Source organism: Taurulus bubalis (genome assembly GCF_910589615.1).
Source record: "Taurulus bubalis genome assembly, chromosome: 8".
Classification (NCBI taxonomy): Eukaryota; Metazoa; Chordata; class Actinopteri; order Perciformes; family Cottidae; genus Taurulus; species Taurulus bubalis.
This window is the reverse complement of record NC_136596.1, coordinates 23,569,613-23,633,372: the sequence shown is the minus strand read 5'-3', so window position 1 is coordinate 23,633,372 and position 63,760 is coordinate 23,569,613. Positions and strand designations below refer to the sequence as shown.

Below are 63,760 nucleotides of genomic sequence, written 5' to 3'. Positions count from 1 at the left end.
ACCACAGTACTTGAGTACATTTACTTAATTGCATTCCACCACTGCTCTCAGCTTAAAAGGACTCGACACAGCAAAGAAAAAATGAGCTTTTCCTCGATCATGCGTTAAACTGATAGTGAACCCCGGAATCCGAAGGGAGACAAAGCCTTTTCCCGCTCTTCCTTTTAAGTTGTGCAAGAGTTAGCATCGATCGGGCCCGTTTCCCGCCCTGAATGTGGCCGCGCTGCAGCACCGGCTCCACTGATAATAGGGAGCACCTGGTCCTTTCAGATCACCATTCAGGAGTCATTAGCGCTGGAAATTCCCCCGAATCAGTTTGCGATTGGAGCGTCTGCCGCTGCTCGGGAGAATGTGATGGCGGAGGACAAAAGCTACAGAGGAATAGCACAAATCTCACCGGCACCTGACTTTTTTTTTTCTTCTTCTTCTTCTTCTTCCAGCTGACATCTCTGGCACTCGGACAAGGATTAACATCCAATTTGCCCCTCTCTTCCTGGGCTCAAGTCTATCCCAACAGCTCGGCACTTCAAAGGGGGCAGATAAAAAGAAAGAGGCGGGAGGCGATGGATGCTCATTCTTCAGGGGGAATTGGCTTAGTCAAGCTCTGTTTAAAATGGCAGGAATACAAAAAAGTAAAGCTGTTTTGATGTGAGGGTCCGGCCAGCTGTACAGTAGGGCGGACCCCCGTCTTCTGCCCTCCAGCTGCACCACAGCCGCGTTAACCCCTGTGCGTCGTTTGGGCTTGTTCATTCTGAATGAACTTCTGTAATGTTTATTTTTTTCAAATTCTGGAAGTTCAACCTCAGCACTTACAATAAGTCTATATACAAAAACAACAACTGTGTAGCCAAAATAGAGCCTTCGCATAAATTAAGGTCAAACAAGTTCCCACTGAAGCCCATGATAGTATGAAATCATGTATTCTAAAATATATGGCTTCAATCAATATCGTTTTTTTTAACTACTTGCCACCAATTCAATTCATTTTGTATAGCCCAAAGCCACGAATGTGCCTCAGAGGGCTTTACAATCTGTACTCACACGACATCCTCTGACCCAAGACCCTCACGTCGGAACAGGAAAAACAGTAAGAAAGAAACCTGAGGGAGTCCATTAATAATCAGTTTATTTAGGATAAAATAACAGACACTGAACTCTTAAGACTGACCTAAAAACCTTTTTATTCAGCAGGCATGTTTTACCTTGTGTTGATTCATTGTCAGCTATTCATTTTAATTTGTTTTTATTATGGGTTGCTTTTTATTTGTTTTACTATATATTGGCTCTGTGGCATTCCGAGTTTCTTTTGAAAAATTAAATGTATTATTATTATCTGATTTGATGACATTGTTGGGTGAATTTTAAATTAGAAAATGTTCTGACCTGCTGACTTGAGAGGAAAATGAATGCTGTGCTAAAGAGGAGAATAAGTTGTCCCCGTGCTCTGCAGAGTTGGCCACACTTTAACTTTCACATCACTCTCTGTACACGAGCGGAGCAACAACACGGAGTCCCAGACGACATCACGTTCTGTTTCCATCCTTTCTGCCGCCTCCTCCTCTCCCTTCAGGTTGTGTTCCACACACTGTCCTCTCAGGAATGAGCCGAGTAGAGCAGGATGTACAGTCAACAAACAATATTCTGGAGGGAATACACTATAGATCGCCTCAGGTCAAGGTAAACAAGAGTAAACAAATATTCGGTGGCAGCTGGCGGTGCTGTGAGGCTGTATTCCTCGCTTTACACCCCGGGTGCAAAACTGGACGAATTTGATGAAGTAGGGTAAAATCTTTTTTTTTGCAACTCAAATAATCTTCTGAATAGTGTAGAGACAGTTGAAGCAGTTGAAGGGAATTTGTGGATTACAAGTAGAACAGACGGAATTGAAACAGGAAGTCTAAACGTTTTATCTGCGATATTCCTGCCTAATCCCGCTCTACTATGCTGTGATTGGTTGATAATCTGGCAATAGCAATGTGCTTTCCCACACCGTGAGAAGAGCTCATTTAGCGGCTGGCTTGTTAGCTAGCTAGCTTACGAATGCTACCATGCTTTTGTGCTACACCGGGTGCAGAAATGTACCTAAACAAAGCCGCCACTCATCTGGCGTTGGCAATGAGCCAACCTGTGCCGTGACAAGCGTTTGCAGGATGAAGCCATACGTTGTTATGTTTTACTCATTTAGCGGCCGGCTAGGTAGCATACTAACTCCACCAGGCTTTCATGCTGCGTTGGTGACAGAAACCACACAAAGCTGTCCCTCATCTGTGCTTTCCTACGCCGTGACAAGAGTGTGTGAATGAGGAATTAGGTTGTTTAATTTGACTAATTTAGCAGCGGATTAGTTAGCTAGGTTAGCTTTCATGCTACACTGGTAACATAATTTGATAGATTAAGGTAGGGTGACCAGACATGTCCTCTTTTCGAGACCTAAAAAATGCGTCCGGCAGGGATTCCAAAAATGTCCGGGATTTTGCCTCGTTGGCTATTTGTGTTTCTCTGGGTCTTTCACAAACTAGTTATTACGCCCTTACAAGTTTTGGAAATGGTATCTCCCTTACGTTCCACCTTCTTGCGCAAGCTCTGACTGTAGAGAGAACCGTCATTGGTCGACCGATCTCAGTGTTGCCAGATGCACGATAATTATCCCCCAAAGAGGACCATTTTGAGCCTTTGGTACGATACTTCGCCATCTCCAATCTGGCAAAAAAGATTTGTTTTACATTTGCACTTTGCAATTTTGTTAAAGTTCAATAAACAGATGTTCATATAGTCATTTGTGTCATTTCATTTGTGACATTTGTATGCATTCACATATATTCATGTGTGGCATGCTATACACTACTGACGTTTTATCTCGTCATCTTTTTTTCTTCTACTGGCTTTTTAATGGCAGAAAGCCCTGAACGGAAATTTCTTATGCGCTTTGCTGATTAAGGGATGTTTACAGTGTTCCATGAGCAGTGTGCTGTTACGCAATCACTATAGAAAGAAAAAAAAACGTGCACACTTTTTCTTTTGTACGGAAAATCGGTGAGATTTTATTTGCCCTGGGCTATGAGTTACAACCACAAAGACACTGTGCAAAGAAAGCAAAGATTAAGTCACACTTATGGAGAGTCGGCAAAGCACATGTTACTCCAAAGAAAAGATGTACTGTATATCTGCATGTGCACAGTATATTGCCAGAAGAGTTCATGCTACAAATGATATAAACCAATAAAACGAGGGCTCAAAACTAAAACAGAAACACAATCACCTCAATTCAAATAATTCATAAATCAGTACATTGTTTATAATAAACTGGTCTGCTCAATGTCATTCAAGTCAAATATTTTAATCCCACACACTTTCCTTTGTAATATGTTCTGTTGTTTACCGTCTTTAATAGTCCGTAAAAAGACTTCCTTTACAGTCGGTTTGCAAAATGGAGCAACATGTTTCCGGACGCTTTAAATAGCTACATTTAACTACGATCGATGCTGCTTTTATTGAACAACACAAGATGTTTCCCAGTTTGTCAATAAAAAAACCCAACATCTTTTCTGAGAGAGGAAGTGATTACAACAAAGTCAAAAACATCGGCTCTGACAGACGACAACTTGAACGCATTGGAGGAAAGGATACGTGAAACACATGGCCTTATCTAAATGATGTGCCTCCTACATAAAATATGGTTACATTGCTCTTAATAAAAGAGGTATTTAAAAAAAGAAAGAAGCATCCAGCATTTATGGCCACCTTAAAGAATCAAGCTACAATATATATATAGTGTGTGTGTGTGTATATATATATATATATATATATATATATATATATATATATATATATATATATATATAGACTTAAGAAAACGTTTACACTCTCAAAAATCATACAATGGCATGTTTGCTAAGCCCCGCCCCTCATGGTTATTGTTTCTACTCCTGTCAAGCGTCCTATTCTCGTAGTTTATTGAAAATTGTAGCAGTTTACTGTCGAAATGACATAATGGGTATCATTTATTTATTGTATTTTTTACTCAGCTGACTAACGTTAGCTTCATGAGCTGGTGGAAAAGTCAGATCCCAGCTGACTCGTTTCAAATCGAGAATCTTGTAAACAGAGTTTTTTACGATGTGATGTCATGCTAGGAGACAGATGCTAAAGCTAGCATGTGCCAGGCAAAAAGAATCCATCGTCACCAGTGATGATGATGATGATGATCCATTTAGAAGACATGCTTATAATGGGGCATGAATAGTCAATACAATATCAAAAGATGTATAACTGATATAAAAAGTTATGATACCGGTATTTGTAATGTTTCGATTATGCAACAGTTTGTTTTCCGTTTAACGTAATAAGAGAAAATACATTGAGAATGAGCACTAATCAGTGACTAAAATAAAAGAAGTGCCGAGCTATGGTTGCTCGGCTATGATTGGACAATTGCTGGTTGGGGGAGGGGCTTAGCGAACATTCAATTTATTTCACATTTGGCACTGAAACAAGGTGAAATGGTGAACCCAAAAATTAAAAACTGGACTGATTGCCTTTTACCTTTTTCCAAATTATATATCCGTTTGTTTTTATTACACTTTTCTTTCTAACAATTTTGATATGTCATTTTCTAAAAGTGCAAGCAAGCGGTACAAATCAAGCAAAAGCACGAATAGCGTGACCAAATCTTTTTTGTCTTCCTTTTTTTTTTTTTCATACAGAATTTAAATCAGCTTTTAAAGCACAGAGTTAAAAAATATACTAAAAAAACTGTCTTAAAAACAGGAATATAAGCAGATTGGTATTGCTGTAGCTTATTGATTATACGTAATACATTTCTAAGCTGGTAGGAGAAGGTGCGACAAAACACATCACAGATCGACGAATGAAGTAAAAACGAATGAAAGTACAGAATATGAACCTGAACAACGGTGGTGGAAGATACTGTCCTTTTTGTTTAGAAGTGCGATAAGCGATGTCCTCTTGTCCTCAGTCATCGTCGCTCTTGTCTGACTGATCCTGCGGAAAGAAAAGAGATAAAAGGCATTAAGAGAGGAGGCGGTTCAAAGCCCGACAAAGAGGAGCGAGGAGGTTTATTGTCTGTCGAGAGGCTGAATACATCAGCACCCTGAAATAGAAGAAGAAAAAGAAGAAATTATCCTTTATTAATCCCCTTGGGGAAATTGGTCTGCATTTTACCCATCCTTAGTAGTTTAAGAGCAGTGGGCTGCCGTGAGGCGTCCAGGGAGCAAGTGAGGATTCAGTTTCTTGGTCAAGGACACTTCAACATGCCAACTATGGGACTAGGGATCGAACCGGCTACCTTGTGGTTTCAGAACGACTGAAGGTGACGAAGAGGAGCTGCGAGGACGTTTTTAAAAAGACCCCTTGGTGGAAGGAGGCCAAAAAAGAAATAAAAAAACATTGAAGCCGTTCGGGAGACGTTTCTTTGAACACACGGCACCCGGTGCCTGAAGTACAGCTGCCCTTGTGCTCACAGATCAACGTGACGCTTTGTCACACACTGGTGAAGGCCTTCACTTTGGCGGAGCCGTTTACATTAACCTCAAACCCTGTAGTTCAGTATCACTGGAGGCACGAATAACAAAAAAAAAAAATCCAACTTATATATTGATCTAAATGTAATTGGCGGGGAAACAATGAGCGCAGCGGCGACACTTTAACCAGCGTTTCGTTGCTTCGTCAGCGTGAACACGGCATGAGATGTGCAGCGCCGACGACTGCTTCACTGCAACTGCTGTGCACACGGCATTAGAACAGTAAAAAGAAAACTTAATACAACGCCAATGGAACACCTGGTGTGATATCTTGAAATAAGATTTAAAAGAGAAGAAAAGAGATATCCAATCTAGCTGGGAAAAGTCATCTTGAGCAGGAAGTGTTTTCACTTCACAAGAAATTCAAGAGACATTTTTTTTTAACTAAATAAAGTCCCTATATCTCCCGATCGTGTGATACATTGAGTAGTAAATAGACAAAATATCCACATTTTTATCATAGTTTTTGGTATTGCATCAGCACGAGTCCCAGCATCTCCCCGACTCTCTGCAGTCATCAACGGTGTGAAGGATAAATGTTGCGAGTCACACGTTTGATGGAGATCAGCAGGTTTGATAAGTAACATGTGACATCCTTTATCTCGTCTCCCTGCAGCTATCATCACAGACTTTGCATCGATGCAAAGACCGGACCGATACTCACACTCACACACACACACACACACGCACACACACACACACACACACACACACACAAACCATTTGGTGAATGAAGGAATAAAGGAAGAGTATAATAATACGATAAATTGCTTTGATCAGATGGATTTCAAACCTCTGATGTGTGGGAGGAGACAAAGAGGATCTATTAGCTGTTAATTATATCCAAATGAGGGCTAAGTGGTGGTTGCCATGGCTTTAATTTCTCCGTTACTGGTTTCATTGTGCTGGCGGCAAATTAGATGGCTGTCGGTCGGGTATGAAGAGTGGAGTAAACACAAAAGAAGGTGCGTAATGCGGTTAAATAGAGTCATGACAGAGTTGTCTTCATAATAGAATATTTAATGATGTACAACCCAAAAGCTCAATTAATTCAACTATATTGTAGATTCACCAAATGGATTTAATTATTTTTTTCGCCTCGTGATTCCAACCAGCTGAGATCATTCTGTGCTGCATGTTGCATGATGTTGTTCTTCTAGTTCTCGGAGAGTGTTTTTGTACGTTTGGGTTGAATGTTTAACGAAAAAAAGGGTGAGGACTGATTTGAAACATGAAATACTTATTTTTTTTTATATAAATTTGGTAAGAAATGTCAACATTAACACCACCATCGCTGTGTTTAAGTAGCTTAAAAAATTAAAATTAAAAAATAGTTATAATAAATAATAAAATACTTTATTATTTATACATAAATAATTGATTTGTCTAACTTATAGAAGAGCTTTTGGACCGATGAATTGATTGATGACTACAACAATCCAGAGATGCAGCCCTAGTGGTGGGGTTTTCAGTCGATGTGGTTCCTGCAGGTACTTTCCTGTGTGAAAAGGATGAAAACATCTGGATCTAAACTCACATGCTTCAAACTGAAACTTCATTACTTCCTGAGGGGGGGGGGGACCAATGAGTGGTCTTTTAGAGCTGTGGAGGCGAAAATAACTAAACTTATTTGATGGTTGCAATTATCTTTTTTTCTTCCATATGAATGCATTTCTCTTTAAAATCTGCCGAGTTTAAAATAATCAGCTTTGCCTTTTGCGGAGGAAAAGTTCCCAGAGCTTTTTTTTGTTGCCGTTTAGTTTTTCCATTCACAGACGTTCTAACAAGTGGGACGACCTACGTTGTCATCCAGGTCGTCGTCGCTGTCGTCGTCGCTCACCACCGGCTTGGCCTTCCCTCGGCTTTGCCTCTTCTTGCCCTTGTCGTGGCCGCGCGCCTCCTTGCTCAGCTTGATCTTCACCCGCACGGACTTGGCTGAATGAATGCAGCACAAGAGTCAATTTAAGTCCTCTGTGCAACTGTTTGTTATCACTTTATTTACTATTCTTAAGCTTCTACCAACATTTAGGCATTGTTTTAAAGTCAATACTTAATAAAAAAACATGTGGATAACTTGACCTTGAGCTCTGGGGAATGGTGGTTCATTTCCTTACTCTGTATCGGCTCAACAAGGTCTCAGTCTTTTTCAATGTTTATTAATATAGAACGGTGAGATATGCGAAGGACAGACAGAGAATCCTTTCTTAAGATATTGTGATTATATTTTTCTTCTCTGCTACAGATTAAAGTCAACAGCAGTCCATGCTGCTGCCCGATGGAAAATGATATCTCAAACCAGAACGGCGTTCACATTGTAGAAGTGTTTAAGTGTTTGTTCATATTCACTTCCAACAAACGGTGTGTCCTACCCTCGGTCTCCGATTCATCCTCGTCATCGTCCTCCTCCTCGCTCTCGTCTTCACTCTCTTCATCCTTGGCGATCTTCTGTCTGGCACTTTTGAACACAGACTGAAGGACAATGGAGTCCTCGTAAATCTGTGGGTGAGAAAGAAAGAAGAAAAAAAGACGGGATAATGTAAACAGTTCCCAGAACAGCATGAAGGACAGGTAGTACTGAGAATACGGACAAAGAAGGCAAAGAAGAAGAAGAAGAAGAAGAAGAAGAGACTGCACATTAATGGAGGGCGAAATTGGAAGAGAGTAGAAGTGGTGGGTTTGGTACCATTCATTATAAACTGATACCTACAGGAACATTTGACTCCAGGGAGATGCCATTCAAAATGTATAAATCAAATAAAGACTATTTCCTGTATGAAACAGTTGTCAGTGTTTTTGCCTCTGTCTCCATGTAAAATATAAAAAGCATGAAGGACAAATCCTCCAAAACAAAATAATAGAACAGAAGAAGAGTTTATGGGTGACAAACCCTGTGAGCTTAGAATTTGGGACTTAAATCCCTTGAAAGGAGGGCTTCAAAGAAGCTTTTCAATCAACGACCTAATTGTTTCGTCAGAAAAAAGAAAGAAAAAAAAAAGTAAAAAGGCCCATTATCGCCATCATAAGTTCACAGAATCCCAAGTCCTTTGTGTGTCTTGTTCTCTCAAACAAATGAAAAAAAAAAAAAGTTAATATGCACTTGTATAAAAATAGTCTTTGTATGAGAAAAACTGGAACCAGAGTACAATTGTGGGTATTTATTTTGTACTTTTTACATCTGCCAGGAATCTGGATCCCTCTGATCTCCTGTTTTCCATCTTTCATCCTTAATGTTTCGAGTGAGTATAATTTGCAACGGGCCGCCTTCTCCATGCTTCCACTGGTTACCCCGCGTTTAACGCCACATTGCTTTGAATTGTGGGTAATTCACTTGGGCAAAGTCTGCAGACTCACGGAAAATGGTTCCTGCACACGTTTTTTTAAACCAATGAGAGGAACTGCGGTTCCACACTGACCTGGGACCCCTCCAGGTTGAAGGTCTGAGCGTTGTGGCACAGCAGCATCACGTCCCGCTCCAGGTCGCCGACGCCTCGGTATTTATGGTTCCTCACGCGATCCTGTTCAAATAAAAACACACTCATCTCTCTCAGGTCTGTGCGCTCTCAACGGTTGTGATACCCAAGGTCTTCCCTTCCTTTCAAAAGGCTATTATCTAACTCGGGCTGCACCTACTCATCAATATAATGCAATCGGTTAGTCTGTTGATAATTAACCAGAGTAATAGTTTAAAATGTACATTTTTGAGAGTTGACATAAACTGTTTTTGTTGAAAAAATGTAAATTATTGAGCTTAATTTCACAGAAGAGAAGCACCAATGTTTTGCCTCTGCCCTTTGACCCCGCTGCTACCTGCTGGGTGATGGTTAACGCACCTTGATCTTCTTGAAGTCCACGGGCTTCCTGATCAGCTCGTAATACTCCGGCAGCTCCTTTCTGGACGGCAACTGGACGAAGACCTCGCTCAGCTGTCTGCCTGCCCTGGAACCACAAGAGTCATCTCACGTCACGCAGGTGGAGTTTTCAAGAGGGTCAGTGAGAAAGTGTCTTTATTATAAATCTGCAGGAAGGATCTTCAGCTGTCATCATCATCATCATCATCAATACTGAACAAGTTTCTCCAAACCGTCTTCTGTAGGTAAGAATGGATAATGAGGATGATCTTCATACAACCCCACTTCAAAAAACACCCAAACCATCTCGTTACCGAGAGGTGGAACAAACAGACGGGACCTTTAGCCCCGCCCCCCCACCCGTAGAACACGCACACCCCACCAACAGCAGTGGAACCTGAAGACTGTAGTTTACTGTTAATCACCTTTAGGTCAACAAATAATAACTGACTCTGGTGTACACTGATCGAAAAGTCAATTACATTTTATAATATCTTATAATATTAATATTTTTTTGTGCTGCATGAACACTTGAAGGCATTCCCGCCTACAAATAAAAATAGATGTATATTTGGACTACAGGCTCTTAAAAAAAAAAAAAGAAGAGATATCTCCCTGAAGAAATTTTTCTATTTGTATTTTTTTTTTTTACTGCATATTTTGTCTCTTGACTTTTTCACTGCACCAAAAAAACTGAACCCTTCTACTATTTTCGTGTCGTTTTGCATCCACAATGTGTGGTTTTGCTGATCGGCACAGAAAGTGAGCCCTTTTAGTAATATATACACTATGCAATATAATATACAAGTAATACGAGTGACTTTGGTGTTTTTAAAGAGTTCGTTTGGATTCACCAAAGACTCACAATAACACTAACTAACTAATCAAGGAAACGGTTAGTGACGGCGTGTCGGTAAAACCACCGATGGTTTTACGCTCTGTAGTCGTAGGCACACTTCGATCCGTCTCACGAGACCCGCCGCCTCGCTCCACTGAAGAGATGCCGAGTTTATTAAGTCGTAGAAATTGCCACAGAGATTGAGATGCTCTGGGACGAACTACCCATCGACTGGGAGAGGAAAGAATTATACTCTATAGTCTGGAAAGGCAGAAAGTAGAAGTTTCCTAGTAGAAGTCAGCCAGTGCATGTTTGTGTGACTATTACAGAGACACATATTCATTTTTCTTTTTAAAGCAGACTTAACAGAACAGACCACATTGATACACTGGCGCATTAACTGACAGAAGGAATATGAGGATGTTTATCAAAGTGTGACTTCACGTCTGTTCACTTTCACCCTGCAGGCCAGAGAGAGGAAATCTCATCTTTCCGTTAGAAGACAACAGCGTGGCCTATTTTACTAGCCTCACGCAGACGGAGGTGCATTTTTTTTGGGGACTCAAAAGTAAAGTAAAGACTATTTTTCACCTGTTTTTTACAGTACGAGTGTGTTCCGACCAAACCGAAGCTTCTACAGTCGGTCCACGTGCTGATATTCAGGTGCACGCAGGCTGGCTGCATTAAAACTAAACGATTTGTTGCAACGTTAAATAAATCTTTTAATAAATATCTGGGAACTGAGAGCGGAATTTCAGAAAGTAAATACACGTAACATGAAGTCGGTCGTTGTTTTTCCACAAGCCGCTCAGACGGTAAACGTGAGGCTTTAATGGAGATCTATGAAAAGGGCTTCAAAGGCTTGTGGCTTATTTCTTTTAATTAAAAGGTCTCCGTTTGTCGTCAAAGTGTCTGATAACAACACCACCCAGAGACGTCTGTTAAAACTGGGCTTCAATGAGTTTTTTTCCTCTTTATTTTAACATTTGAGCACTTTTTTTTGCAAAAGTGCTTGAATTTTTGTATTTATCTTTTACATATATTTTAGTGCTATCTGCAAGTTTACATGCGAGTTGCAGCTCGTCCACACACCTTCCTCCGGCCTGAAGGGGTTGCGACTCCTCTTCACTTCATATTTTAGTCCACCAGTCTCTACACATCTCTGAATCACAGCAAACCCATCCGTTCCGTTCTGCTTTGTAGATAAATGTGCTCACCCGTCTCTGTAGTTGATGACCGTGTCGATGATGGTGTTCATCTGCTTGGTGAGTTTGGGCGGGTTGGGGGAGTGTTTGTCAGCCGGTGGGCGCCCACGCTTCTTCTTGGCCTTGGAGCCCCCGTCGTCTCTGCTCGAAGGTTCTTTGTCCGGACGTCTCTTGCGTTTGCGCTTTTTCAGCCGGATCTCCTCCTCCATCTCTTCCAGGTTCCCATCCTCAACGGCCTGCAGTCGAAAAAGAGGGTTAAGACGGAGTTAGTGCTCCATCGCGTCGAGCCTTTGTAGACGGGCTTCATAGCATTTCTGCAGCCGAGCCTCTTTGACCTCCAGTTGTTTGTGCCACAACGCCTGAGCCACAGTTAATGAAATGTATCCGCCTGAGAAGTCTCTCTAGGGGAGACTGTCACTGTGTGTTTGGTGTGAGGGACCGTGTGCCACTCACCCGTTTACATTAAATGTAACTGGTTACTGCAATAACCGTAACACTTGAGTATTTTCAATTTAAACTACTTTATACTACTCCAATACCCATTGGAGGCAAATATTAATATTGATTTGACAGCTTTAGTTACATTGCATATCTAAATTAATAAATGATATACTATTACAGGCAAGCAAATGTCCCATTGCTAAAAAAACTGTTGAAGAACAGCTGTTCACGGAGTTATTGAGCCTTTAACAAAATAAATACTATGTATTTGAGATTTATTTTTGTTAAACATTTACCTCTTCGGTAGCAACAAATGGGATTCAGACTGAGAGCCACAGACAAGGTAGGGAACTCATATTTCATATTTAGAAAAATGAAATGTCATATATATGTATATGTATGTCTGAGTGTGTATATGGCATTCATATATAGACTTTACCCGCAACCACTGTTTTTCAGTCATTGCGTCACTGTAGTCCACGTCCCGACGACAGCGCGACCCTCGGCCGAACATCTTCTCCTCCTCCTCCTCGTACGTGAGCCGCTCCACCTCCGCTTCGTCTCTGATGATCCAAGAAGGCAACTCGTCGTCCTCCATGAGACGAGGCTTTCGCTTTGGGTTCCTGGCGTCCTCCCGCCGTCGGTCCATGTCCATACGCTGCGGAGGAGAAAGAACACATTCGGTCAGCAGATGGATTATGTCACATTATCTCATCTCTAAATTACTGCTGGACGGATATCTTTATTTTTTTACATTCCAAGCTTCTGTTGAGGTTTTCCAATTAAGCTTTGAAAGTTTGTTGTCATATTTAATGGCCCTGACAAAAACAATGACAAAATAAATACAAATTGTTGTTTGTGCTGATGCCGTTAGATTACTGCTAGACCGCCGTTGTTAAAGTCTATGCCTCGACTGTGTGTGGAGAGCAAACTGCTTTTTGAATGTTGATTTTAAATACGTGCTGGATGAAAGCACAAAAGATGTCCGTCTGTTTTCGTTTTTTTTTTAATTTTTAACTTCAGCTGGCGTTCAGCAGACTTGTGGTCTCAACAAGAGGCAGAACAACTGCCAGGTTTTGTGTTTCCTGTAAACCTGCGTTCACTGTGGGTGACATTGTCAGTGTGACCCCTGTATTAATGGCAATTAAGTCATTTACGATGCAAGGAGAAGCCTCTGGGGAACAGTTCCTGCTGAATCTGAACGTTCCTGAACAAATAAGGATATTTAACCCGACTAATGGTCTCGAAGTGATAGACAACATGTACTTATTTTGGGGGGTGTGGATGTAGGAGAACCAGCTGTCAGCTTCTCCTCTTAAAGACCGGTCATTACAAAGTTTCACTCTGCAAAATATAAATGTGGATTAGACTAAAAAAACTAAAAATGTGCTTTTCTTACCATGAAGAGCTCAAATTCATCTTCATTGCGCGCTATCATCTGGTTGAGGGTTTCGTCATCGGGTATCTCATCTTCTTCCTGGAGTTACATCAAAACATTAAAAAAAAAACTGATTTTTACAGTTTCAGCAAAACAGCTCAAAACCAAATCGCTCAAGGACGGCATACTGATTTCATCAAATACCAATTAAAAAGCTGAGATTGCAGAGAAAAACATGCAATATTATAAGTGAAGTCTCGCTGATCGTATCTAAAGAGCTGTCTCTGCAGTAACTCAATCAAAAGCAGCATGCATAATTGAACTTCAGGAGAGAAAAAAAAAATCCATTTAATGCCTCATATTTTTTTATATAGACATATCTGATCAAGCACAGATTCGCGCCGCACCTCATTCTGCTCCTCGGTCTCCAAAATGGCCTGGAGGAAGGCTTGGCGCTCGTGGCTCGAAGACTTCTGGTCGAACATGCCCGCCTGGATGACCTTCTGGTCCACGTTGAGCTTGTATTTGGCAGCCGCCAAGATTTTCTCCTCCACGCTGTTGACGGTGCAGAGACGGAGCACGCGCACCTCGTTCTGCTGACCGATGCGGTGAGCCCGGTCCTGAGCCTGCAGGTCCTGGAGTCGGCAAAATAGAGAGGGATCGCGTCAGTTGTCAAAAGAAGAGTTAAAGGGTACAGGTTATAACATAAACCGGTGGATGTACCTGGTGCGGGTTCCAGTCGCTGTCAAAGATGACGACGGTGTCTGCGACCTGCAGGTTGAGGCCGAGGCCACCGGCTCTGGTGCTGAGCAGGAAGATGAAGTCCTTCGATCCCGGCTCATTAAACTTCTTCAGCAGCAGTGCTCGGTCGTCAGCCTTGGTGGTTCCTGAAACAAATTAAGTCAACTTGTAAAAAAAAACTAAAAAAAAACCTTCTTCTCGTACTTCAGATGGAAGGCTAATTGGAAAGTCGAAATGTCTTCAGCGTATTTCATTTATGTCTCAATCTCTAGTTTCAAGTCTTCTTCAATACAGCATGATGTTCATTTAGTAAATCATGGTCAAAGAGACCATAAAGCAGGGGATGCTTTGGGGCGGGGATTACTGTGATTGACAGGTCGATACAAGAGACGTATACAGCGACTCACGTCACTCAAATATGTAACTTCTGATCATTGGTTGCGGAATAAAACGCTGACATGGCGACGGCCATAATCCAAGATGGCGACGGCGAAATTGAGGCTTCATAACGGATGTCCACAAATCAACGGGGGACGTCACGATATATACGGTCTATCGCAGCAACACGTAGCCGGTGGAAAGTTTCTATTGAAAGTTTTGGCCCACCGAGAGCCAAACACACATCTCTTCCTGCCTCTGTTACATTGCTCTGTCTGCTAACTACATCCCAATGGAGCGCAGCATGAGTCATCAAACAGCCAAATTCTTTTTACAGAAGAAAACGACAGGGATGCGATGGGGATTAACACAGGGACACAGGATTACAACTGGGAAACTGTATTTTTCATTTCACTGGGACTTTACATTATGCAAATGTAGGAGGTTCACAGTCCACAGCTGAGACGAGACTGTTATTAGTTGTGAGTGGATAATAATCATGTGGGGGAGGTGATTGAAACATTTCACCTTCACGTTGAATAATTTACATTTTCCCTGTCGGCATTTCAATAAACTTCAAAATCCTGAATTCACTGCCCAAAATACACATTACACACTCAACTGTGAGTTGCTGCAAGGTGGTGTGAGGCTGGACCAGCAGCGTTCAGGACACATGTCTTTGGCACAAGACCACTTGGCTTAAAAAAGTAGGACAGGTTACATCTTCTTCAAAAACATTTTGGCTATTTTTGTTGAAATTCTCTTTTACACTTTTCTACCTCCCTGCACATATTCTTACCGTGCACTCATTGCTCACCACCAAGTACTTACAATAGCCATGTTCGTTGTTTATGTTCTTTGGAGGGAGACCTGACAGGGCGGGCTGCCAGTGTCGCCACAGGGAAAGAGTTGGCATCACTGGGTCAGTTGCAAAAAGAAGTCTGGTTGTATCGAAGTCTATAGAAAATGACTCTGCTTCTCTCTTGATTTATTCCCTCAGTGAACATTGTAAACATGAGCTTATGTCTCAATCTCTAGTTTCAAGACGGCACCGTGTCCTGTTTACCTTTTCCTCTGCTCCAAAGCAAGATATATTATGATTATCGACACGCGAACGCGAACTTTTTTGACAGTCAACATCGACTTCAGAGCGGTTGAATTGATCTCTTTCCGCTTTATTATCCTTTTAAAATCCAATCCCCGCCTAGGGGGGCAGACTGAGCTATTGTTATATAAAACTTTAAATTATAACTTGTTTTATGAAAAAGAAAGCCCCAAAACTGCTGTATTCGAATAATAAGTCATATACAAGTGAAATATATGGTTTGGTACATGAAAACATTCAAATGTCACAGATGTGCACAAATGTGCCCCAATGCAAATTTTCCTCGCCTGAATTTTCTCCGTACTAAACCCTCTCTAACTTTGTTCTGCTTCACTTTATCAAAGTCAACCTTTGCAGAGAGAATGTTCACATATTGTGCTATGATTTGGGTTAGAGTTGGACCTTACAGCTGCATCATTTCAAAGAAATAATCATCCTGAAAGTGATTTTTTTCCTAGGCGGACCTGAAACCTTTTCCTTTTTTTCTGTGTGTCATCTTCATTTACTCTTAACCAGCAACATATAGACTCATATTTACACATCTGAACAAAAGCCCACATGTGTACCTTTTATTATAACCACAATTATTCAAATAGCCCTAGTGGTTGCAGAGATACACCCTTTTTAGTTTGCAATTTTCGAGGAAAGAGCCTAAAAATAGGTTGGTTTCCAAAAGGTAGCGACCACCTGCAGATTGGACGACAGGTTTTTTAAAACAACGACAAAAGGCGCGAGCTTACCGTCAAGACGTAGATATTGAAAGTTGCGGTAGCTGAAGTAGTCCTCCATGATGGTCATGAGCGTGGTCATCTGACAGAACAGCAGAACTCGGTGGTTGGTGGCGTGCAGCTTCGGCAGGATGCGATCCAGGAGCTCAAACTTCCCCGAGGCTCGGTACAGATCGAGTCTGGGTGGGGGTCATGAAGCAGAAGACGTTAGACGATCACCAACACCTAGATATTGATCATCAAAGTCTCTGAGTCTGCAGTACTTTACATCAGCAAGCCAGCTCGTACTTTAAGTATATTTTTAAGCGACAGTAGTACTTAGTTGCAGGACTTCAACTTGTGACAGAGTATTTCTTCTTCCGTTCAAGTAACAATCTGAATAGCTCCTTTGTGTGCCGCTGCCTTTGATTAAATCAAATAATGATCTTCCGCTGCACTTTAGTTTTGCTCTTGTATTTTATCCCCATCTTATCCCATTTGAGCTTGTTTTAATTCTCTATCATTTTGGCTCTTTAATGACCTCATTTAATTAAATTGGAACGTCCTTTTGTGGTGTGTTCCGCTCGCACTTTGTTTCGAGGATTTTGGATGTTTTGGGCAAAGCACTTAAATTGGCCTTGCTGCTGAAAAGCGCAACATGAATAACGTGCACATTCTTCCATCAGGTTTTCTAAATCGTTTCTCTTGTAACACATTTCAGTAAGATCTTTCAATATTAACAAAAGAGTTCTTCACAAATCCAGACAAACATTGTGTGTGAGCACATGCACACACAAACACACACACACACACACACACACGCACACACACTTAAGAGTCCAGTAACGAGTGCTGTGGGGCTGAGATGGCTTGTTCATTTCACTACACATATATATGTGTGTGTGTGGTGACATCTTAAACCAGTAAGAATTGCAGTGATTTATTAATCATTCGACACACTGACTTTTCACAATTGAACTTCAACGTGTTCTCGTACTGGGCATTACATTACTGTACTGCTTCAACAAGCTTTACACAAAGTGGGAGAGAGAAGAAAAAAATAAAACTTGACAATGAGGCTGCGCACAACATTGGAAATAAATATCAATCTGTTTGTTCGTGACTGTGTTCATAAACACATGAACAGGCTGCTTCCCTACAAACACTCTCGTCTCGAAGACATTCAGAACTAAATAGAAAAGAGAAAACATAAATGAAGCCGCAACTTCTTCTGTCAAAAGTTGGCTCTTATTTATGCCACAATCTAAAAGGTTCTTTAAGGCCGTGCTCACCCGATCTAACCCCTTTTTATTTAGCATTTAAACATGTATTAATAACACACACTATAGTGAAGTTGTAAATAGATTGACCATTTATTGCCAGGAATTTGTCCTGGCGGGAGGTGCATGACATTTAACAATAATGATAAACAAAGTGCAATAATGGGAGGAATAATACAATTAAATATATTATTCTACAGTAGAATATAAAATTCAAATAAAGTGCACAGACAACACTACTTAAGGTGAAATGTAAGCGTAGTGTGAAGGTGACAAGTATTTGTGTTGATTAATGTATTCATCAGCAACTAACTCCTTCTGTGGGAACCTTTTCGTGAAGGCTGGTTTATAAAGAGATAATATACTAAAACATTGCAATAATATAAAATATGTCTTCATAAGGGAAGTAATAATTGTTGGAAATTACTGTGCAATAATAAACACTTACAAATGTACGTTGCTAGTGTTTTATGAACTAATTATTAGATGTTTTATGGTGCTCATGAATGCTAAATAGAGGAGATCAGACACATAATACATCTTCGAAGGAAGGATTCTGTCCCTTCCAACGCTTCAGAGCATTGGGAGATAAAAAGACACTAAAATGAGGTTTGTGATGGCGGTGTTTTTTGTTTTTTTTGGTCAAACTTACCCACTGATGACGCCGTTTGTAAAACCCAAGTGCTCAGCAAAAGATTCCTGCAACAGAGAACATTTACTGGTTTCAAACGCTTCATTTAAACGCGTCTGTCCTGTCAGGCCCTCTGACGTAAAGGTAGGCTGATAATCACTTCATTATTAAATGAATAGTTTACTAAACGTTTTCTCGTGCAGGACGACACAAACAATGTGGCACACACAAAATAGATTTGGATTCAATTATATAAATAAATAACCCCCCTATTTCCCTGCCGTTTTTGATTTAATTAACTGATGATTACAGTCGGGGAACGACACAGACGTGCACAAGAGGAAATATTTGTTTAAGTTAGCGGCACTCACCTCAATGTGGTGGAACATGTACGGGTGGTTGCAGATCTTCTTCAGCTGCATGATGGTGTTCATCAGGGTCTTCGATCCTCCTTTGCCCTGCAGACATGAAAAGCCAGATCAAAACGACGACACTTGTCTTCATGTTTGCGATTATTTACCAACAACCAGATTAAACGTGTGTTATTGAGTCATGTTGCCGTGTGGCATTTCTTTCCCAGATTACAACGAATGTGCGTTGGCGTGTTCCGTTCACGGTGGTTACGTTTTTGCTCGAAGGTTGCTCTTTGGTGAGCGCACGCTTCCGTGTTGATGGAGGCACACAGGTGAGGAAACTGCCACTGCGCCTCGACAGCTCGGCACCTCATGTCACACACTGACAATACAAAGCGCTGTAGAAAATATATACTACAATAGTACAGCGAGGCGCCGAGGGCCTCGTTGCGCTTACCTTCTTGTCTTTCTCCGAGCCGTCGGTGAGGAGGATGCCTCTCTGCATGTGGCGGTACAGAACCTTCTGTATGGCAGACATTTCACATTTTACGACATACTCCACCTGTGGGAATGACAATGAAGACGATGCATCAGTGAAAGAGGAGGGTGAGGTGTTAGAGCTTCGTTCTTGACACCATGATTTAAAATAGAATAACAGTTCGAATTGGACGAAAGTAAAGAACGTTCGATTGTGGAGCTTCGTAGCGTCGGCTGTCCGTGATATTTAAGTAATTTGCGTATGTTAAAGGTCTACAAGCTGAGCGTTATATTCAAAATACATCCATCACAAGAGATGCGAGTACACCATACAAAGAAATGTTTTACACTTGGAAATGCTATCATAATGGCTTCAGCTTTCAGCTTCCATTCATAATTCATGTCATGGTTTAAGAAGATAAACCTCAACAGCTTCAGCTCCTGCCCAGTCTGTTATTTTGTGTCCGTTTATTATTATTTTCTAATTCAAACATAATTACTCATTAAACGTCAAAGTCACTTTCTGGTTCAAACTTGTATTTTTGGGTTTCTTCTAGAACGTTTTTATTATTTCCCCTCACGCTGTTTTTCTGAATATATCTTTTTTTCACCCTCTGTCTGAAACGCTGTTTTAGCGCCCGTCTCTGTAAGCTCCCCTGGCGAAATAAAAAAAGCTCGGTCCGCTCTGATTGGTCAGCATTTTCCGGTCTGTGTGCATTTTATCCATGGATTAAGGGTTTTGAGATTGTCACAGTATTTATATTGCACCTAGACCTGCTTTATAATAAAAACAAAGACATGTAAATCTCATTTTCCACAATGTGGGACCTTTAAAACTTAAAAACAAAATATCTTTTTGTTTTAAGAGACTCGTAGAGATACGAGAGGGTAGCAGGCACTCATTAATCAAAGATCCTTTCTCAGAGCCTCTTCTGATGCTTCTGTGAATCCTCGATGGCTACAGTGAACTCATCCATTCTCATCTCATCCCTTCAGTTCAGATGATGACCGGCTCTGTATCACGGTGATGGGAAGACCCACTTACCATAAAAGTTTTTTATTGCAGGCAATTCGCTGCCTCGTTAAATCAATTTATACCAGCGCCACAGAGAATATTGGATGCTTATGAGAAAACAAATATGCCCATTATTTTTCAGGCTTCAAGTAGCAGCGGTTAAGAGGCTACAGCCTCTAATAATTGAAGAAGCAGAAAAGTACGGTTAATTTCAAGGGTGTCAAAGACTTTGCCACCCAGGTTTAATGTAGGAGCGTGGACAGCCCCAAAATAAGAATAAAAAAGGTTGCAAGTGACTAAGAGATTAGACATCTGCTTCTGTGAAAACTCCCTCTGCAGAAGTCATTAATTATACGAGGGGAATTAGTTTTAGCACGGCCCTTAAGCCTCGACTTAAAAAAAAAAGTGCTCTGTTTTAATAATAACCTTTTTATAATTGCCAATATTTACGTGGAATATACTACTTTAATTAAAAAATGGATAAGTCAAACAGTGTGGCGCTGTCGTGTGGTGTGACGCAGCCAATCAAAATCAAGGGAGAAATCTCACCTTTTCTGGCAGCTGAGACTCCACCTCCTTCTTCAGTCTGCGCAGCAGGAAGGGGCGGAGCACCTTGTGCAAACGCCGGATAATCAGGATGGTCTCCTCCTCATTTAGGTCGACCTGAAGGAGTCAAGAGAGCGTACGAGAATAATGCGTCACAAAGTGTTGTGGTCCTGGTCAGCAGCACTACAGCGGCCCATGTGTCCCTAAAAACTGCAGTATGAGCCGATACCAACACAACACACACAGACGGGATATGTTACACAGGAACAGTTCGTGTGACTGAGTCTGAATCCTCTTGCTTCCCAGGGAGAGGATGTTTTTGTTGGAGGGGTTCTGGGCTTTTGTTGTGGTCCTCATTGTCAAATTAAAAAAAGTACCCTGTGGAGAATTTCTCCACTGGCAGCAATAAGAAGAACAGAGGGAAAGTTTCTCCCCCGTTTATTCACGACTGCTGCACTAGTAACCATCCACTCCTCCCAAAAAGAAAAAGGAGCCGACTAGTTGATTAATTGCGGGAGACTTCTCCTTTTTTTTCGCCCAATAAAACTAAATTCTTGATGGTGATCTTCAAATCACAGACGACGTACGAAATAGACGGCCAGCGTGGACACAAACATCAGACAATTTAAATATTTGTGAAGAAAATACAGCTTTTGTGAGAGTTTGTAAGAGTTTGAGTTAAAGCAGATTAACTGGGTTTGCATCGTGCCTCCTCCATCATACACAAATATGGACGTAAAATTACAACTTCTATTTCCTGAATTATACAATAATAAATTGGCCGCAGATACCCAGTGCGAGTCGATGTAGACAATGAAATCATATCTGTTAGGCCGGGTTCAGGGGGGATTTTCTGGAATCTGAAGGATACACGCCATGTGTTTTGTGATAGATATATAGAAAACTTTACCTCTAATCTGAATCCAGTGGCCACATTAGAAGTTATAGATACAACAAAGGAGAAAAACTTTTATAAAGTTTCAATAACTCCGCTCTGCCTTACAAAGTTTCTCCACTTAAAAATAAGCCATGAATAAATATTTGCTTATTATTTGTACTTTCCTTGCAGAGTAACCTGCCTGTTAGAGTCGGCCCTGAAACCGGCAGGTTTTAAGTGTACGAGGTGATGGAGGGTTATGGCTGTAGAAAAACAACCATAACCATAATGGTGGGGTGCGGGGAGGGCATTTCATTTTTAAGCAATTTGGGTTCCCAGGTTTCCTCAGCCTCGGGCAGGGTGCCATTTGAAGATGGAAAGAACAACCTACTGTGACCGGAGCAAAGAGGACAAACGCTATCAGAACTCACTTTTACACATTGCAGAACCTCCTAATCGCTAGTCAGGATGCTAATTTTGTATCCGACCTTCGCTGTGGGAAATTAGAATGATATTCATCCAGAACGTTTCCGGAGTGTTAATCGTGTTTACGTAATAAACCTCCCTTGTGCCTTGAAACTCTCAAACTTTAGACGAAACTTTATGACACGCTTGCTTCCTTTTCAGTGGAGATGTGTACTGTGGAGGAGTCATGGGCGTCTGAAGAAACCTGTCATCAGTTTTCACAAGATGTACACGATATCCACGTTTAGCTAAATCAACTCCTCTCAAAAAGTTTTACATTTATACTTCACGTTCTCTCTCTGGGAGTTCCCAGAGGGCCAGAAGACATATTTTTTTTAACAGCTGCAGGCTTCTTATGGAAAGAAAAATGTTGATTATTTTTTTTAGATTTCTAACTGAGTTTGAGTTTTTTTCTTGTAAAAACACACAATTAAACAACCGCAGGAGATACAAGCATTGGTTGAATCGTCGCACGTACCCTCTCTCCCGTCATGGCGAACGGGGCGTTGAACCACTGCTCGAAGGTGCTGCAGCTCTTGAAGATGGTCGGCAGCAGGAAGTTGAGCAGCGCCCACAGCTCGGGCAGCTTGTTCTGCAGCGGCGTGCCGGTGAGGAGGAGGCGGCGGGGAGCCACGTAGTGGGTGTTCAGCACCTGGGTCAGCTTGCAGTGGTGGTTCTTCATGCGGTGGCCCTCGTCCACGATCATGTACTTCCAACGGATCTGCACGGTTGGAAGGAGACTTATTGCGTTTCCACTCGACGAAAGAAAGACAAAAACATGCCCGCGTTTGCACTCAAAATGTTGTTTTGATCGCAAAAGGAGCTGGGGAGTGACTGCGAAGAAGAAAAAGTTTGACTTTCCTACTCTTGAGCACCCTCAGGGCACATGGTACCGCAGTCAGAGGAGAAATGTATTCCCCCTCTCATTTCATGCACCGATAATCGTTGTTTGAGCGGCAAGTTTTTAGAGATGCAAACAAAAAAAAAAATCAGCACGTACATCTTCATGAACTAGAGAACGCTACGCTTATTCGGATGTGTTCCGGCTGCTTATCACAAGAAAATGTTGCTACATTTAGTACTGCATCGTGTACAGAGACGTACCGACACCTTGAAATACAAAACAAAAAACACTAGAGACCATCACACCCACACCCACACACACACACACACATACACACACACCCACACCCACACACACAGTTGTTAAAAGTAGTCTGCAGCCGTGACCGTATACAACTAAACACTTCGCAGCACTATTATTAAGCTCAACGTCTTAATTAGACATTAAACTTATAGTTGCACACCTCTTAAGATTTTTTTTCAGAAAACAGCAACGGAAACGCCACGCTGGTCCCAAATTAGATATGAAACTGATGTGTGGATGATCAAAAACCTTTGACAGAATGAGAAGAAAAAAAGAAAAAGAAAAACGGATGCTCTCGTTGCGGCTGATTTAACTTTGCAGTCACACGCGAGGAAGCCGGCGAACATCAAACGGTGAGCAGACATCAGACTTCTTCCTATTCTTCTAGATGCTGCGAAAGCTTGTGCGTTCCTTTTATCACGAGCAGGATCGACTACTGCTGTGCACCGTGCACAGCTTCACCCCGGAACGTCGATAAAATCAATCGCATCTCAAACAAGAGTGGAATAATAATCCCTAATTAGTCCCACAATGGGAAAATGTATTCTCTGCATTCTCCTTGGTATTTTAAGGAGCAGTGGTCTGCCCCTAGTGAGGCGCCCGGGGAGCAACTGAGGGTTCAGTGTCTTGATCAGGGACACTTCAACATGCCAACTATGGGGAGACTGGGGATCGAGCCGGCTACCTTGTGGTTGCAGGACGACCGCTGAGCTACAGCCCAAGCTCACTCTTTGTGAAGTTTCACCGGTTTGCCTGTGAGGGTCTCTTAAACTATTAATCAACTTCAGCTGATCGTAGCGCTGTAATGCTGCCGTAGGGACTCTCACACAAAGAGCTACGAAGCTTATATATATATATATATATATATATATATATATATATATATATATATATATATATATATATATATATATATATATATATACACATACATACACACACACACTCCCTCAGTTTATAGACTTTTGTAACAGCCTTTTTTATCTTTTTTTTATTGCTCACTTTACAACAGCGGTTGTTGTTGTTTTTATTATTATTGTTTTTTACCCACAATGTGTTTAGTTTCAGATTGAAGTTTTTTCTATTTCTGCCAAAACATATATACATATATCCATATCCATTATACATATATACATATACATATATATATATATATATATATACACATATATATATATATATATATATATATATATATATATATATATATATATATATATATATATATATATATATATATATATATATATATATATACGTATATATATATATATATATATATATATATATATATATACGTATATATATATATATGCGTGCAAGAGTGTATTTTACAAAGACGACAAAGTTTTGATCTGCTTCACCTTGGCCAGGATTTGCTTGTCCTTGATGATGTATTCATATGTGGTCAGCAAGACGTTGAACTTCCCGCTGCGGAGTTGAGGCACGAGCCCACGGCGCAGCACGGGGGTGCCCTGCCGCCGGCGGAGACGCAAGGAGAGAAGAAAGAGAGTCAGTCAGTCAGTCAGTCAGTAGCAATCAGCGGGAAAAATGACACAAAGCAAGATCCTTACCTTGTACGCTATTTGGACCACAGAGGGGGCCCACTTGTCAATTTCATAGACCCAGTTAGACAAAGTCCTAGAAGAAACACGAGCCGAAATAACAATAGAATAAGAAAGGGGTCTGAATTTAGCGCAAGACACACTCCGAGCTAAGTCACAACTTCTGAAAAAAAAACAGTTACAAAGCCATAAAGCCAGAATTTCAACTTTAACTCAGTCCCGGTTTGCTGCATTTTACCATCAATCTCGCTGTAAAAAATGTTTGACAGACTGTGCCTGTTATTCATTTCATTACTTAGTTTTTATAGAAAAAAATCAAGTGGCGATCCCACATTAATGAGTCCACCCCACACCGGGCACAGCAATCTCTCTGCGACTCATTAACCAAACTTTTCTCAACACACATGAGGAGTTTAAAGCTTCCACATTAGCTCGCTCTGCATGCCGAGGAGAACGTTTGACATTGAGATGTGAGCCTCTGCTGAGCTCAGTTTGGCTACCAGAAGGAAGTGCACCTCCTCGGTAGGGATGAAGAAAAAACACCCATTGCTCACTCTAATCCTTTAACGCCTGCAGATGTAAACCACCACGAGAAAGAAACACTAATGAGGTGAAATTGGGTTGTTCACCTGGACAAGGCGGCTGGAGACGTTTGTGTTTAGAGAAGTTGACGGTGGGAAAATAGCGAGGCGTAAACCAGCGCATTTAAAAAGCTGCCAATACGTTTATCTCACCTCTGTAAAACACCCAAAAAGATGGAGAATAATCACATGGAAGGATATTAATTGAATTTAATAAGGAACAATTTAATAATTTTTTTTTTTTGCAGCTTATTTCATCTGGTAGATTGTGTTTGTAGAAGACGAGATTTTCTTTCGCAGCATCCGATATTAATTTTGATTTTGTTCTAGTGGAACAAAGCCTCGTACAAAATGTTGCATCATGGGTTGTTTGTAGTGTAGAGTACATGTATAATGTGTCTTTTGGCACTTTCAGCACTAAAAGAGTTTAGGAAGCAACGTTCAATCTGCTGTTTGAGAGAGAGCAACTCTGACTCATCACTCGCCGCAGGCAGACGAGTGTTCACACCTGACTCTTGAGTATCATTTGAGCTGACTCTCCTGAATCCCCTGTTTTCCATGACGGCCCTATCTTGTAAATTTAAACCGATAGGCGTGCATCCGCCCACTCGCTGGATATATTTCGTGGGCTTCGTAACACCGCGGGATGAGAGGGATGGTTGAGAGTACTGACGAGAGAGGCACAATGATGAGGAAGGGCCCGTTGATCCTCTTGCGCTCCATCAGGTAGGTGATGAGGGCGATGGTTTGGATGGTTTTGCCGAGGCCCATTTCATCAGCCAGGATGCCGTTCAGATTGTTGTTGTACAAGGACACCATCCACTCCAGCCCCTGGACCTAAAAGAACACAGGGAGCGAGAGGCACGCCTGAAACATGAGCTTGCTTTAAAAGTCACTTTGCTTCTCCTGCGGCACAATTTAAAAAAAGCCGAAGAGTATTTGGCCTTTTTTTATTTTGAAAAATCACATTATAAATGATGAAAACATTTAGTTTTTTTTTAATCAGTCGGTCAACTACTTGATTAATCAAGTAATCGTTACCGCTCTCCTAGAAGATGATCAATAAGGGGATTTTTTAAATGTTTTTCTTCTGCCAGTCGACTTGCAATTGTAGAAACCGATGATGAGATCATAATTATGTTATTTGAATCCCATAAACACTCAACAATTGGGGCAAGAAAACCTAACAATGCTGTTTGGCTTAACTTCAGAATAAACCAAAAAAGGTCTGTCCTGAATTAATTATAAGTTTAAGACTCTGGGAAAGTGGAAAGACTTTAAAATCCCCTGAAACTACTGTATCTGTAACCAAATCACACTCGTTTGGCCGATTCTCAGGCATCTTCTTTTGATTACTAATATAGTGTGTTCTCACTTCCATTCACGGAGGTGTATCTGCTCGCCTCCCACTCTGAAAGACCTCTGCTCCCGCTGTATCCAAAAGGAGTTGATTTAATGCTTTTCACACAGTGAGATTTGAAAACGTACTTTGATCTCTTTGACATTTTATATCCCAAAGGGATTCAAGTGCGGTGGCAAAAACATCAACTGTGTTTCCGCCTGCAGAGAACAATCAGCAAAGCGGTGTGGACGAAAGGGAAAGAACGCCGCCCAATTACCAACTGCACGTTAGTTAACGAAATGCCCGACTACGGAGTAAATTGCACAGAAATAAGGCTTGGCGAGGGTAAAAATTAACGAGGAACAGGTGAAAATTGTTCAACATAAATGCAAAGCTTCTGTAAATGAATTCAGGTTTGTTGCAGAGATCGCTGTTGGCACAGCAAACAATTGATCCAATTATTGTACAGCTCACGTCGCTGCAGTCTCCCTCAAAGGAGCCGCCACAATATCTCATTTAAAGCCGAGCACACCATAAATCTGAGCAGTGCCAAGACTGCGAGCGGACTGAAAAAGAAAAGAAGCAGCATCCAATTACCAGCTCCGTATCTCCTGCAACACCCCATCGCTCACTGCCATGACCGCTCGCTACAGTCGAGCCGGGTTTAAAGGAGGGCCGGGCGATACGGACAAAATCTTCTCCAAATATCTCCGATATCCATCATGGTGTAGCGTTCGATAAATAAATTAGTCTATATGAAATAAGCGCTCTGTGAATTAAATACTTGAAAAAAAAAAAAAAAAAGAATAGTACTGGAGGATTTGCTCATTTAATTTAACTTTTTTTAATTTAACTATTCTGCAAAATAATCAGATATTCGGAAGAATTTTTTCTCCAGTGCGAGCTTGTTGTAATCGATCTAGACGACGTGGTTTCGCATCACGATATCTCAACGCATGATCTCATCACGATGCGCTTCCATTGACGGACGATAAATTATCATACTGAATTATCGCCCCAACCTGAGATTAAAGCGTCACGCTGGAAAACAATGTGGGAGCGTCGCTACGAGCAGAAGGTTGTTTTTGAATGCGACTCAGATCTAAACCACGCATAGGTAAACAGTTCTTAATCGCCTCTGCAATGGCTATTTTCACACAACTGTATTTATTCAAGTTTCTCACCCCAAAACATTTTATTTTACAAGATTACAATTGAACCCATCATGATAGTCATAATTTACCTTCGCCCATAGGCCTTTTTTTACAGCGTGGAGCTTGAACGCACCACGCAAATCAACCTCTGCTAACTGTTTAGCTTATATTATTATATGAGTAGCGTGAAGGGGCCACAATTAACTTCTATTCTTCTATTGTGCAACCCTGTGCTGTAAAACGACAAATAAAATGAACCTCGTCGATTTGAGACGACAAGGCTCCAACCTTTTTTTATTTTTATGTGGAGTGAAATAATAAGTAAAAAAGTGTTTTGGCAGAAATAGAAAAAAAACTTCAATCTGAAACTAAACACATTGTGGGTAAAAAAAACAATAATAATAAAAACAACAACAACCGCTGTTGTAAAGTGAGCAATAAAAAAAAGATAAAAAAGGCTGTTACAAAAGTCTATAAACTGAGGGAGTGTGTGTGTGTGTGTGTATATATATATATATATATATATATATATACACACACACATATATATATACCTGGTAATGTTTGAGTGTGCCGTTGACCAGCAGAGTCGACTGCTTCTCCACCCTCTCGATGACGGCGTGGGCCGCCCCGTAGTACGACGCCTGGGTGGCCTGTCCGGTGGGAACGATGTACTCGTCGTCCACGTCCTGCTTCTGCTTGGCCGACCTGAATGTGTGCGACGTAAAAAGAAGAAGAGGGAACATTTTAAATCCACTCTCACCCCGACTGAACAGACAGCTCTTTCTGGAGTTGATTGATCGCTTTCGAGGCTTAGTTGGGTCTGACGCCGGGGGCTCAGCTGGAGTTCAGCCGCTAGGAGTACAAAGTCGAACGAAGCTTTATTTATTCATGTTTTATTCTATTTTCCTTTTAATCTCGGTGTCGAAAAACTTTGAGCGGGTCACTTAGACGTGGGGCTCCCGCTTGGAAAAGCCAAAGGAGATTCTTGTATTTTGTTTCAAGGTCAAAAACATGTTTTTTGGACTTCTAACATTTCAAATATCTTTTGAAAAGGAAATACTTTTGAAAAGAAAACTGAACTTCCAATAAGCTAAGAATTGGACCTTAAAACTATATTTCTATTCCTGGACAATAAGAAAAGATGCTCTTCCAAGTAAATCTGAGACAGTGAGAGGTAAAAACATAAAATACGTTACTCGATAATGTGATTGGCAGCCGCCACGAACACTTCCACTCCATTGGGATCGATTATCTTCTCGTCCTCTGGGTCTGCCTTGGCCCCCTCCTCGTCCTCCTTAGAGGGCAACAGTTGATAACACATGACTGAGAGCTCACTTGATGTAAAAACAACAGTTTGAAAACAAGCAGAGACGTAGCGCTGCAGCACCAAAGTGCATACAGCTACAGCCCCCTGCTGGACTCTGATGTGTGTGTTCACTGGCTGTGTGTTCGGGGTTGCGCTTTAGATTCCCAGTTTGCATGATCTGAAGAAGTGCAGGAGAGAGAGCATGATCTCAGTTCATTAATGACAAAGTCACTGACCTCGTCCTCGTACTCGGAGCCGCTCTCCTCGCTGTCCGACCGCGGGGCGACTTCATACCTGGTTTGTAAAGGAGGAAAACAGGAAGTCCAGTTACTATAATTCTTCTCCGTCATGTAAAAATAATGTACACCTCCAACCAGCGGCGGCCCCACTAAAGGGCATTCCGCTTTATTTAGGATGCCGAATCCTCAAATCACACTTTATGATTCTAACCTTTTTAAAGATCACAGTTTAACTGAAAACCTAACTGACCCTTCCCAGGTGCTACTGCGCCAAACTGCCAGAGCTGCGTTACCATGGAGACCACACTGTCATTACCTACACTCTCTGAATAAATATGATCTAATATCTGGGGGGGAAGAAAACAAAGCGGCTTCAGAGAGAAGCATGCAGAAGGCTCGACAATACGTTTGAGAACAAACAAATATATATCTATATCCAGGATGTCAAACTGATAAAACGTTTAAAAAGACAAAGCTAGAAGCTAAAGTCTACAGATCACAGGTGAACCACCACGTCACTTGGCAAATCGATTAATGGTGTGCTAATGTAAGTTAGGAAATGCTACGCTATGATTGGCCAGTCTGTGTTCAAGGGGCGGGACTTAGTCAAGGATCAATAAAAAAAAAAATAGAAGTAAAATGTAAAGGAGCTTCTGGTCTGGCTGTTAGGTGCAAACAGCAACCACAGTATTTGGTTTCGAGGTGGGCGACGGTTCGATGCCGTGATGTGCGTCGTCCTCACCCGGGGTTCATCTCCAGCCAGGCCTCCAGCTGGCTGGATTTGGGAGCTTCCGTCCCCTGCAAGACTTTCCCGGTCTCCGTCTGAATCACTTTGACGGGCAGCTCACTGGTCTGGCTGCTGTCGTCCATGGGCTGCACGGCCAACAAAGAGGAGAAACATGTTGGACCACTTAAGACGAATGTTAATGTTTTTATTTTTAAATAACAAAAAGCTTTACATTTTCTCTCCGGTTGTGGGATAATTTGTTTAAACCGCAGCATAAATGAATTCTTACAGCAGTAGCGGCTCATTGTTGCTGTTTTTAACAATAAAAAGGCCTGTAGACTTAAATTGATGTGAATTGTAGCGATCAGATCGACCATCTAATTGAATGAAGGTTTGCTGGTTGTCGTTTCCCCTGCCGACAATAAGGAACTAAATTGTTATAGGAAACAAATTCTTAAATCCGTTCACTACTATGAATTTACAGTAGATGTTGTTGTTGTTTTCTCAATCCGAGTCACCGTTAACAATGTCAGACCGGCAAAATAGACTTCATTGCCGAACCCTGGTGGATATGAAGCTGACCTCGGCTGACTGTGGCATCAATATGACAATACAACTAAATTATCTGGACAATGGCCTGTATTTCTGTCTGTATTCCAATTCAGCTCAACATGAGCTTGATCAGTTCTGTTCTTGCTTCACTGATTGTTTTTTTTAAAAGGGCCAAACCAATCATCTTCATTAGAATCCAGCAATTCAGACATCAACAGCCCTCTTAAGAGGTAAACAACATTAGTGAATGTTTCTTCCAAAATTGGCCATCAAGGCCCACGCATGTCACACTTCTGACACAAAGGAGGGAGAATACAATTAGGAGCCGAGGAAAACTGCGAGGACGAGCAGACACTTCAAACTTTAAATTCTCTGCTTGGTGCATTATTTATTTTCAAAGAGGTGCTTTGCTTGTAGCACCCTTCAGGGTAGAATCTGCCTCCGACTGGATCGTCACTTTGGGATCTGTCTCTCTGCCAGAGCAAGTGCAGGTTTGGGTTCACGTGGCAGAGCATGAACTACAACATTCTCTTCATAGTTAAATATCCTCAAATAATTATCTATTATTGCATGTTTATTGTTTGTATTGTTCTATTATATGTTTATTGTTATGCACCTTTCAGTCAAATTCCTTGCATGTTCAACTTACTTGGCAATGAAACAATTCTGATAAACAAAAGGACAATATTAATAAAGCCTAGATTCAATCTGTAAAACAGCTAGGAATATTAAACACCCTTCAAACCTGCAATAACTGCAGCAGAAACCAGTTGTAAATAACTGTGAAAAAAGTTCAAATTCAAATCAGGATAAAAATGCTCTTTTTTTTTTTTTTAAACCGTAGAGGTGACGCAATTTATGGTTCCCCGCCCCGCCCAGATTCCGGTGATTGATATAGATATATATATATTTTTTTTTTTGTACTATATCATATGATAACAATGTTGCTCGTAAGTGCTTTAGAACCAATCAAACAATGTGAAAAGACCAAAATGAGGGAACAAATGACAACAACAAAAAAAGGAAAGAAAATGACAACGTAAAGCTCCTCACCTCTCCATCAGGTCCAATGGCGCTCGTGCCTTCTCCATCTCCATCCACCTTCTAGACATCAAACACATGAACCCATTCAGCTGCCTTTTCATCACAAAAGTTGGTATTCTATAACACTGGTGTCAAACTCAAGGCCCGTGGGCCGAATCCGGCCCGCCACGTCATTTTATGTGGCCCGCGAGGCGCGACGGCTTGAAAGGCATGATCACCATCGTGGACCCGTTTTCAGTGGCGCTTTTATCTTGAAGGGAATTTTTTTGGAGCGGATTGCCGTCTATTCACACTCCTCAACTATTTGTGATAGTTTGCTTCATTCCTGACTTTTTAATGTTTGTGCATGAAAGCACTGCGAGTCTGTTAAAAAAGGTGTTGTATTTCTTTGTGTCCATAAGATGCACTTTGGGGTTTTTAAATTGAGTGTAAAAGGGAATATTTCTAACTAGTTTTTTTTGGTGTTGGCATACTGTGATAATCTGTACTTTCTCAGGTTCAAACTGCACCATCTTTTCATTAAATCAAATTGAGAAGTTGAAAATGTTCCTCGATTTGGATCTCGGCGGGTCATTCAGGGTGCTGGTGGGTCCTGCAGCCAGACCAGTTGAACCACTGCCCCAGACCACATGCATGTTCTTATTTGTTTGATCCTTAATAGAGTAATGTGGGTTTCTTAACCCTAAATTAAATGGATTTATGTTATAATAACAGAGAAATTTGCTTACATATATTTTTACATTTATATAAATGCATGTACAATGTTTTTACACTTGAATAAACAATAGTCAAATACAAAGACAGTTATTTAACAATATGTTAGGTAGTAGTTCAATGTATACAATTTTACAGTTTGTGGCCCGGGGTGAAAATGAGTTTGACACCCCTGTTCTATAAGAACAGAGAGAGTGAGTGAGTGAGTGAGTGAGTGAGTGAGTGAGTGAGTGAGTGTGTGTAAAGTATACGGAACACCAGCATTATGTAATTTCTCAATAGCGGCATAGTTTCCTGCATTAAAGCGCGAGGAGAAGCTCTCCATCAGGATCATCACAGGGCGTGTGTGGTAGTTTTTTTTTTTTATTCCACAGTCCTCATCTCACACATACAGTCTATGGGTGGCACAAAGAGCCTCTAAGCCAGTGATTGTCAACCAGTGTGCCGCGGCACACCAGTGTGCCGTGAGAGATCGTCAGGTGTGCAGTAGGAAAATGTCCAATTTCACTTAATTGGTCCAAAAAAACATTATTTAGTTGCCGCAAATGATTTTCCATTGTTGAGCATCTGAGCTGCAATATAGTGGCTGGCAGAGTAATATAGAACAGGTCTACACCTTGTTCTGCTATTAAACAGACTAAATGGCCGTATGTTATTGATCTTATCCACACACAGCTTGTCATTTCTGGGTCGCGTCTACAACTCTTCTCTGCTCTGTGTCACACAGCACACAGAGAGCGAGAGAGCAGCAAGCGTGCTTTTCAGAATGGGATTTGCTACTGCAGCGTTCACTATTTTAAGCTATGAGCTCTCACTTTTAAAGCCCAACAGTTCATGTGTTTGCAGGTCAAGACAAACATCCAACAGCCTGCAGCCTGGAGCTCCATAAATGACGTTTCTGACTTTGCATATCGAGAGACTCTGGAAAAATCCTTCAAAAGCCCGAAAAACACATAGCAGTAACAGAGCCTGCACACTTTGTGGTTGTCATTGAAATAAATGAACACCATATTTCCTTTAAGTCAGTATTTATCAAACTGGGGAGGTATTTATTGCAGGTGGGGCGCAAGAGGAAATGCTGATTTTAAATGTTCACCGTCCGCCGTTAATAGGTAACGCTTGCGCATGCGCGAGTCGCCGATTCTTGTCATTTCGCCACGAGCCGATCTTTATGAGATCTCCGTGAAGTCGGCTTTCTGCTGTTGTGTCTCTCAACATGGAGCATGAATTGAGAGTGTCCATATCAAATCTACAACCTCGTTTATAAAAGAGTTGGAGAGGAAATTAGCTCACTGCAGCCACTAATACTGATACAACGTGATGCTCACACATCTGCACTCATTCTGTTTTGTTTTGCAAAAAAATAGCTTATTGTTTTCCACAATACGCTATTTAGTAGTAACTAAATATTAGTTATTTTTTGCATAACTTTATTTTCATTTTTTTAACAAAGTGATCTGGTTTACTTGAAACACTGAATACTCTTCCATGCCAGTAGTTAGTGCAATAATTACCTACAATATGCTGTATTATGTTACAATGGGACATTAATAATTACCTACCATATATGCTGTATTATGCTACAATGTGACATTTTGTAACTTTTTGGGTTGTTGGTGTGCCGCAGGACTTTTTTTAATTGTAGAAAATGAGCCGCGGCTCAAAAAAGGTTGAAAAACACTGCTCTAAGCGGCTAACATCCGTGTCAGGGATCTCGGCCCTGGCGTGAGTGTGCACGTGTTCGTTCCAATCAAAAGACGACACCGGTCGAGTTCACCGATTGGTTCCGCCTCCCCGACAGACGGTGTGAAATTACGTGTGGAGGGAGCGTGGACCCTCAGCCCGCCAACGTCTCTGGAGGTCGAGATCATTTTAAAGCTTTTTCAACGCGAGGCGGTAATGAGATCTTTGGCGAAAAACCTCACGATGTCACTCGAGAAGACGCTTGAAACAAACAAAATAACGAACCGTGAGACGAGGGGGATTACAGGCGATAAATCATCTCGCAGTTAAATCGTGGTCGGTGCTCCAGAGTGAAGATTGGATTCGCTTTATGTAACGATAGACGCGAAAGAGCACGGGAACTGTGTTTTGACCCTAAAGTCGTTTACTGCTTGTTGTTTGGGTCGAGCTCCTGTAAAATCAAAACTATTTAAAAACGTGCGCGGTACAGAAGCCAGAAAGTGGGGACCTACCTTCTTTTTCTTCTTCTTATTCTTCTTATCCTTGGCGGCCTGTGCCGCCTTGTGTTCGTACACCAGGGTGGTGAGGTTGGCCACGTATTCGTCCGTCTGCTGCAGCAAGTAGGCCAGACGCTTGTCTTTCTTCTGGTCAATGAGTTTCCGGTAGCCTTCCTCGTCCTCTGCCTGAGTGGTGGGGAGCGGGGACGGTTGACAGGAAGTTAATGGTGCAAAATATTATCAAACTGCCTTGATGATATTCATTCAAAGACAGTTAAGTCTGCACGAGAATACATTGGAGCAGCTCTACGGTGTGCCAATGCATCGATCCGAGACACCAGACAGGTGCTGGAGCACAAACTGATTATCAGCGAGACACTTGTTAGCATTAAGTACCGTTCCCTAGTCACTGGCAACGCTCTGTACTTACTGCCGTGTTGGCATCTGCCTCGGATCATTAGCTCCGACTGGGAAAGAGTCCTATCCCCTTTGCACTCATTGAGTTTGCAACGTTCTTTATCAGGTAAAACTCATTACAAGAAAACGGAAATAGAGCCGCAACAATTAATCGATTATTCGCCAACTGGTTAATCGATTTAACGGTTTGAGTGAGAGACAAATAATGATTCTCTGATTCTAAACTCTGGTTTTTCTTCTCCATTCTCCTCCATGACGGTAAACTGAATATCTTTGAACGGAACGAGACATTTGAGGACGTCATCTTGGGATTTTGAGAAACACTGATTGATATTTTTCACCATTTTCTATAAAACAACTAATCGATTAATTCAAAAAAATTATTGACAGCTTCATCGTCAATGAAACTAATTGTGTGTTGCATTGCTGCAAATATATTAACTGTAGTTACTGTGTATGTAGTGAACAAAAAGATGTCGGCCAACGTCCTGAGTTGGTACGAGGAGGAAAAAAAAAGTGAGACTAGTACCATTTAGGTGCGTATAATAAATCATCAGTGTCACAGATTCAACTTTAAAAAAAATCAGTTGGAAGACGAAAAATAATTCCCGTCCAAATGGGTTGTACTACTTTTCATCAGCCCTAAAAGTCTCATTTGCTTAAATTATTTCTTCTTTTTTCTCAGAATAACCGGGACTGTTTAACAAGAATTGTTGCATTCAAGAAAGATTAACGTTGGATTGTATATCAACATTTAGAAAGATTTCTATAGGTGCCAGAAATGACAGCTCACTAACGAACAGTAACCACATTCAGTGACAGTGATTGGCCAGTCCGTTCTTATGCTTTCGTACCGTGGAAGTGTAACAGACTCATCTAATGTTTGTCAAAGTACGTTCTATGACTGCGTGACATTTTCATAATGTGGGCTTTTGCAGGCGCCGTACCATGAGCCTCCTCATCCTCTCCTTCTCGATTCTCTCCGTCTCCTTCTTCTGCTCCCGCTCCGTGTTGGTGTGCCAGTTGGCGACGGCTCGCGTGAGCTTCTGCATCTTACCGGACATCGAGCGGTGGTACTCTTTGAAGTCTTTAGCGTGCTGCAGGATGCTGTTGAGATATTCCTGGAAAGCAAAGCCACAGAACTTGTTAGAGGTCTAAATGTTTATTTTGGACAGTGTGGCACATTAGATTACAACGTCTGTCCAAAATGTCATCACTTAAAATATTTAATCCGACCAGACATGTGTGAGAAATTGTTATAATTGGCATATTAATTGACATATTAATTAGCTATGGCCCACAACCTTTTTTTGACCATTGACCATACAAATTCAAATGAGTTCATCCCATTCGAGTCAGAAATAAATTGCCTGGAGACTTCACATGATCATATTGGCAAACCGCCGCTCACCTGATGCTTCTGCCTGCGCTTCTTCTCCTGCTCCAGCTTCTGCTGCTTCTCCAGCTTCTCCGTCATGCGTGCCTCCCTCAGCGTCTGCCGCTTGCTGCGTCTGTACGCCTTCGAGTTGAGGGCCGTCTCCAGGGTCGTGTCTCGCCTCATGCACGCCACCACGTCCTGTCGGAGCTGGAGACACGCACAGATTAGGGCCAAAAGTTGAACTTCATAAAAAAAAAAAAATTAGAGCCGACTGTATTTACAATTTCACATGCTGTGCTTTAAGTTATTTTGTAATTATTTTTTTTACGCCATCTATCCATTTTACTTGATAAAATTACGTAATTGTCTATTCTTGAGATGTATGCTCTTAAAAATGTCTATTTCATCTCCTTTGTAGAGTGTCCTGAAACGCACTTCTTAAATAAAATGTATTATGATTAATAGTATTATTATTTTCAACAACTAAATAGCATTTTTAACAGAAATTCCTCCTTTTCCTTTAGATTAAATTAACCAAAGGGCAGAAAACCTGCTGTCTGGATTCAATGTTAGGGGTCAATGAGGAAATTGCCGATGTGTCTAAGTGCGAGTCATTCTGTGTTGAATCAACACAAAGAACATGAAACAAAACCAGCGCCTTGTACCTGCCGCTGGAAGTTGAGCAGACGCAGCGCCTTGAGCTCCACTGTGGCTTTGGTCCTCAGGTCAGGGGACAGCGAGCCCGGCAAACTCTCCAGTTCCTGGATTCGATGTGCAATCCGAGCCTGCAGCCTGAGGAACGTTACGACGGCGGTAAATCAAACTGTAACAACCGCGCGACAAATGGACAAGCCGGGACAGACCTCGCAATGTCCCTCAAGGGCTGCTTTCTGAGATCGACAGTCTAAAACCAAAATAAATGGAGGAAACCAGTATCATACTCTTGATATAAGATCCACACAAAACCTTACTGAGTACTATTGGAAGTGCTATTGCCTTGTATGACAACCAGTTCACGTTGGCTCTTTTAAAGCTGGACAGGACTCTTCAGGAGGTTGCAGCTGAGAGGTAGAGGAGATATCTGTACACCTGAAAAAACGAATGCGGTTTCAAGAAAGTGCAGAATCCATGCAGAGATGCTAAACGGTGCATACATTGTAGTACTTTGTAGTACTCTCATGTAGCTCATCCTCACCTCTCACACGCCTAAGGGCAAAACTGGATCAAATGTAATTAGCGCCGACTTTGTTGTGTCGATCGCTCAACTGTCAGCGAGCCTCAGATGTTCATCAATAAACAATGAACAGTGTCACAGTCGGCCTAATTGGGCGGGCGGGCGGCAGCGAGGTCGCCGAACGTCTCTCGGCCAACGCAGCTAGTCACGGGTGAAGAAGAGACCGGCGACACGAGGGGCTTAAAAAAGGTGCATGAAGGGAAAACAAGACTCAGAGCCGCATTGAGACCCGTGAGCCTGTGGGCTGATGCTGCAGCAGATGTCAATCAGAGAGACCACACGGGGCTCCAACACATTTAGACTTGTTCTTCACTCTGGATAGGCGTCACAACACTTCTGCAAAACTTCCGTCACAGTTCAAGCCGGAATTAACACAATTAAGGATATAGCAGCTACATGGTTCGACGGTGGATTATCTGATTTATGGAAAACAAAGTTCCATGTTGGAGAGAAATACCGGATTCCTTAATGCAGATGTGGCCTCGAACCTTGATTTAAACAACCGCTGTTGTAGAACGTGCGCTATGAGAAATACGATCTGTATATGCACTTCTCTATGTGCAACATTGTGTTCGCGCTATCACTTCGGATTTTAACTTTAAATTATTTCAACACAGAGTTAAAAACCCCAAAGTATTTGTCCGTTGGCTGCTTCAGTCTTACGGAAATCTTAAATCGTTGAAATGTCGCTCGCTAATAAGCATAAAAAAAAAGTAGCTGAAATTTTTTGACAATTTGAGATTAATACAACCAAGACATGCGTTTGACCTTTGTGGGCTATAAGCTTAACAAAAGGCTGTTAAAAATCACTTCACTGTGTTGAGGAGCAGCCAAAACATAGGCCAGGGATTAACAGCTGACTTTGTAAATGTACAAAACTAGATTACCTGAGGAAGATTAAATGAATTGACGTATATGTAACTTAAAGTAGCTGTTCGCGAATTCTATGTGAATGAAGTGTGTCCGTCTCAATGGTCGATCTAGATAAATACCTGTACTCTCTCTCCTGCAGGATCCCCACTGGGTCCAGGCCCTGCGGCTTCTGGATCGGCGTGACGCGGTTCTGCTTCTGCATCTGGAGCATGGGGGACGGCTGCTGCCCGGGCGGCTGCGGGGCCACCGGACCGCCCGCCATGGGCCCGACGGGCAGCGCCGAGGCCTGGGGAGGTGCGGGGGACGGGCGTCCGCTGGCGACCGGGGTGAGGTGCTTCTGAGTGCCGGCTTGATTCTCGCCCCCGGGACCTGGAGACCGAAAAGACTTGGCCGGTTAGCGGGTCAACTCACAGGAGGGCAGGTTGATACAGACATTATGAAAATCACGAAACAATCATATTTTGACACCAATGATTCATGGACTTATCGCATGTTATTATGGACTTGTTTTCCCTTCTTTCCTATCATAATAACTGTTTTCACACCAATACAGGTGGGAAGGTTCACAATTTATTTTTTAAATAACTAGTTACAGTTCAGTGAAACGAGAAGTTTTGTCATCCGACACCTACATGTAGCCTTTACTGGCCTTTCCCTTCTTACACCTGACTCCAAAAGAGTTTCTCTCTCTCTGTCTTTTCACTCCGAGGTCACTGATGAATTGAGACGTAGATATCTTCGTTGCGTTCGTTCCCTCACTTGGGAACAATTTTCCGTGAGAGCAGCAATTAATCGTTAAAACAGTATTTGTTCACTCATAAATTGGACTCAGTGGGAGATGATTTTTTGTATTCCATTTGTATCTTTTATTGATGTGTTTTAAATTGGACTTTTTCAGATTTTTCTCAAAACATTGAACTTTAAAAATGGAAAAACTTTTTTATTCACTGTCAGACTGTTGGGTGGAATCTGTTAAAAGGCAGAACAATATCTCCCTGAAGCCACAAGATCAGAACGCATTCACATCATTGTTCCCATATGTCCCCTTTAAAAAAGGTATCTTTAATGATGTCATAATCATTAAAAGATACCCGATTCATTCGTTAAAGCAGCAGACTGCTAAGTCTGAAGTAAAGAAATAAAAATGCACTTCAAAAGGTTGGAAATCAAAGAAATCATTTTTAATACCAAAACATAATAAAACTTTAAAAAGCTGCATGATGACAAAGAACTGGATAATTATAAATTACAGTATTCTACTATATTATTTGTGCCATGTTCGTCAACATGAGCTTTGAGAGAAAAATTGCAGTTGCCCGGCAGCCGGCGATGAACATATTCAAATCGTTTCCCTCTTCGCAGCAGAAAAAAACAAAAGCGCGTTAAAAAGTGTTTAAAAAAAACAAAAAAATCAACCTCAAATTGCAGCATCTTTCCACACCATCCCCAGCGGCTTCAAAGAGATTCACTTTGGTCTCCTCTCAAAGAGAATCTGATGTAAGAGTACACATCAAACAGCTGGGTGCAGCCCGGTTAGACTCCAGACATTAGATGATAAGTGTGTGGTGTGAAAAGCTGCATTATAAATCAAAAGGTAATGCAGCCTGCTGACTTAACTCGACACGTATTCAGGACTCACCGTCAGACCAAGGCTTGGGTCCTGCGCATTGAATGTGTCCTTGCATGGTTGGGGTCGGGCAGGGACTGGACTGGGGGCCACCCAAAGGTGCCATGGGCATACCTTCCAAAACAATAACAATTCAGATTTACAATAATTATTTTGTGAACTTACAAACAAAGTATGAACCTGTGACTGTAGTTGCAGTTCGACAAAAGTGTTCTCAAGATTGAAGAGTTTGCTGCTTTTCTGTTTAATATCACTGCAACCTGAATAAGTTCAATTTTTGATCTGTTGGTCGGACATAACAAGTTATTTAAATATGTCAACATGGACTCTAAGAAACTATGATTGTTATTATGGACCTTTAATCAATTTTCTGAACATTTATAGACATTTATAGCGCTTAGACATTTATTCAACCAAGTGTAAAAATATCAGCAGATGAATGGATTTAAAAACTGCTGTGTCTTTCATGCTGGTGGTGTCCACACAGGCAGCGTTGTTGCCAGCTCTTCTTACGGCAGAGAGTTTGCCTTGAGCAGAATGTTTCATTTCATCATGATGGTCTTTTATACTTATTTTAGACAGAATTAAAAAAAAGGTAAGATTTGTGTGTTCATTTGTAAAAAAATAAAAAAATAATCCACAATTCAAAGCTTGTAATATATTCATTCATCGAGCCGTGCAAATTAGGGCTGCAACAACGAATCGATAAAATCGATTATCAAAAGTGTTGGCAACGAATTTCATTATCGATTCGTTGTGTCACGCGACTATTACGCTGGGCAATAAGTCGCGGAGAAAAAAAAAAAAGCGTCGCAGAGCAACTGGCCTGCCAGCGTGTCTGAGATTGGAGTGAGACACGGAGTTTAGATCGTGATCTTCGCAAAAATAGAACATCTTTGACGTGTCAAGTCTTGGCCAATCAGAGTTAAGATGTCTCCAGCTCTTAATTTCCCTCAAACTTGTTTTTAATGGAAGCTAGTCAGCTTGCTATCACGTTAGCTAACGTGTTTGGGTAGTGTTGGCGTTAAAGCTACGTTATGTTCCGTTACAGTTCAGTCTTGCTTGTAAAAAAACGTAACGTGATGAAACATGGCGTCACCCCCCGGTCTGGTTCAGTTCACGCTGTCACTCGTTAACGTTAAACCGGCGGATCTGGCTGCAGGTTTTTATTTTTTTACTCAAAGTAGCATGAAGCAAATCACGTAGTTGGGCTTAGCCAACAACGTGATGTCGTGGTCATAAGAGACCCAGATATTGATCAGATGATGTGAATGAAAGAGTTTAAGTCAGGTGGAGGTCCAAACAGACGTGAGAGGAGCAGTACAGCTTCCCACTGTCCCAGTGTTTCATACATATTGATAAAGCAGGGTATGCTAAATGCAGCCTCTGCTCCAAGGAGATTAATTACAGTAAAAAAAAAGAGCTCACATTTGGCAGATATAAAGCATACATGTGTATGTTTTTAGTGTTAGTCCATTTTCATTTTATTTTTTTAATTAACAGCTCAGGGATGTTCAAGGAGCAACCTGTTTGTGCTTTCTGAAGATGTTTTGCACTGTCAAATGTATGTGTATATATGTATGTATTATCTTTTTTAAAGTATATCTGTGAATATTTTGTATTTACTGACTGACACCTTTAAGATCATTTGACACAAAAAAGCCACCAAAGAAAACATGCAATAGTAAATCTGAATCAATCTGATAAAATAGGAGATAATTTCTTTCTTGATTTATGGAGTTGGACGCGTCAGACAACCAGTGTATCAACACGCAATGATGTATATGTATTCATACTATACGACTACGCACATGAACTGCATACTTTCCGTCATGTCAGTGGTTTACTGTCCTTACTACAAAGAACAAACAGACATTTATAAAAATGTCTGTTTGGCCTATTTATACCAAACATGTTGACACCAAAATGGTGATTCTTCCCATGAGAAACATATCTGACACCAGAAAATCACTTGGATTTGAGAAGCTTGAATGTATCAACATCTCTGGTCAGGATCACGGTGGTCTCCTCAATGAGAGCTGGCACACTTGACTAGGGTTGGGTACTGAGAACCGGTGCCAATATGGCACCGGTTCCAACACGTCCGGTACCTACCGGACCGAAAAGCAACGCAGATTTCGGTGCTTTCTTCCAGTGCCTGAGCCGATTTAAATACTTTTTTTTACACTACTCTGTAATGTTGCACGGTATATAGATACTAAAAAGGTAGCGCGGTGCCCGCACGTCAAAAACGATAAGATGTTGATACTATTAAAATAGTGCGGATCAGAGCACACTCCTCCGCTCTCTGTTGTCCGCCTGCATGCAGAGCGGGGCTCGAGGGGGCGGGGCTTCCAGTGCTCACACACACAGCGCGCGCACACAGAGATCGCTGCAGACACGAGTACGAGCTTTTGAACGTCTGTCCTTGGCTTGCTGGAACAAATCTCTCCAGTTGATATTAATGATGACGTGTAGTCCAGTAAAGCAGCAGTTTGTAGAATCCAACAGTTTCTGAGTTCTGTTGCACACGATCCCATCAGGCCACCTGCTGCTTGTGTCTGTTCTTTTTTTTAAATATATATTGTTTATAGTAGAAGTTAAAAGGTTTGAAGCTGCAGTTTGAAGACAAGTGTTTTGTATTTATTTATTTATTTATTTATAGTATACTTTAAAAGGTTAATATATTGTTCAATTTGAAGAAAAGAAATTGTCTTGGCAATAAAAAAGTAGCGGTTCAGGCACCGGTATCGTTTTAAAAGTATAGTAAAATCCAAACGATACCCATCCCTACACTTGACACGCGAGTTTCCACACGTAAGCTGGCAGCATCAGCTGCCAGCTTACGTGCATGCGTGTGGAAACTCACCGGTCAAAACCTCAGGCACACTGAGAAACGAACCACCCCCGTTTTGAGGAAGCTTGGCTCACATTTCATGGAGGACATAGAGCTCACATTAAAGTGTCATGTGTGTACAGATTCGGCTGCATTGGATCACAAAGTCACACAAAAATAAATTGAATGATCCAGTTTGTATCGCAGTGTCTTCTTACCTGGAGGCCTGTTGTAAGGGCTGGCACCAGGTGCCTGCTGCTGCTGCTGCTGCTGCTGTTGCTGCTGCTGCTGTTGCATTGTGGGTAGACTCCTCTTGCCCTGAACAGCCAGTTGGAGGTTATCAGGCAGGGGTTGCCCACGGCCAAGGATCTTGTAAGCCAGGATCTGAGCTCTGAGCTGCTGCAGCTGGACTGGACTGAAGGCAGAAGGTCCCCGGCCCTGCTGGTTCATGTTGGGCATGTTGGGCGCGGCTGACTGGGGATCCATGGGCATCATGGGGCCGGACTGGGAGGGAGGCATGTGGGGCGGTGTGGGTCCCCTGCCTCCTGACATGGGACTAGAAGAATGCTCATGGACACCCATGGGGGATGGATGGGGGGATATGTATCCTACAGTAAGAGGAGGGGAGAAATTTATTTTTTCAAAAGATTTCACAGAACCAAAATTGACATTAGTACCCTTAAAGCGGTGGTCGGTAAATATACGGTGTTTAAAGATCATTACCAAGACAGAAAACCATTTTTATAAAAAATATTCAACAGTACGTGTAGGAGTAATCACAATTTGGTTGGCCTCGTTATATTCTGGAGATATATGTAAACTGTGAAGACGGATTGTTTTAAGTGATGGAGTTTCTGATGCTACTGAGAAAAAGAAAGCTGCGTAAATACAAACTTCAATTAATAAATCAATCACAATTAACTCTGCCTGCTTAAAAGGTTGTTCTTTTCTTATCTTTTAAGCAACAGGATACCTTGGCTGTGCTGATCCATTGGACTCTGCGGAGGCCCCATACCACTATGCAGAGATCTCATCCCCACACCTTTCATGTGGCCAAAGTGCATCGCTTCTGCCATGGTCTTCTCATTCATCCCCTCCATGGTCTGAAAGTAACAAAAAGATCCCAGTTCAGTTGTTGTATACTACGCAACCCTGAAATCAAAAAACAAAGACTGAGAAGTGTCATCAAATCATTCCACATAATAAAGGATGAGACGGGCCAAGGACACGGCGACGTTGTTTGCTTCTACAGACTGTAAAGCCCTCGAAGGCAAATGGGATGTGATATCGGGCCACACCAAGAAAATATAATAGAAGATTGAATTGAAATGACTCATATTACCGCTTGCAGAGCTAAACCACTTGTTTTCTTTTCTATTCATTGTAAGTCACATCTTTGACAAAAGTCGATCAGAGGGCTAAAGAGGTTCATTAGAAACTGGCTGTGTAGATAATATATATTTCTAAAGTGCAAAATATCAAAATTGTAAAGACACTCGAGCAGAGATTTATTGCTGCTTGTAGGTTTCCACATTGGATTTCTCGGTTTTCATTGTCTTTCTTATATTTAGGTGACAAGTACAGTCCAACCAATAATTTGTTATAAATGCCTAACATACACCAATACCTCTTAAAATAAATATATAATAAATATATAATAAATGTATATTTGCTCTCTGGAGGAGAAACTATGTCACAGAGACACTTTCTAAATTACCTGGAATATATTTCTAAAAAGGGGAATTTTCTTTACTTATCGGTAATTCCATGATATACATATATAGATATCTGCAATAAACCAATATTGGTTGATACATCAGTCTGGCTCTTGCAACAAGTGTCTTGTTAAAACTAAACTTTAACAACTAAGCCTGCTGAAGACATCAAAGAGTAATAAAATAACTAGAACATTGTCATCGAGCAAGAGCTAAGGTTGGAACTTAGCAGGAGCCACTAGTCAAATGCTGGTAAAATAAGCAAGTGGCAGCTGGGTTTGCTTTACACACCTGCCAAAAAACAACAACAATGGTAATGTGTTGAGTGGCAGATAGATTTTGGAATCCTGGAGTCACAGTGGCAGGTGGACAACAACATGAGACACTTCAGAGCAAACTGTACCTTGTGCATCGGATACATGCCGTCCTGAGAGTATTCACTTTGTCCCTGCATGCCATGAGGTGCGTTAGGTGTTCCTGGTCCAGGACTGGGTCCCATCATACTGTGAACAGAGCCTGGTGAGGGGTCCGGTCCGGGGCTAGGGCCCAAGATGGGCCCCGGGGATAGACCGGCCCCCGGAGAAGGGCCAGGATGTGACATACCACCTGACGTGTCTGAAGGGGTGGACATCTACTGGACTGCTGAGAGCATATCAGACAGCTTCAGGGAGGGAGAAGAGAGACGATGTCAAAGCCATGAAAACAATAAAAGGTCAAGGACCACCATAACATTCTCATGTCTTTAACTTGAGATGCATTTCATGTACGAAATATATTAAATAAGGATTAATTAATAAGGATATTTAAAAAAAAAGGAACTCTTTATCACACAGCTGCTTCACTGGACAATAATACACTGTATAGGTCATCCTATTTCTGTTGCATGTACATACATATTTTAAAGGTATGAAATGCGTGCACACACAGACAACATTAGGCGTATATATATTTTACCAACAATTGGTTGGATATGACAGTCGACTACAGAGACTTGATATTGGATAACATCAATGTGCCCATGTCTTCATCATCATCATCATCATCATCGCGTATCTAAATCTATTTAATTGAGTGGTGTTAATAGATTATTTATAGTTTTTATAGTTGAGAAAAACATGATGGTGCTGAATTTGCCTTTTTGAGGGAATACAAAGCAAATGAAACCTTTAATCTATAAAATGTAGTTCTGCTTAAAGCACAGGCATAAATCAATACAACAAGAACAAGGGCCTGTTTACTCTACGATGCAGTGTTGGTCTACCTTGTAAACAGAGTCCCTTCCTTATCTGAATTAATGAACAAAACATGATGAATAAATTCGTTTTTAATAACTCAAGCATTTCTCTCCCTTCTCTGCCAATAAAAGGCCGAAATCCCCTTGTGGCTTGGCACATTTTCCTGGAATAAAATTAAATAAAAGCCTCATTATTATAAAAGGTAAAGCCCTGAGTGACAACAGCAGCATGAGCCATAACAACACACATATTGCCTGCATGGAAGACACGCATCGAGCACGTGAACTGCAAGCCTTGCAATGTAAACAACCGCCCGTCTTCCAGTCCATCCACAGTCTCTCAGTCAGACTAGCTCTTCCTGCTGTCAAACCTCACAGACATCGCCACCGGTGGTGCCCGAATGCAGATAATAATATGATAATATAGTGCACTATCTTTTTAACTCACGAGCATCCCACCATGGCTCAATGTGAAATATATTGTACAAGTGACGTGGTCAGCGCCAAAATTACGACGATGTTCACCCCATTTCCAGCAAACATACGATGACAATAGGATGCGGAACACACAGCCAGATACAGGAGGTACAAGCATCGTCCATCTCTCTGTAGAACTAACGATAACTCTGATTGGATCATGGTGGCCATCACGGACATGCATACAGGCAACACCAAAAAAAATTAATGTGTCGATGAAAGTCAAGCGCCTGACACGACCTGGGCGATATCTTAAAAGACCAACACAATCCCTTTTCATGTTACATTTAGACGCCGAGGAATAAACACCGAGGAGCTATAGGGTCGTCTGCTTCGACCAAACGTTGTGCAACTGAGCTAACGTCAGTTAGCTAGCATAGCAGCTAGCTAGCTAGCTCCCGAGTACCGAACCTTCAGCCAGCAAACCGTCCGTTAGAGGAAGTTTGGACATTTAGCTGAATGTCGAGCCGCTACATGTCGCCCTTTAACACGGATGAAGCGCCGTTGGACGATTTACCTTTCGGCCGAACTGTAACTGCACACAATTAGATGAAATATATTGTAATGTTTCTTCAAAATATGACTGCTGTCGGAAAGTTCACTCCCCCTCGCTGTTGTTTTGCTGACAAGATAAAGTTTTTCTTCTGTCTCCATTGATGATTTGTCAATGTCACCGGAAATCCCACCCTCCCTACGCAGTGATTGGCTGAATCTCACGTCAATCATAAGTGGTTTTCTTCTTGGGCGTGTATCTGGCCTATAAACGTTACTGTTACTTTCTGGTAGAGTGGCCATGATTGCAAACAAGACAATGCACAGTTTACTTCACACTTGGAGATCTTGTCGACCATGATGATATAATAACATAATTAAGTACTTCATCATCTTTATTAAACATAACTAAGTATTTATCATCTTTATTATGTAACAACGTGTGTTTAATACTGTTATAAGCACCAGTGCAAATGGGACATATTTTTTGATCTGCCGTTAGTGCTCTTCAAAATCATATTTATTTCGGTAGATATAGGCGACGAAGTACCAATTGTTTTTAGGTATTTGTACTTTGAGTATTTTTACCCCACGAAATGTATGTACTTTCTGCACCACTACATTATTTTTTTACACCTGTAGTTACGAGGTACTTTGTGGAATGCAATCTTGCGTATAACATATGTTGTATTTGTGTAGATTAAAGTTTAATCTTTAATCTATTGAGTTGTTTAATCATTAAACAACTCAACTGTATATGAAGTAGCACCACAAATAATAATATGATGCTGAGGGACAGGTGCATTTAGTACATATGGCTAATAATACACTACTGTTCAAAAGTTTGGGGTCACCCAGAGAAATGTTCAGTTTCTTCGTAATTTCTGCCATGGAATAGTCTTCATTTCTAAGAACAAGAATAGACTGGCGAGTTTCACATAAAAGTTCTCTTTTTCTGGCCATTTTGAGAGTATAATCAAACCCACAAATGTGATGCTCCAGATACTCAACTAGCTCAAAGGAAGGACAGTTGTATAGCTTCTCTCACCAGCATAACTGTTTTAAGCTGTGCTAACATAATTGCACAAGGGTTTTCTAATCATCCATCAGTCTTCTATGCGATGAGCAAATACAATGTACCATTAGAACACTGGAGTGATAGTTGCTGGAAATGGGCCTCTATTCACCTATGTAGATATTTTATTAAAAAATGGACGTTTCCACCTAGAATAGTCATTTACCACCCTAACAATGTATAGTGTATTTCTGATTCATTTAATGTTATCTTCATTGAAAAAAACAGTGCTTTTCTTAGAAAAATAAGGAAATTTCTAAGTGACCCCAAACTTTTGAACGGTAGTGACTTGAATCTTTACCTTGTAGTATTTTTACTTTACTTTTGCCACCCTGGCTTGTTAGACATATAACCACTATACAATAGCTTAATTAGAATCATAGGCAATTATTATTATCTTGTTTATTTTTTTTACATTTTAGCAGCCCTTGAACAATGATTTACTGCACTGTAATTGGTGTCAAAAATAGAGTGTAAAGTCATAAATCAAATGATTAAATCAAATAAATCTGACTGGCAGTGGCCCACAGAGATATAGATGATATATTTGGATGTTTTCATATGTTTCAAAACAACTATGTGATAGTGTTTGGACAGTGCAATTTTCTAACATGTTTCTAAGTTACAAGCTATACTTGGGGAACTATTTATTTTAGAGGTTAAAATGTTCTGAAACGTCCACGCTCCCCTGAGCGGTCCTTAAAGGGAACACAAGATGGCAGCAGTGACCAGCAGGTGCCTCAATAAATTGGCCTCCTCTGTGCTGTAACACCTGGCAGGGAATGAATTCCCACAGACTTCAGAGCTCTAAACAAACATGATAAATCCAGAGTGATGGATTGCTGGCCCTCATTTACATACACTAACTTAGTAAGTATGATGACAGCAACGTGGCGTTTCAAAGGCAGGCCATGCAAATGATACACAGGTTTTAGTCAAGCTACATTTGCATCTTTCTGATATCAGAAACTTTGTTGTCATTATGAAAAAATAAAGCTGTTTGTACTGGCCGTTTGTTTGCTTCAGCTCGACTGAGCGAATATTTTTTCTTCATTGTACAGTTCATAATTTGTCTGCATTTACATCAAGTGTATCTTATCCAAATAGATTAGAATACATATTAGAACTAGAACTTGTTTTAAGACTGAAATATGTCAATATTCAAAATGTTTCTTGATCTAACTCTTCTTAAAATCACACATGGAAATACATATCTATTTGGCTCTATCTTCAACAAACTGCTGTACGTGCTGTGTGGAACACACAAGTACTGGCTTCAGCTTCAGTGGGGAGAACAAATACTGTATGTATGTTCTCAGGAAAAAAAACGTTTGTGCCGTTCACATTTAACAGCTCATAGAAAAAAAAGAGGCATCTATCTATATAGGCGATGACACTTGGATGACCTTGTAAGACATTCAAAGCACTCTGACCTGACAGCCCATCATTTGAATACCTCACATATCAATAAACAAAGCCCCACATTTCAACTTTGATCTTGACTTCCCCTACTCAACAACTCTGCCCTTTCTTATACATCTCCATAAAGGATGTGCACAGGGTTCCTGAATGTAAATTTTACCCAAATAAACATATCTAATTAACTTTGCGGTTAAAGCCGCCGCCCCCTTCAAATTCACCGAGCCAGGAAAGAGCTCGGCCGCATTCATTTGGCAGTGAAAGGACTAGTGGTTGTGGCTTCCATTCACCTTGAAACCATCCGTAAAAAAGGCTCCGGTGAACCACTGGCGTGACATTTTATTCAAAGCCCACAGGTTTTTAAATGGACGGGCCGAACAATGGATCACTCATTGACAGGTGCAAAGATGGCCCCTTGAATTCATCCTTCTTCCCACTTTTTCTTTGATAAATCCCCCTCTTCGGTTGTCTTTGGAAAGGCAAAATTAAATAAATCTGTCCTGACTCAAGATGCATCCAAATTGAATGTACCAAGAAATAAAACAAATATTCATGTTTCTTTGTTGGTATTTTAATATTTAAATAATTAACCCAGTAGAGAAACAATAATTTGTTAAAGTACTCATTATTTTAGCAATAGAAGGTAATTTCTATTGCTTTAAAGGTTACATACAAACTTTGAACTTCTTTTTGTTATCTTGTATATACTGTCATTTATTCTCAGGTCACTCATGCAGAGGAAATCTTTATCTCAACTGGGACTTTCTAATGTATTATTTATAAATTGTATCCGAAAGGGACCAAGTACAGTTCAAAGCATAAATGTCACAATTTCATGCACTCAGCTTCGAGCTAATTTGCATCTGTAATCAAATTAAACTTTACTGACTTCCTGACTACTTTATTGGAATTTAGACAGTGATGAATGGGGTAATTGTTTTTTTAGTTCACAGCCCAATCATTTGGATTATTACTTATGGAAAGCATGCTTTCCAACATTATAAAATGCATATATTGTTTATTGGGAAGGCAGCTTTAAATGGGTAATTTACATTGATTTTGACACTTTGTAGACTGAACAATTGCAGTCTTGCTTTTAAAATATATATTTTTTATATACATAGTTCTGAAAACACTTAATAAGCGTAAAATGCAAATTAATTTTGATCTCTGGTTCTTTGCTTATTGTCAACATTGTAAAGTAAATGTGTTATTTATTATTTCTCGAAGACAAGTCATTTTTGGCACAAGCAGGGGCAGAAACACAAAACACACACACACACACACACACGCACACACACACACACACAGCTCAGCCAGGAGGAAGACTGAGTGAAGGTATAGAGGACAATACAATTTCCACACTGTTATGAGCCGAACATCTATATGTAATATAAATGTGTAGGGGTGTACAGTGTGTGGTCATTGAAAATGTGTTGTGATACAGGTTCTTCACAGAAAATGAGCCAATGAGTCTGAATTTGAAAAAAATAATAAATGAATCATTTTGTGGTTGATAAAATGTGAAAACGGGTCCCACAGACACGAACACCAAACACGGGTGAAACGCTTGATGACGACTAAATAAAGTGAAATGATCTCTGTCCTAACCGTTGGCATAGAAACTAAGTGCAACATTTCTGCCTGCTGTGTTTGTTACTTCTAAATATTAGGCAGATTTCATCATATGCTTTTGAGTGGGGCCTTATGCCATCACTGTCAGTGAAAACATGCAACAAACTTGACTGAAACTAAACTTTAACTAAACTTTTTATTTTAACTAAAATATTGGCTTTAAGTTAATCCAATTCAGTTTACTTGTGATTATTTAAAATAACATATTGAACTTGTTTATGATGCATGACTGTATTTTGAAAATACATATACATATATTAAAACTTTTAATTTTTGTATTATTATATTATTATTATTATTTAAAAATAATTTAATATATATATATATATTAAATTCTTAAATAAAATAAAAGTTTTTTAACTTGTGACCTAGATTTGGTATATCCTGTACATATACCCATAGATGGACAAGTCTCATTTATAGGACTACAATTAACAATTGACTCTTAACATTGTCCTTAAACTGTGGGAAGAAACCGGAGAAAGTCAAACTTTGCAGAATTACTCTTAACATATTTTGCTATTTTATAGTAGAAAAAAATAAACCATATTTGAAAGTAAAAATTAATCCTGGAAGTCTTTACTTTTTTAATATTTTAAATGTTGTATTTTTTTCCTGTGTATCATCAACCAATAAACCAGTAACACATATACTGATATATACACTTCTTAAGTAATCTCACGGGTGTTTTCTGTATATTATACCTTTTTTAATAATTCAAATAACCCTTGTGGTTGAGGAGATAATCTGGATTTAGTATGGGTATGCAAACCATTTGGAATTTTTTAGAAAACATGGTTGAGGTTTAAAAAGTGCGACCAATGTTTGCAAGTTAATTAGTTTGATTTACTAGTTAATATGTTCTGTGATTCACAATCATTTATGAAGACTTCCAATTAAAAAAACTAGGCAGTCTACTCCGTAACTTAAACCTTTATGTCCAGTCTACTCCATAACTTAAACCTTTAGTCCAGTCTACTCCTTAACTTAAACCTTTAGTCCAGTCTACTCCATAACTTAAACCTTTAGTCCAGTCTACTCCTTAACTTAAACCTTTAGTCCAGTCTACTCCTTAACTTAAACCTTTAGTCCAGTCTACTCCTTAACTTAAACCTTTAGTCTAGTCTACTCCTTAACTTAAACCTTTAGTCCAGTCTACTCCTTAACTTAAACCTTTAGTCCAGTCTACTCCTTAACTTAAACCTTTAGTCCAGTCTACTCCGTAACTTAAACCTTTAGTCCAGTCTACTCCTTAACTTAAACCTTTAGTCCAGTCTACTCCGTAACTTAAACCTTTAGTCCAGTCTACTCCATAACTTAAACCTTTATGTCCAGTCTACTCCTTAACTTAAACCTTTAGTCCAGTCTACTCCATAACTTAAACCTTTAGTCCAGTCTACTCCGTAACTTAAACCTTTAGTCCAGTCTACTCCTTAACTTAAACCTTTATGTCCAGTCTACTCCTTAACTTAAACCTTTAGTCCAGTCTACTCCATAACTTAAACCTTTATGTCCAGTCTACTCCTTAACTTAAACCTTTAGTCCAGTCTACTCCTTAACTTAAACCTTTAGTCCAGTCTACTCCATAACTTAAACCTTTAGTCCAGTCTACTCCATAACTTAAACCTTTAGTCCAGTCTACTCCGTAACTTAAACCTTTAGTCCAGTCTACTCCATAACTTAAACCTTTAGTCCAGTCTACTCCATAACTTAAACCTTTAGTCCAGTCTACTCCTTAACTTAAACCTTTAGTCCAGTCTACTCCTTAACTTATAACGCGCTGCACAGAGACAGGATGTTGAAATGGAAACAGGTTTCCAGAGCTTTTTGCCGATCTCAGGATACTCTGCCTTGGTTTTAATTATTTTTTATTTGATTTGGGCGGAATGAGTGTAAGCTATTATATTGTGTACGGGCTTTTATTCTGAAGGGGAAAACGGAAAGAGAGAGAGAAGGTTTTGTGGGAGTGAGAAGCGAGTCAAGAATAAAGTGGTTGCCTTCTTATGCCAACTAACGGACCATCGTGTTGTTATTATTATTGTACAGTGAAGGCGCAAGATAAACCCTCAGCTACATGAGCATACTTATAAACGCACAACTCCTTTCATAGTGTCATATTGCTTTTTGGAGAATTATGATGATAAGTTCATAGTAGATGCAAAAGTATACTTCTGTACAATATATTATGTTGAACATTGCTCCTGGATGAATCACAGCCAACCCAATTATGTTCAACCCAACTAAATAATAAAAAAATATATTTTCAAATAACTCACTTTTATACCATATTTTGATCATAACTATGAACATCCAGCATGATCTGAGCATCATTTTATTGAGATTCCCCAAAATGGCTTGTCGAGCCGCCCCTGAGTTTTTCCAACTCCATGGTTCAAGGCCAAAAACAATAAAACGAAGCATTGGGGAGTTACCATGGAGTTTTAGTCAAAAGACTGTGTCGTTCGGTTAAAAAATGTAAAAGTTATAAGCTTTTTGCTTTCTCACCATATGTTTGGTGCATGCTGGGATTTAAAATTTGCATAAAGCTCTGACGAAGACGTGTGGCGCAGTCTAAGACACCTCCCACCTTCACAGAAGCCTCCAGAGTCGAAGACCGGAACAAGGAAGTCGGAAATAAAACAGTCGTGTGCACATCGATTTTTCTGTTACTAATATCCAGAGATGAATGAATATTCTTGACTTTTTAGACTCCTACAAGCTCGTAGGGTTACGAAGAGGTCTCGTTTATTGAAATCCGACTTTGTAAGGTGTACTTATGAACGCTTTTGTAAAACGTTACGGCCGCCGCCGAAAATGACGGCGGGGTTACGGGGTTTATGTAATTACATAAACTTAACAGTAAATTAATCACTTTACTTTAAGAAACGTCACTTGACTTTTATATGTTTTCCTGTCTGATAATGGGCGCCGCGGGGGTCTGGGTGTAAGAGGTTAAGTACAGTAAAAATCTGATACTTTAAGACTTTTACTCAAGTATTCTAAGGTGACTTTCACTTTTACTGGAGTCATTTCCCAGTAAGGTATCTTTACTTCCACTCAAGTATGGCTTTTGGGTACTTTATACACCACTGAATATGACTATATACAAAATACTTTATAATTTGTGATGTCAAATAGCTTTTGTAGCTCCAGATGAATTTCCTTTGGTGGAAAAAGGGATAGGAATGGTTATTTAATATATATATATATATATATATATATATATATATATATATATATATATATATATATATATATATATATATATATATATAATATTTTCTGTGATTCAGATGATGAAGACTTTCAATAAAAAACACTAGGCATACAAACATCTAATTGGACAGTTATAGTTGGTTTGCTTGTATTTGTTTTTGCTATATCTGTGTTTAGATTAGAATATAGATTCATAATATTGTTTTACAACCTTCCGTGAGAAAATATTTTTTAAAGCTTTTAATTAAATCTCTGTTCATTTGGCGCCTTTGGGTTGACGTGAAAAAGTCAGTCTGCTATGCCATACAAATATTTAAAGAAAATGCCATAATATTTTGTCCTTTCATAAGTATACAGAATTATAATATAGTATAGTAGTCTATAAAAAAAAGCCTACTTTACTATATTAGTACTATAGTAGAGAAAAGGCCAATGAGTCTGAGTTTGAAAAAAATATTAATTAATCGGGGTTTTTTTGATAAAAAATATAAACGGGATCCGATCACTATTTAAGGGTCAACAACGCTGTAGTGAACTTCTAAAGAGTCTTTCAGCGATGGCGTATTGGAACAAAACTGCGTTATTAATCTTCATGTATTATATGATATGTGTATTGAATGATGCTTAGCAAAGACTGTTTGTTTTTTGTTTAAGTTTTACTGTCAAGCATCTGACACACACTTATATACACACACACACACACACACACACACACACACACACACACACACGTTTGCCACCCACAGGTGTGTGCAAACAAAAGAGTGTTATAATTAGTTTTACATGAGCCACATTTGGCAGCGAGCTGTTTGCTTTCTGCCTGTGTCATCGGAGTGTCCCATTTGAATAACCAATGCTTACATTGTGGTGCACTTATTTTTATTACTGAGTCAGATGATGGAGTGAATGTTTAAACAGGGAAGACAGCCTGCATCGAAAAATAATAGAGAGGCCATATTTATTATGATACTGGCGAATGTGCTTATGTAAACTTAACTACTTAGCTACTTGTGTAGGAATTGTATTTTTCCACATTAACAGCTCCACATAGTTTTTGTCACAGTAAGCATATAGAACATTGTTATAAATATTAGCAGCTGAAAGAACACTTTCCACATTTTCCTCCTCAGTCAGTTTTTTTTGTTCTTTCTTCAACTTGTACTTATTACTTTCTATTTAATTTCATTCAATTAAGAGATACCGAAGAACAAAAAATAAGTCTTAATTAACTGACAGTTAGCAACTTAGTTATCTCTGCCACAAACAATAAGTGCACACAGTTTACTGTATTAAAACGCTGTATTGCTAGTTTGTCAGTGAGACTACTAAAGAAAAACGACTCTAACTCTCATTCAGCAAGCTCGTTAGCTTTATCAGAAACAAGACAATAAATGTACACTTTTTTTTATTTTTTGTTTTTTTTTATCATTGCCTCAACTGTCTGCAAACCATTTCCCTTTTGTGCTGCAGCTGTTGAATAAAAGTAGATTGTACAACCGGCTAATAAGCCAGCTTTCTTCATTACTGACTTTCCATCTGTTCCATCCGGGGAGGCGGCTATCGAGATGGCTTGCTATCGGCCTTTTTCACTACTTTTGGGCTTGTCATAGTAGGAAAAGCATAGATGCTATTTATAGATCAAAATATATACAACTCAGTGAGCAACAACAATATTATATAGCTTATATCTTCAATTCCTGACATGTCAAAATGTTCTCCCTAAAAAAGATCTCTGTCAACGCAGCAACATCTGCCCAGGCTAGAGTAGCCTATAACAGGCTGCTTTTTCATCACTAAAGGAGTAGTGATAATAACACTAGTAGTTTATTTTAAGTAGTTTATAAGATAAGATAATATATATTGATATTGTTCCTTTGGCATTCTCATGTCATTCATCTGTTATTCATCCTTTAAAAGTTATTGGGTAACATGACGAGAGCAATCCACAGTCAGACAGACTGTTAAGGAAAAGAACGCAGACGTTTCTTGTCTGCACGGTTGACTTTTGGATCTCAGAGGTTTCCAGTTTGGCCCCCGGCTGTTGTGTCGTCTCAGTAAAGGATTTCCTAAACATTGCTCTTGTCTAACTGCTCTCACTCTCTCCCTGCTTTATGCTCCGGCCCTCTGACCGGTGTTTGTTATTTCTCTCTTCAAGTGCTTCTCGTGAAAGGAAAACTTCTGCAAGATTTACGGGCAGGTGTGCCGTGCACACCCCTCCACCCATCCCCGTCCTCCATCACTCCACCCTCAATTTCTGCCTGCCGGTGTTCAATTCGCGTGAGCTGCATTTGAGCTCTCTCTCTCGGGGGAACCGGCGTCTGGAACGAGCCGCTGAGATCTTTTTCCAAGATGGTGCCGGGGTCACGCAGGAGGCCGAGAGGAGAGGAAATGCTGTCAGAGGAAGTCTCTTTGTAGTTGCTTTTGTTGCAGGTGTTCTGCCATTCATTGTTACAGCACGCTGTTTAATATTACAACCTGCCCGACATCTGGTGGCCACAGAGCAGCAGCTCCTGATGATCAGGGATGGCCCTGCCTGATAATATCTGCTGACAGATTATACTCAAGGACAGATGTGGATTATCAGCAGATGATATGTAAGCACTCTGCACATATAGCCTACAGTTTAGTATTCTGACAGAAGATGTGCAACAGTTATGATTCAACTTTGCTTTGCTATCGTCCTCTAAATTAACGTTGTCTTATTTGCTACGGCTCAGGTTTAGTTTAAATCAGGCTGTTAGTGTTAAACCTTGCAAAAAAAGATTTCGTCATAATTCGTAGATATACCACGGATTTGCATGAAACGAGAACGTCAATGTTGATTTATGAATTACATAATTTGCGTATTTCCGTAACAGCACATCCATAGTTATTTTAACCCAAACCACAATCTAAGTAGTTTTGTTGCCTGAACTTAACTTTGTTTCCTGTGAAGAAGGAAGTTTATTTTGAAAAGACTGTATGCATGTATGTAACATTTTCTGAGGATACATTTTAGTTTAGTTTTTAATATAATGTGACAATGTAAATGTGTAAATATGCAGTTCTCTTCAGTGTGAACACAAACTACATGAACTGAATGCCATTCTTTTTTAACTATTTATAGTAACATATTTTTATTTTTTTGGAGTAATTAGTGATTTAATGATCACTTATTATTAACAGCCATTCTAGAATCCACACAAGATGTCGCTTGAACACAAGGGGAACAAAAAGAAAGTACAATTGTAAAAAGAAAATGTTGGACAAGGCTCCGTTGTTCAGTTACAAAATTTGCAATAAATAGTTGAGTTGAAAGACAGGTAGCTACTTTGTCATGGTTACAGTAATATCTGGTTGTTTAGTTAGGGAACAATCATGGAAACGTCGAAAGAAAGCTGACTGGTCGGAGGAAACAAGAAGCGAACCTCCTCCCTCCGTGGCTCTATAACAACATCACACTTGCTCCCAGTGGACAGGCGTCATTGAGGACTCTGTCACTTCAACGTTTGTCGAACATTTGCTCGTACGACTTGGGAGATCTCCACAGAGACGGCAAATCATTCTGTATTCGCCTGTTCAAGGTGTGTGTTATTTGTATGGCAGAAACAGTGGTGTGTTTCAAAAGTTGTTGCACGGTTTGCATCAGCAGCCACAAATGTTTTAAGAGGTAAATTCTGCATCACAATGGAGTCTTGTTAGTCCTCCTGTGGCCCAAAAATACTTTTCCCTCCATGACCAGCTTTATGAAACTGTTGACAGGGTGTCAAGTATTACTCTGTACATTATGAATGTTTCATCCACGACAGCTAAGTGCAGAAAAACCAAGATGGCGACGGCCAAAAAGCTTTAAAGTGACACGTCCACAAACCGCTGGTTGACATCATGGTGACTGCGTCCACTTCTTCCTGTCTACACTATATACATTTAAGGAGGGATTTGTTTCTCATAACTGCTCTAATTTGTTTGAGGCCTCAATCACAAAGACATGAGTCAACTCCGCCCACATTTGTTTTGAATGGTCAGTGCCACCCACAGACCCAAACGCTTCATCAACAAAGACATCCCAGTTCTGCCCTAAACCGTTTGATCGTCAGATGAAGCGCTAGAGACACATTGTTTTGAAGAATGTGGTGAACTGAAACAAATTAACTGCTTTTGAAACACCTCCATTGTCTCGTCTCTCACCGCCTGTTGGAATCGGGTGAAACGGACGAAACGGGGCCGAATGATTAGTTTGGCTCTTTTTTCACCCCAAATGTGTTTCCAACCCTTTCAACTTGTAGCCGAAAGTGCAACGCCAGCATGTGTTTTGAACTTGTCACAGTGAATCGCTGCAGCTCAGAGGGCTCAACCCACGAATACCTGCCCACCGTCAGCGCAGGGCGAGCATCTGTGAGCTGTTAAGACCACTTCATCTTCACCACATCCACAGGAGTGGGGTTAGTGGTGTTAAGATGTAAAGACGGGCGCAATATGTCTATCTGCGTTTTGTAAAAAAGGAATGTGAGCAGTGTTAAAGGAGAAAATGCATGAATGTGGTGCTTTGAATTGGTGCAGAATGACGATACAAGAAGCTTTGCAGTGGCTTGGATGTTAGGTGTCAAAAGCCAAAGATCAACATGTTTAAAGACCTGCTCTGAGAAAAAGAAGAAAAAAAAGAATTTCCGTCTTTAGACTAGTCTTCATCACTAGTTATTCTACCTCCCATGAGATGTCACCACTTAACCTTATTAAAACGGTTCATGTTAATATTAAATGGATTCATTATAAATTCATAGTTTTGTCCTAAATTGGACTTGTTTTGCTCACAGACATCTCAAGCCACCTTTCCGTGCAAATTTAATCAGGAAAGGGAATTCATAAAAGTCATGCTTTATTATGAGTTATTATATTACTATTAAGTTTTTGCATGTTTCAAGTATTTATTTTTGCAGTCTTATGTAACATACAACATATTAATCAAGGAGCTTTGGGGTTGCTGGGAGGGTGGATTTTGTTATCTTTGAACTGAACCATGCCGGCCACAAGTTGAACCCTTGATTCCTGTATTCGTGCTAAGCTAAGCTAAGCAAAGCGGCTGCTGGCTCCATTTCATTATTCATCGCACTGATGCGAGAGTAACATCGATCTTCTCAACTGACTCTTGGCAAGAAATTCCTCAAAGAGTTTTAAGTCTGTATTTTTCAGTAACCATGTAAAAACATATTTCATAAGGTACCTCATGAAATATTTATAATGACATTTCTTGGCCTGAGCTTATATGATAAAGCAAACTTAAATGTTTGACAAAAGCTTTTAAGAGAGTGGAAACTGTAGGAAAATTGGACAAACAGCAGACAGAAAGTACATCAGCCTGGAAATGTCTGACATCTTCTGTTTGACGTCTTGACAGAAACAATATATGGCGCTGTTATATTATTTTTGTGACTTCTATGTGAACTCTGCTCCCTTTTGTCTGTCTGTGTACTGAACAGGTTTCAGCTCTCCGTCTGTCGACCTTTGGCTTTGTTTGTCTCTGTCTGTACTGTTTTTATCAGTTCTCTTTTCCCTTTTTCAAACCTCAACATTTCATAGATTCTTAAACTTCACTTTGATTTCATTTGGCCAACATATTTTTTTTTAATCTCTTTTTAAATTTCTGGGGACATCATCGGGCGGTGGAAAGAGCACTTTGAGGAACTCCTAAACCTGGCCAACATGTCCCCCGGAGAGGGGGCAGCGCCGGAAGACTTTGGGGTGGTTTCTCCCATATCCCTAGCAGAGGTTGCTAAGGTAGTCAAAAAGCTCCTGGTGGCAAGGCGCCAGGGGTGGACGAGATCCGCCCTGAGATGCTGAAAGCGCTGGACATTGCTGGGCTGTCTTGGTTGACACGCCTTTTCAGTGTCGCATGGGGGTCGGGAACAGTGCCCATGGACTGGCAGACTGGGGTGGTGGTTCCCATCTTCAAGAAGGGGCACCGGAGAGTGTGCTCAAACTATCATGGCATCACACTGCTCAGCCTCCCGGGAAAAGCTTATGCCAGGGTGCTGGAAAGGAGGCTCCGACCGCTTGTCGAACCTCAGATTCAAGACGAGCAGTGCGGATTCCGTCCCGGTCGTGGAACAGTGGACCAGCTCTTTACCCTTGCAAGACTACTGGAGGGGTCCTGGGAGTTTGCCCAACCAGTCTACATGTGCTTTGTGGACTTGGAGAAGGCTTTTGACCGGGTCCCTCGGGGGTTTTTGTGGGGGGTGCTGCGGGAGTATGGGGTGCCGGACCCGTTGGCACGGGCTATCCGGTCTCTGTACGCCTGCAGTAGGAGCTGTGTTCGTATCCTCGGTAGTAAGTCAGACACGTTCCCGGTGGGTGTTGGCCTCCGCCAGGGCTGCCCTTCATCACCGGTCCTGTTCGTGACCTTCATGGACAGGATATCTAGGCGCAGCCAGGGGGCGGAGAGGATCCGGTTCGGGAGTCTCGGGATCGCCTCTCTGCTGTTCGCGGATGATGTGGTCCTGTTTGCCTCCTCGGACCGTGACCTCCAGCATTCACTGGGGCGTTTTGCAGCCGAGTGTGAAGCGGAAGGGATGAGAATTAGCGCCTCCAAATCTGAGGCCATGGTGCTCTGCCGGAAACCGGTGGATTGCTCTCTCCAGGTGGGGACAAACTGCCTACCCCAAGCGAAGGAGTTCAAGTATCTCGGGGTCTTATTCACGAGTGAGGGTAAGGTGGAGCGGGAGATCGACAGACGGATCGGTGCGGCTGCAGCAGTAAAACAGGCGCTGTACCGGTCCGTCCTGGTGAAGAGGGAGCTGAGCCGGAAGGCGAAGCTCTCCATTTACTGGTCGGTCTATGTTCCAACCCTCACCTATGGTCACGAACTCTGGGTCGTGACCGAAAGAACGAGGTCTCGGATACAAGCGGCCGAAATGAGCTTCCTCTGTTTGGTGGCCGGGCTCAGCCTTAGAGATTGGGTAAGGAGCTCGGACATCAGGGGGGAGCTTGGAGTCGAGTCGCTGCTCCTTCGTGTCGAAAGGAGTCAGCTAAGGTGGTTCGGGCATCTAGTCAGGATGCCTCCTGGACGCCTCCCATTAGAGGTTTTCCAGGCACGTCCAACTGGTAGGAGACCCCGGGGAAGACCGAGGACACGCTGGAGGGATTATATCTCCCGGCTGGCCTTGGAACGCCTCGGGATCCCCCAGAATGAGCTGGAAAGTGTTGCGGGTGAGAGGGAAGCCTGGGTCGGCCTGCTGAACCTGCTGCCACCGCGACCCGACCCCGGATAAGCGGCTGATAATGGATGGATGGATGGATGGAATTTCTGATTGCACCTTTAAAAAAGATGTTTTTTTTATTTGTATTTGTATCCATGCTTTCTTCATGATGTTCATGTTCCACATAGATTAAAAAGTGAACAGAAAAGAACATCAAAAGTGTCACTTTGATGATTCCTAAACGCACACACTCACACAGCATTGTGTGTTAGCATTAGGTATTCATACAGGTTATCACTTGCTGTAATGCACACCATTCTTATCGGAGTTAACAGTGTGTAAGAGGATGATGTATGTTTTGTCAACCCCGTGCTATTTGACAGGTTTGGAGGCTTAAGCCATTACCGAGGTATCGACAGACGAACGGGATCAGATACATCAGCCTTCATCTTTTCACTCCGGACTCAGCGCTCACTTTCCGAGAACAATACCAGAGATAAGTATTTAGTTGTTGAATCCAAGCCTGTGGTATTTCACCTGGCACTGCAAACTCAAAGCCCATTGACAGCGAAGGCAGCCGCCCTGCGCAGCAATTAATTTGTGATTCCTCTGCTCACAAAGGAGCTTGTCAAAGTGCCCCACCCCGCTCCTCTCAGGCCTTTCACAATACAAATCCCCCTCTGCCTTTATGCATGCTCCAGAGTTTCAAAAGGCACTTTCCCCTCCTCTCTCGGGGCAGATGTGTGCATGTGTGTGTGTGTGTGTGTGTGTGTGTGTGTGTGTGTGTGTGTGTGTGTGTGTAGGTGTGTGTGTGTGTGTGTGTGTGTGTGTGTGTGTAACTTTTTCACCCTGCACAGGAATCTTGTGATGACTTGTTGTCGCTCACAAACAGATTGAGCTGACAGTCTTTATTAGTATCTGTGTTAATATTGACCATTATTATTTATATTTAAAGGCAGTGGAGAAAGGGGGCGGGGTCTTGAGGACTTGTTAGTGATCAGATTGTAAACTTTGAAGAACAAATACATTCATTTTGGGAATATTGTGCCATTTGCTATATTTTCCCTCAAAAAGGCAAATATATCTCCTGCATGTTTGTTTTTTTGTAAAATAATCAGTAGATCTACCACAAAGTTATTTGCCTATTTTACATAAACTACAAAAATAGATAAACTAATAAGTTAAGTAAAACTGTAGCAATACTTACACTGTAAAATCCTACAAGTACAATTCATATGTAAATGTGCAAAAGCACTAGCATCAAAATACTGTATACTTAAAATCACCTCAAGTGAAAAATACTAATTATGTGGAACGGCCCATTTCAGAATATGAGTGATGTTATTGGATCATAATTACTGATGCACTAATGTGTTTAACGCTTTAATATTGCACTTGGTAAAGGAGATCACAACTTACTTGTTAATTGATATGAAATAAATGTAGTGGAGTAAAAAATACAATATCTTCCTCTGAAATTTAGACGAAATTAGCGTACGAATGGAAATACTCAAAGAAAGTCCAGGAATGTCTAAATTAAGTGCAGTGGTTGCACCGCTGTGATGGAAGGAGAAGATGCTTCACAAGCAGCCCAAACTGACCAATCGCAGCTCTTGAATCTCTGCATATCAGGTACTCTGTATATTCTGCAGAGGCTTGGCACATGTTTGCTCCGCGTCTTAATGTGCAACGAAAAATATTATGGATTCATGACTTTCAGCCGTTTACATTTGCTTTTCATTTCCTCATCTCATTGTATGATTTTTTACGATTTCTTTCCACGCGGTAACACTTTGATGTTAATGCACAGTGAAATGCATGTCCTGTATATTGCTGTGAAAGCAATGCATTCTGGGAGTCATGGCGCTTGCTTCTGTGATCCCAACAGTCAAGTGCTTCTGTTTAGCCGGAACTGCTGACAAATGACTTTACATTTTGATTACAGAAAGTTACTGTATGTTCAGATACAGTAGAGATATATGGTGAAACAGCTGCCAGTAAAATAATGTAATTCTTTAAAAAAGGTTAAAGCAAAAAAACGGTATTCTGTATTAACAATAATTAGCTTTTTTTTTATAGAGAAACTGTACAAAAGCGTAATGACAAAATTGCTGCCAGTAATTCCCTGTAACTTCAAAGTAAAACGAGAACTAAACCTTCTCCATCGGATATGTTTTTGGTTTTTTTGACCGCTTTATAACTTTATATCCAGAGAGCCTCGACGTCAACCTGAGAAAACCTTCAAAAGCAGAGCCGTCTGTTCCGTCTTATGGAAACGTTCTTCATGATGGTGTCATTTGTAATTCATTCAAAGCCTGCATTACGCTTCTATTCATCCCCTGACAGGTTTCCGCTGAACTCAGTGTTACATGTCTGCAAAGAAAAAGCTCACGCACGCACGAGCTGAACGCCACCTCCGAGAGGCACGCTGACATAAGTCGGTTGGCGTCTATTTTTATTCCGACTCAAATAACACACATTACAGGAAAGGCACATCTCTGAGAATCCGTTTGAAAAGCCAAAACATGCCTGAAATTGTCACAGTGATGCGTTTTCCAGAGGTTCTATTTTTTTCCTTTCG

The 63,760-nt window shown here is 40.9% G+C and overlaps 1 protein-coding gene across 1 annotated transcript; it reads right to left on the bottom strand.

The window, feature by feature from the left end:
• Positions 1-3,883: 3,883 nt before the first annotated feature.
• Positions 3,884-46,742, bottom strand: smarca2 (SWI/SNF related BAF chromatin remodeling complex subunit ATPase 2). The gene is made up of 34 exons (XM_079222736.1): positions 46,688-46,742; positions 44,863-45,120; positions 43,718-43,847; positions 42,963-43,352; positions 39,921-40,022; positions 38,401-38,650; positions 36,840-36,966; positions 36,208-36,381; positions 35,744-35,917; positions 34,395-34,565; positions 31,495-31,545; positions 29,905-30,035; positions 29,160-29,217; positions 28,814-28,911; positions 28,169-28,322; positions 25,792-25,955; positions 24,547-24,613; positions 24,337-24,447; positions 22,304-22,546; positions 20,487-20,600; positions 18,903-19,007; positions 18,464-18,550; positions 18,114-18,160; positions 16,215-16,381; positions 13,974-14,137; positions 13,658-13,885; positions 13,272-13,349; positions 12,312-12,530; positions 11,444-11,667; positions 9,371-9,476; positions 8,954-9,055; positions 7,910-8,036; positions 7,342-7,475; positions 3,884-5,001 (listed from the first exon to the last, which is right to left on the bottom strand). Exons 2-34 carry the CDS (start codon positions 45,088-45,090, stop codon positions 4,972-4,974), a joined length of 4,755 nt encoding a protein of 1,584 aa, XP_079078862.1. The 5' UTR covers positions 45,091-45,120; positions 46,688-46,742; the 3' UTR covers positions 3,884-4,971.
• Positions 46,743-63,760: the final 17,018 nt, after the last annotated feature.

What these genes read in the sequence shown, in the direction of transcription:
- smarca2 (XM_079222736.1), bottom strand. Translation starts at nt 45,090, where the DNA reads ATGTCCACCCCTTCAGACACGTCAGGTGGTATGTCACATCCTGGCCCT. An exon ending in ATAAGAAGAAGAAAAAGAAG is followed by an intron (nt 31,546 to 34,394) that starts GTAGGTCCCCAC and finishes TTTGATGTCTAG; the next exon opens with AAGGTGGATGGAGATGGAGA. An exon ending in GCTCGGAGAAAGACAAGAAG is followed by an intron (nt 18,551 to 18,902) that starts GTAAGCGCAACG and finishes TCATGTCTGCAG; the next exon opens with GGCAAAGGAGGATCGAAGAC.